This window comes from Oncorhynchus kisutch, linkage group LG20 (genome assembly GCF_002021735.2).
Source record: "Oncorhynchus kisutch isolate 150728-3 linkage group LG20, Okis_V2, whole genome shotgun sequence".
In the NCBI taxonomy this organism is placed as follows: Eukaryota; Metazoa; Chordata; class Actinopteri; order Salmoniformes; family Salmonidae; genus Oncorhynchus; species Oncorhynchus kisutch.
The window spans coordinates 32,881,766-32,942,445 of record NC_034193.2 but is presented as its reverse complement, the minus strand read 5'-3'; the positions used below and the strand labels follow the sequence as shown (position 1 = coordinate 32,942,445).

Genomic DNA, 60,680 nt, shown 5'->3' with positions numbered 1-60,680 from the left:
CTTATGAGATTCCCATCTTGTAGCCTGTACATTGAATATATTCACCAATCATGTACTCTTCCTTGGCAAATAAAGGTGTGGTTCTGGTATGACAGACACTTTCAGTCATATAAACGATGCGGTGTCTGCATGTATGTATTACAATTGTACACTTCAAAAGTGTTTACTGCTCCTGGGATATCAATGATTACACATTGTAACTATACAATAGACTAAACATGATTGATTTGTAATTCATATATACAGGAAAAAAACATATGCATATCTAACTCCATTAATCTGAGGACACAGGATAGTATTTCAACCAGTGGAGAATGTGAAACACTTTATTGAAAGAAGTGCATTTTATAATATTATACGAGTTCAATCTTGGGCGGGCAGGTGGGTAGAGCGTTGGACTAGTAACCAGAAGGTCGCAAGATCAAATCCCTGAGCCGAGAAGGTAAAAAATCTGCCCCTGAACAAGGCAGTTCCTAGGCCGTCATTCTTATCTGACATGCCTAGTTAAAGGGTAACTACACCCCAAAATCGATATGTCTTAATTAGTTTCCTGCTATATTGGCACAGATACATAGATGAGTCTTATCTTCTTATGGCTTCTTATCTTGTCCAGAGGTGCCCAGAGTAAAATGCCTGCTACTCAGTCCCAGAAGCTAAGATATGCATATATTAGTATATTTTGATAGAAAATCCTCTGAAGGTTCTAACACCGTTTGAATGATGTCTGCGAGTATAACAGAACACATATTGCAGGCAAAAACCTGAAAAAATCCAACCAGGAAGTGGGAAATCTGAGGTTTTTTAACTCATTCCCTATTGAAGACACAGGGATATTGGTCATGTTGCACTTCCTAGATGTCAACAGGCTTTAGAACCTTGTTTGATGCTTCTACTGTGAGGTGAGGGCGAATGAGAGGGGAATGAGTCAGAGGTCTGGCAGAATGCCTTGAGCTCGTTCACATGAGAGCGAGCTCTGTTCCATCGCAATTCTACAGACAAAGGAATTCTCCGGTTGGAGCATTATTGAAGATTTATTTTAACAACATCCTAAAGATTGATTCTATACATTGTTTGACATGTTTCTACAGACTGTAATGGAACTTTTTGACATTTCGTCTGCTCCTAATGAACACGCTTCGTGAGATTGGATTTGTTTACAAAACTTCAACTTGCATTTCTTTGGGGGGGCCGCACAGCCCTCTGTGCTCGCCAGAGGTAGCCTGACTGCCATTAGGTACCGAGATGAGATCCTCAGACCCCTTGTGAGACCATATGCTGGTGTGGTTGGCCCTGGGTTCCTCCTAATGCAAGACAATGCTAGACCTCATGTGGCTGGAGTGTGTCAGCAGTTCCTGCAAGAGGAAGGCATTGATCCTATGGACTGGCCCCGCGCATTCCCCAGACCTGAATCCAATTGAGCACATCTGGGACATCATGTCTCACTCAATCCACCACAGACTGTCCAGGAGTTGGCGGATGCTTTAGTCCAGGAGGAGATCCCTCAGGAGGACCATCCGCCATCTCATCAGGAGCATGCCCAGGCGTTGTAGAGGTCATGGTTTTCCACTTTAATTTTGAGTGTGATTCCAAATCCAGACCTCCATGGGTTGATACATTTGATTTCCATTGATCATTTTTGTGTGATTATGTTGTCAGCACATTCAACTGTGTAAAGAAAAATGTATTTAATAAGAACATTTCATTCATTCAGATCTAGGCTGTGTTATTTTAGTGTTCCTTTTTTTTGAGCAGTGTATATTAGAAAGATTGAAAATTTATAGGGTGAAGTTGGCAATGATTATGTAGAGATATTAGAAACAGTGAAGCATTTTTTTTAAAGGATTTATTTAAGAAAGGGGAGGTGGATGAGGGGTGTGTAAAGGAGATATTGGATGTGTGGATAGTGCAAAATTGATGTAGATGGATAAACAACTGTGTGATGGGGAGATAACAGTGAATGAAGTTAAAAGATGCGATTTAAGGGTTTACAATAAATTAGAGTCCTGGAGTAGATGGGATAATTGCAGAGTTTTATAAAATATATAAACGTTTTTAGCACCTATTTTATTGGAAGTTTCTCAATATATGGAGGATAATAATAATGTTTCAGAATCTATGGTGACAGGGCTGATAATGATTTTATATAAAAATAAGGGGAGCAAATTGAAACTGGAGAATTATAGGCCAATTAGTTTATTAAATTCAGATTATAAGGTTTTAACTAAGATACTGGCAAATAGAATGAAGCAAGTTTTAAATTATATTATAGCACCTACACAGAATTATAGTGTGCCTGGTAGAGATATTGCTGATCTAATTGTATTAATTGTATGTGATAAATAAAATAGTTAAGCATAGATTTAAATAAAGCTTTTGATAGGGTGGAACATGATTTTATGTTTAGGGTAATGGATAAATATGGTTTTGGTAATACAATAATAGGATGGATAAAATTATATAAGGCGGCAAAAAGTAGGGAAATGTGTAATGGGGTTTTTACATAGAGACAGTAGATCTAGCTGGTCTGTCATAATATAATAGAGACAGTAGATCTAGCTGGTCTGTCAAATATAATAGAGACAGTAGATCTAGCTGGTCTGTCATAATATAATAGAGACAGTAGATCTAGCTGGTCTGTCATAATATAATAGAGACAGTAGATCTAGCTGGTCTGTCATAATATAATAGAGACAGTAGATCTAGCTGGTCTGTCATTTATAATAGAGACAGTAGATCTAGCTGGTCTGTCATAATATAATAGAGACAGTAGATCTAGCTGGTCTGTCATAATATAATAGAGACAGTAGATCTAGCTGGTCTGTCATAATATAATAGAGACAGTAGATCTAGCTGGTCTGTCATAATATAATAGAGACAGTAGATCTAGCTGGTCTGTCATATATAATAGAGACAGTAGATCTAGCTGGTCTGTCATAATATAATAGAGACAGTAGATCTAGCTGGTCTGTCATAATATAATAGAGACAGTAGATCTAGCTGGTCTGTCATAATATAATAGAGACAGTAGATCTAGCTGGTCTGTCATAATATAATAGAGACAGTAGATCTAGCTGGTCTGTCATAATATAATAGAGACAGTAGATCTAGCTGGTCTGTCATAATATAATAGAGACAGTAGATCTAGCTGGTCTGTCATATTATAATAGAGACAGTAGATCTAGCTGGTCTGTCATAATATAATAGAGACAGTAGATCTAGCTGGTCTGTCATAATATAATAGAGACAGTAGATCTAGCTGGTCTGTCATAATATAATAGAGACAGTAGATCTAGCTGGTCTGTCATAATATAATAGAGACAGTAGATCTAGCTGGTCTGTCATATATAATAGAGACAGTAGATCTAGCTGGTCTGTCATATTATAATAGAGACAGTAGATCTAGCTGGTCTGTCATATTATAATAGAGACAGTAGATCTAGCTGGTCTGTCATAATATAATAGAGACAGTAGATCTAGCTGGTCTGTCATAATATAATAGAGACAGTAGATCTAGCTGGTCTGTCATAATATAATAGAGACAGTAGATCTAGCTGGTCTGTCATAATATATAGACAGTAGATCTAGCTGGTCTGTCATAATATAATAGAGACAGTAGATCTAGCTGGTCTGTCATAATATAATAGAGACAGTAGATCTAGCTGGTCTGTCATAATATAATAGAGACAGTAGATCTAGCTGGTCTGTCATAATATAATAGAGACAGTAGATCTAGCTGGTCTGTCATATATAATAGAGACAGTAGATCTAGCTGGTCTGTCATAATATAATAGAGACAGTAGATCTAGCTGGTCTGTCATATTATAATAGAGACAGTAGATCTAGCTGGTCTGTCAAATTATAATAGAGACAGTAGATCTAGCTGGTCTGTCATAATATAATAGAGACAGTAGATCTAGCTGGTCTGTCATATATATAATAGAGACAGTAGATCTAGCTGGTCTGTCAATTAATAGAGACAGTAGATCTAGCTGGTCTGTCAATTATAATAGAGACAGTAGATCTAGCTGGTCTGTCATAATATAATAGAGACAGTAGATCTAGCTGGTCTGTCATAATATAATAGAGACAGTAGATCTAGCTGGTCTGTCAAATATAATAGAGACAGTAGATCTAGCTGGTCTGTCATAATATAATAGAGACAGTAGATCTAGCTGGTCTGTCATAATATAATAGAGACAGTAGATCTAGCTGGTCTGTCATATAATTAGAGACAGTAGATCTAGCTGGTCTGTCATAATATAATAGAGACAGTAGATCTAGCTGGTCTGTCATAATATAATAGAGACAGTAGATCTAGCTGGTCTGTCATAATATAATAGAGACAGTAGATCTAGCTGGTCTGTCATAATATAATAGAGACAGTAGATCTAGCTGGTCTGTCATATATAATAGAGACAGTAGATCTAGCTGGTCTGTCATAATATAATAGAGACAGTAGATCTAGCTGGTCTGTCAAATTATAATAGAGACAGTAGATCTAGCTGGTCTGTCATAATATAATAGAGACAGTAGATCTAGCTGGTCTGTCATAATATAATAGAGACAGTAGATCTAGCTGGTCTGTCATAATATAATAGAGACAGTAGATCTAGCTGGTCTGTCATAATATAATAGAGACAGTAGATCTAGCTGGTCTGTCATAATATAATAGAGACAGTAGATCTAGCTGGTCTGTCATATTATAATAGAGACAGTAGATCTAGCTGGTCTGTCATAATATAATAGAGACAGTAGATCTAGCTGGTCTGTCATAATATAATAGAGACAGTAGATCTAGCTGGTCTGTCATAATAATAGAGACAGTAGATCTAGCTGGTCTGTCATATATATAATAGAGACAGTAGATCTAGCTGGTCTGTCATAATTATAATAGAGTAGATCTAGCTGGTCTGTCATAATATAATAGAGACAGTAGATCTAGCTGGTCTGTCATAATATAATAGAGACAGTAGATCTAGCTGGTCTGTCATATATAATAGAGACAGTAGATCTAGCTGGTCTGTCATAATTAATAGAGACAGTAGATCTAGCTGGTCTGTCATAATATAATAGAGACAGTAGATCTAGCTGGTCTGTCATAATATAATAGAGACAGTAGATCTAGCTGGTCTGTCATAATATAATAGAGACAGTAGATCTAGCTGGTCTGTCATAATATAATAGAGACAGTAGATCTAGCTGGTCTGTCATAATATAATAGAGACAGTAGATCTAGCTGGTCTGTCATAATATAATAGAGACAGTAGATCTAGCTGGTCTGTCAATTATAATAGAGACAGTAGATCTAGCTGGTCTGTCATAATATAATAGAGACAGTAGATCTAGCTGGTCTGTCATAATATAATAGAGACAGTAGATCTAGCTGGTCTGTCATAATATAATAGAGACAGTAGATCTAGCTGGTCTGTCATAATATAATAGAGACAGTAGATCTAGCTGGTCTGTCATATATAATAGAGACAGTAGATCTAGCTGGTCTGTCAAATTATAATAGAGACAGTAGATCTAGCTGGTCTGTCATAATATAATAGAGACAGTAGATCTAGCTGGTCTGTCATAATATAATAGAGACAGTAGATCTAGCTGGTCTGTCATATTAATAGAGACAGTAGATCTAGCTGGTCTGTCAAATATAATAGAGACAGTAGATCTAGCTGGTCTGTCATAATATAATAGAGACAGTAGATCTAGCTGGTCTGTCATAATATAATAGAGACAGTAGATCTAGCTGGTCTGTCATAATATAATAGAGACAGTAGATCTAGCTGGTCTGTCATAATATAATAGAGACAGTAGATCTAGCTGGTCTGTCATAATATAATAGAGACAGTAGATCTAGCTGGTCTGTCATAATATAATAGAGACAGTAGATCTAGCTGGTCTGTCATATTAATAGAGACAGTAGATCTAGCTGGTCTGTCAAATATAATAGAGACAGTAGATCTAGCTGGTCTGTCATAATATAATAGAGACAGTAGATCTAGCTGGTCTGTCATAATATAATAGAGACAGTAGATCTAGCTGGTCTGTCATAATATAATAGAGACAGTAGATCTAGCTGGTCTGTCACATTATAATAGAGACAGTAGATCTAGCTGGTCTGTCAAATTATAATAGAGACAGTAGATCTAGCTGGTCTGTCATAATATAATAGAGACAGTAGATCTAGCTGGTCTGTCATAATATAATAGAGACAGTAGATCTAGCTGGTCTGTCATAATATAATAGAGACAGTAGATCTAGCTGGTCTGTCATAATATAATAGAGACAGTATCTAGCTGGTGTCTCATATATATAATAGAGACAGTAGATCTAGCTGGTCTGTCATAATATAATAGAGACAGTAGATCTAGCTGGTCTGTCATATATATAATAGAGACAGTAGATCTAGCTGGTCTGTCATAATATAATAGAGACAGTAGATCTAGCTGGTCTGTAATTTATAATAGAGACAGTAGATCTAGCTGGTCTGTCATAATATAATAGAGACAGTAGATCTAGCTGGTCTGTCATAATATAATAGAGACAGTAGATCTAGCTGGTCTGTCAAATATAATAGAGACAGTAGATCTAGCTGGTCTGTCATAATATAATAGAGACAGTAGATCTAGCTGGTCTGTCATAATATAATAGAGACAGTAGATCTAGCTGGTCTGTCATAATATAATAGAGACAGTAGATCTAGCTGGTCTGTCAAATTATAATAGAGACAGTAGATCTAGCTGGTCTGTCATAATATAATAGAGACAGTAGATCTAGCTGGTCTGTCATAATATAATAGAGACAGTAGATCTAGCTGGTCTGTCATAATATAATAGAGACAGTAGATCTAGCTGGTCTGTCATAATATAATAGAGACAGTAGATCTAGCTGGTCTGTCATAATATAATAGAGACAGTAGATCTAGCTGGTCTGTCATAATATAATAGAGACAGTAGATCTAGCTGGTCTGTCATAATATAATAGAGACAGTAGATCTAGCTGGTCTGTCATAATATAATAGAGACAGTAGATCTAGCTGGTCTGTCATAATATAATAGAGACAGTAGATCTAGCTGGTCTGTCATAATATAATAGAGACAGTAGATCTAGCTGGTCTGTCATAATATAATAGAGACAGTAGATCTAGCTGGTCTGTCATAATATAATAGAGACAGTAGATCTAGCTGGTCTGTCATAATATAATAGAGACAGTAGATCTAGCTGGTCTGTCATAATATAATAGACAGTAGATCTAGCTGGTCTGTCATAATATAATAGAGACAGTAGATCTAGCTGGTCTGTCATAATATAATAGAGACAGTAGATCTAGCTGGTCTGTCATATTATAATAGAGACAGTAGATCTAGCTGGTCTGTCATAATATAATAGAGACAGTAGATCTAGCTGGTCTGTCAAATATAATAGAGACAGTAGATCTAGCTGGTCTGTCATAATATAATAGAGACAGTAGATCTAGCTGGTCTGTCATAATATAATAGAGACAGTAGATCTAGCTGGTCTGTCATAATATAATAGAGACAGTAGATCTAGCTGGTCTGTCATATTATAATAGAGACAGTAGATCTAGCTGGTCTGTCAAATTATAATAGAGACAGTAGATCTAGCTGGTCTGTCATAATATAATAGAGACAGTAGATCTAGCTGGTCTGTCATAATATAATAGAGACAGTAGATCTAGCTGGTCTGTCATAATATAATAGAGACAGTAGATCTAGCTGGTCTGTGTGTATATAATAATAGAGACAGTAGATCTAGCTGGTCTGTCATAATATAATAGAGACAGTAGATCTAGCTGGTCTGTCATAATATAATAGAGACAGTAGATCTAGCTGGTCTGTCATAATATAATAGAGACAGTAGATCTAGCTGGTCTGTCATAATATAATAGAGACAGTAGATCTAGCTGGTCTGTCATAATATAATAGAGACAGTAGATCTAGCTGGTCTGTCATATTATAATAGAGACAGTAGATCTAGCTGGTCTGTCAAATTATAATAGAGACAGTAGATCTAGCTGGTCTGTCATAATATAATAGAGACAGTAGATCTAGCTGGTCTGTCATAATATAATAGAGACAGTAGATCTAGCTGGTCTGTCATAATATAATAGAGACAGTAGATCTAGCTGGTCTGTCATAATATAATAGAGACAGTAGATCTAGCTGGTCTGTCATAATATAATAGAGACAGTAGATCTAGCTGGTCTGTCATAATATAATAGAGACAGTAGATCTAGCTGGTCTGTCATAATATAATAGAGACAGTAGATCTAGCTGGTCTGTCATAATATAATAGAGACAGTAGATCTAGCTGGTCTGTCATAATATAATAGAGACAGTAGATCTAGCTGGTCTGTCATAATATAATAGAGACAGTAGATCTAGCTGGTCTGTCATAATATAATAGAGACAGTAGATCTAGCTGGTCTGTCATAATATAATAGAGACAGTAGATCTAGCTGGTCTGTCATAATATAATAGAGACAGTAGATCTAGCTGGTCTGTCATAATATAATAGAGACAGTAGATCTAGCTGGTCTGTCATAATATAATAGAGACAGTAGATCTAGCTGGTCTGTCATAATATAATAGAGACAGTAGATCTAGCTGGTCTGTCATAATATAATAGAGACAGTAGATCTAGCTGGTCTGTCATATTATAATAGAGACAGTAGATCTAGCTGGTCTGTCATAATATAATAGAGACAGTAGATCTAGCTGGTCTGTCATAATATAATAGAGACAGTAGATCTAGCTGGTCTGTCATAATATAATAGAGACAGTAGATCTAGCTGGTCTGTCATAATATAATAGAGACAGTAGATCTAGCTGGTCTGTCATAATATAATAGAGACAGTAGATCTAGCTGGTCTGTCATATTATAATAGAGACAGTAGATCTAGCTGGTCTGTCATAATATAATAGAGACAGTAGATCTAGCTGGTCTGTCAATTATAATAGAGACAGTAGATCTAGCTGGTCTGTCATAATATAATAGAGACAGTAGATCTAGCTGGTCTGTCATAATATAATAGAGACAGTAGATCTAGCTGGTCTGTCATAATATAATAGAGACAGTAGATCTAGCTGGTCTGTCATAATAATAGAGACAGTAGATCTAGCTGGTCTGTCATAATATAATAGAGACAGTAGATCTAGCTGGTCTGTCATATATAATAGAGACAGTAGATCTAGCTGGTCTGTCATAATATAAAGAGACAGTAGATCTAGCTGGTCTGTCATAATATAATAGAGACAGTAGATCTAGCTGGTCTGTCATAATATAATAGAGACAGTAGATCTAGCTGGTCTGTCATATTATAATAGAGACAGTAGATCTAGCTGGTCTGTCATAATATAATAGAGACAGTAGATCTAGCTGGTCTGTCATAATATAATAGAGACAGTAGATCTAGCTGGTCTGTCATATATAATAGAGACAGTAGATCTAGCTGGTCTGTCATATTATAATAGAGACAGTAGATCTAGCTGGTCTGTCATAATATAATAGAGACAGTAGATCTAGCTGGTCTGTCATAATATAATAGAGACAGTAGATCTAGCTGGTCTGTCATAATATAATAGAGACAGTAGATCTAGCTGGTCTGTCATAATATAATAGAGACAGTAGATCTAGCTGGTCTGTCATATTATAATAGAGACAGTAGATCTAGCTGGTCTGTCATATTATAATAGAGACAGTAGATCTAGCTGGTCTGTCATAATATAATAGAGACAGTAGATCTAGCTGGTCTGTCATAATATAATAGAGACAGTAGATCTAGCTGGTCTGTCATAATATAATAGAGACAGTAGATCTAGCTGGTCTGTCATAATATAATAGAGACAGTAGATCTAGCTGGTCTGTCATAATAATAATAGACAGTAGATCTAGCTGGTCTGTCATAATATAATAGAGACAGTAGATCTAGCTGGTCTGTCATAATAATAGAGACAGTAGATCTAGCTGGTCTGTCATAATATAATAGAGACAGTAGATCTAGCTGGTCTGTCATAATATAATAGAGACAGTAGATCTAGCTGGTCTACATTATAATAGAGACAGTAGATCTAGCTGGTCTGTCATAATATAATAGAGACAGTAGATCTAGCTGGTCTGTCATAATATAATAGAGACAGTAGATCTAGCTGGTCTGTCATAATATAATAGAGACAGTAGATCTAGCTGGTCTGTCATAATATAATAGAGACAGTAGATCTAGCTGGTCTGTCATATATAATAGAGACAGTAGATCTAGCTGGTCTTCATATATATAGAGACAGTAGATCTAGCTGGTCTGTCATATATAATAGAGACAGTAGATCTAGCTGGTCTGTCAAATTATAATAGAGACAGTAGATCTAGCTGGTCTGTCATAATATAATAGAGACAGTAGATCTAGCTGGTCTGTCATAATATAATAGAGACAGTAGATCTAGCTGGTCTGTCATAATATAATAGAGACAGTAGATCTAGCTGGTCTGTCATAATATAATAGAGACAGTAGATCTAGCTGGTCTGTCATAATATAATAGAGACAGTAGATCTAGCTGGTCTGTCATATTATAATAGAGACAGTAGATCTAGCTGGTCTGTCATAATATAATAGAGACAGTAGATCTAGCTGGTCTGTCATAATATATAGAGACAGTAGATCTAGCTGGTCTGTCATAATATAATAGAGACAGTAGATCTAGCTGGTCTGTCATAATATAATAGAGACAGTAGATCTAGCTGGTCTGTCATATTATAATAGAGACAGTAGATCTAGCTGGTCTGTCATATTATAATAGAGACAGTAGATCTAGCTGGTCTGTCATAATATAATAGAGACAGTAGATCTAGCTGGTCTGTCATAATTATAATAGAGACAGTAGATCTAGCTGGTCTCATAATTAAATAGAGACAGTAGATCTAGCTGGTCTGTCATTATATAATAGAGACAGTAGATCTAGCTGGTCTGTCATAATAAAAGACAGTAGATCTAGCTGTCTGTCATAATATAATAGAGACAGTAGATCTAGCTGGTCTCATAATATAATAGAGACAGTAGATCTAGCTGGTCTGTCATAATATAATGAGACAGTAGATCTAGCTGGTCTCTAATATTATAATAGAGACAGTAGATCTAGCTGGTCTGTTATATTATAATAAGACAGTAGATCTACTGTCTCTATTATATTAGACAGACCAGCTAGATCTACTGTCTCTATTATAATTTGACAGACCAGCTAGATCTACTGTCTCTATTATAATTTGACAGACCAGCTAGATCTACTGTCTCTATTATATTATGACAGACCAGCTAGATCTACTGTCTCTATTATATTATGACAGACCAGCTAGATCTACTGTCTCTATTATAATATGACAGACCAGCTAGATCTACTGTCTCTATTATAATTTGACAGACCAGCTAGATCTACTGTCTCTATTATAATATGACAGACCAGCTAGATCTACTGTCTCTATTATATTATGACAGACCAGCTAGATCTACTGTCTCTATTATATTATGACAGACCAGCTAGATCTACTGTCTCTATTATATTATGACAGACCAGCTAGATCTACTGTCTCTATTATAATATGACAGACCAGCTAGATCTACTGTCTCTATTATATTATGACAGACCAGCTAGATCTACTGTCTCTATTATATTATGACAGACCAGCTAGATCTACTGTCTCTATTATATTATGACAGACCAGCTAGATCTACTGTCTCTATATATTATGACAGACCAGCTAGATCTACTGTCTCTATTATATTATGACAGACCAGCTAGATCTACTGTCTCTATTATATTTGACAGACCAGCTAGATCTACTGTCTCTATTATAATATGACAGACCAGCTAGATCTACTGTCTCTTATAATATGACAGACCAGCTAGATCTACTGTCTCTATTATATATTATGAGACCAGCTAGATCTACTGTCTCTATTATATTATGACAGACCAGCTAGATCTACTGTCTCTATTATATTATGACAGACCAGCTAGATCTACTGTCTCTATTATATTATGACAGACCAGCTAGATCTACTGTCTCTATTATATTTGACAGACCAGCTAGATCTACTGTCTCTATTATAATATGACAGACCAGCTAGATCTACTGTCTCTATTATATTATGACAGACCAGCTAGATCTACTGTCTCTATTATATTATGACAGACCAGCTAGATCTACTGTCTCTATTATATTATGACAGACCAGCTAGATCTACTGTCTCTATTATATTATGACAGACCAGCTAGATCTACTGTCTCTATTATATTATGACAGACCAGCTAGATCTACTGTCTCTATTATATTATGACAGACCAGCTAGATCTACTGTCTCTATTATATTATGACAGACCAGCTAGATCTACTGTCTCTATTATATATGACAGACCAGCTAGATCTACTGTCTCTATTATAATTTGACAGACCAGCTAGATCTACTGTCTCTATTATATATGACAGACCAGCTAGATCTACTGTCTCTATTATAATGACAGACCAGCTAGATCTACTGTCTCTATTATAATATGACAGACCAGCTAGATCTACTGTCTCTATTATATTATGACAGACCAGCTAGATCTACTGTCTCTATTATATTATGACAGACCAGCTAGATCTACTGTCTCTATTATATTATGACAGACCAGCTAGATCTACTGTCTCTATTATAATATGACAGACCAGCTAGATCTACTGTCTCTATTATATTATGACAGACCAGCTAGATCTACTGTCTCTATTATATATGACAGACCAGCTAGATCTACTGTCTCTATTATATTATGACAGACCAGCTAGATCTACTGTCTCTATTATATTATGACAGACCAGCTAGATCTACTGTCTCTATTATATTATGACAGACCAGCTAGATCTACTGTCTCTATTATATTATGACAGACCAGCTAGATCTACTGTCTCTTATATTATGACAGACCAGCTAGATCTACTGTCTCTATTATATTATGACAGACCAGCTAGATCTACTGTCTCTATTATATTATGACAGACCAGCTAGATCTACTGTCTCTATATATTATGACAGACCAGCTAGATCTACTGTCTCTATTATATATGACAGACCAGCTAGATCTACTGTCTCTATTATATTATGACAGACCAGCTAGATCTACTGTCTCTATTATAATATGACAGACCAGCTAGATCTACTGTCTCTATTATATATGACAGACCAGCTAGATCTACTGTCTCTATTATATTATGACAGACCAGCTAGATCTACTGTCTCTATTATAATATGACAGACCAGCTAGATCTACTGTCTCTATTTATATGACAGACCAGCTAGATCTACTGTCTCTATTATATTATGACAGACCAGCTAGATCTACTGTCTCTATTATATTATGACAGACCAGCTAGATCTACTGTCTCTATTATATTATGACAGACCAGCTAGATCTACTGTCTCTATTATATTTGACAGACCAGCTAGATCTACTGTCTCTATTATAATATGACAGACCAGCTAGATCTACTGTCTCTATTATATTATGACAGACCAGCTAGATCTACTGTCTCTATTATATTATGACAGACCAGCTAGATCTACTGTCTCTATTATATTATGACAGACCAGCTAGATCTACTGTCTCTATTATATTATGACAGACCAGCTAGATCTACTGTCTCTATTATATTATGACAGACCAGCTAGATCTACTGTCTCTATTATATTATGACAGACCAGCTAGATCTACTGTCTCTATTATATTATGACAGACCAGCTAGATCTACTGTCTCTATTATATTATGACAGACCAGCTAGATCTACTGTCTCTATTATATTATGACAGACCAGCTAGATCTACTGTCTCTATTATATTATGACAGACCAGCTAGATCTACTGTCTCTATTATATTTGACAGACCAGCTAGATCTACTGTCTCTATTATATTATGACAGACCAGCTAGATCTACTGTCTCTATTATATTATGACAGACCAGCTAGATCTACTGTCTCTATTATATTTGACAGACCAGCTAGATCTACTGTCTCTATTATATTATGACAGACCAGCTAGATCTACTGTCTCTATTATATTATGACAGACCAGCTAGATCTACTGTCTCTATTATATTATGACAGACCAGCTAGATCTACTGTCTCTATTATAATTATGACAGACCAGCTAGATCTACTGTCTCTATTATAATATGACAGACCAGCTAGATCTACTGTCTCTATATAATATTGACAGACCAGCTAGATCTACTGTCTCTATTATAATATGACAGACCAGCTAGATCTACTGTCTCTATTATATTATGACAGACCAGCTAGATCTACTGTCTCTATTATATTATGACAGACCAGCTAGATCTACTGTCTCTATTATATTATGACAGACCAGCTAGATCTACTGTCTCTATTATATTATGACAGACCAGCTAGATCTACTGTCTCTATTATATTATGACAGACCAGCTAGATCTACTGTCTCTATTATATTATGACAGACCAGCTAGATCTACTGTCTCTATTATAATTTGACAGACCAGCTAGATCTACTGTCTCTATTATAATATGACAGACCAGCTAGATCTACTGTCTCTATATATTATGACAGACCAGCTAGATCTACTGTCTCTATTATATTATGACAGACCAGCTAGATCTACTGTCTCTATTATATTATGACAGACCAGCTAGATCTACTGTCTCTATTATATTATGACAGACCAGCTAGATCTACTGTCTCTATTATATATGACAGACCAGCTAGATCTACTGTCTCTATTATAATATGACAGACCAGCTAGATCTACTGTCTCTATTATATTATGACAGACCAGCTAGATCTACTGTCTCTATTATATTATGACAGACCAGCTAGATCTACTGTCTCTATTATATTATGACAGACCAGCTAGATCTACTGTCTCTATTATATTATGACAGACCAGCTAGATCTACTGTCTCTATTATATTATGACAGACCAGCTAGATCTACTGTCTCTATTATATTATGACAGACCAGCTAGATCTACTGTCTCTATTATATTATGACAGACCAGCTAGATCTACTGTCTCTATTATATATGACAGACCAGCTAGATCTACTGTCTCTATTATATTATGACAGACCAGCTAGATCTACTGTCTCTATTATATTATGACAGACCAGCTAGATCTACTGTCTCTATTATATTATGACAGACCAGCTAGATCTACTGTCTCTATTATATTATGACAGACCAGCTAGATCTACTGTCTCTATTATATTATGACAGACCAGCTAGATCTACTGTCTCTATTATATTATGACAGACCAGCTAGATCTACTGTCTCTATTATATTATGACAGACCAGCTAGATCTACTGTCTCTATTATATTATGACAGACCAGCTAGATCTACTGTCTCTATTATATTTGACAGACCAGCTAGATCTACTGTCTCTATTATATTATGACAGACCAGCTAGATCTACTGTCTCTATTATATTATGACAGACCAGCTAGATCTACTGTCTCTATTATATTATGACAGACCAGCTAGATCTACTGTCTCTATTATAATTGACAGACCAGCTAGATCTACTGTCTCTATTATAATATGACAGACCAGCTAGATCTACTGTCTCTATTATATATGACAGACCAGCTAGATCTACTGTCTCTATTATATATGACAGACCAGCTAGATCTACTGTCTCTATTATATTATGACAGACCAGCTAGATCTACTGTCTCTATTATATTATGACAGACCAGCTAGATCTACTGTCTCTATTATATTATGACAGACCAGCTAGATCTACTGTCTCTATTATATTATGACAGACCAGCTAGATCTACTGTCTCTATTATATTATGACAGACCAGCTAGATCTACTGTCTCTATTATATTATGACAGACCAGCTAGATCTACTGTCTCTATTATATTTGACAGACCAGCTAGATCTACTGTCTCTATTTAATTTGACAGACCAGCTAGATCTACTGTCTCTATTATAATTGACAGACCAGCTAGATCTACTGTCTCTATTATATTATGACAGACCAGCTAGATCTACTGTCTCTATATTATTATGACAGACCAGCTAGATCTACTGTCTCTATTATATTATGACAGACCAGCTAGATCTACTGTCTCTATTATAATTTGACAGACCAGCTAGATCTACTGTCTCTATTATAATATGACAGACCAGCTAGATCTACTGTCTCTATTATATTATGACAGACCAGCTAGATCTACTGTCTCTATTATATATGACAGACCAGCTAGATCTACTGTCTCTATTATATTATGACAGACCAGCTAGATCTACTGTCTCTATTATATATGACAGACCAGCTAGATCTACTGTCTCTATTATATTATGACAGACCAGCTAGATCTACTGTCTCTATTATATTATGACAGACCAGCTAGATCTACTGTCTCTATTTAATTATGACAGACCAGCTAGATCTACTGTCTAATATTAATATGACAGACCAGCTAGATCTACTGTCTCTATTATATTATGACAGACCAGCTAGATCTACTGTCTCTATTATATTATGACAGACCAGCTAGATCTACTGTCTCTATTATAATATGACAGACCAGCTAGATCTACTGTCTCTATTATATTATGACAGACCAGCTAGATCTACTGTCTCTATTATAATATGACAGACCAGCTAGATCTACTGTCTCTATTATATTATGACAGACCAGCTAGATCTACTGTCTCTATTATATTATGACAGACCAGCTAGATCTACTGTCTCTATTATATTATGACAGACCAGCTAGATCTACTGTCTCTATTATATTTGACAGACCAGCTAGATCTACTGTCTCTATTATATTATGACAGACCAGCTAGATCTACTGTCTCTATTATAATATGACAGACCAGCTAGATCTACTGTCTCTATATATATGACAGACCAGCTAGATCTACTGTCTCTATTATATTATGACAGACCAGCTAGATCTACTGTCTCTATTATATTATGACAGACCAGCTAGATCTACTGTCTCTATTATATTATGACAGACCAGCTAGATCTACTGTCTCTATTATATTATGACAGACCAGCTAGATCTACTGTCTCTATTATATTATGACAGACCAGCTAGATCTACTGTCTCTATTATATTATGACAGACCAGCTAGATCTACTGTCTCTATTATATTATGACAGACCAGCTAGATCTACTGTCTCTATTATATTTGACAGACCAGCTAGATCTACTGTCTCTATTATAATATGACAGACCAGCTAGATCTACTGTCTCTATTATATTATGACAGACCAGCTAGATCTACTGTCTCTATTATATTATGACAGACCAGCTAGATCTACTGTCTCTATTATATTATGACAGACCAGCTAGATCTACTGTCTATTATAATATGACAGACCAGCTAGATCTACTGTCTATTATATTATGACAGACCAGCTAGATCTACTGTCTCTATTATATTATGACAGACCAGCTAGATCTACTGTCTCTATTATATATGACAGACCAGCTAGATCTACTGTCTCTATTATATTATGACAGACCAGCTAGATCTACTGTCTCTATTATATTATGACAGACCAGCTAGATCTACTGTCTCTATTATATTATGACAGACCAGCTAGATCTACTGTCTCTATTATATTATGACAGACCAGCTAGATCTACTGTCTCTATTATATTATGACAGACCAGCTAGATCTACTGTCTCTATTATATTATGACAGACCAGCTAGATCTACTGTCTCTATTATATTATGACAGACCAGCTAGATCTACTGTCTCTATTATATTATGACAGACCAGCTAGATCTACTGTCTCTATTATAATTTGACAGACCAGCTAGATCTACTGTCTCTTATTATTTGACAGACCAGCTAGATCTACTGTCTCTATTATATTATGACAGACCAGCTAGATCTACTGTCTCTATTATATTATGACAGACCAGCTAGATCTACTGTCTCTATTATATTATGACAGACCAGCTAGATCTACTGTCTCTATTATATTATGACAGACCAGCTAGATCTACTGTCTCTATTATATTATGACAGACCAGCTAGATCTACTGTCTCTATTATAATTATGACAGACCAGCTAGATCTACTGTCTATTATAATATGACAGACCAGCTAGATCTACTGTCTCTATTATATTATGACAGACCAGCTAGATCTACTGTCTCTATTATATTATGACAGACCAGCTAGATCTACTGTCTCTATTATATTTGACAGACCAGCTAGATCTACTGTCTCTATTATAATATGACAGACCAGCTAGATCTACTGTCTCTATTATAATATGACAGACCAGCTAGATCTACTGTCTCTATTATATTATGACAGACCAGCTAGATCTACTGTCTCTATTATATTATGACAGACCAGCTAGATCTACTGTCTCTATTATATTATGACAGACCAGCTAGATCTACTGTCTCTATTATATTATGACAGACCAGCTAGATCTACTGTCTCTATTATATTATGACAGACCAGCTAGATCTACTGTCTCTATTTATTATGACAGACCAGCTAGATCTACTGTCTCTATTATATTATGACAGACCAGCTAGATCTACTGTCTCTATTATATATGACAGACCAGCTAGATCTACTGTCTCTATTATATTGACAGACCAGCTAGATCTACTGTCTCTATTATATTATGACAGACCAGCTAGATCTACTGTCTCTATTATAATATGACAGACCAGCTAGATCTACTGTCTCTATTATAATATGACAGACCAGCTAGATCTACTGTCTCTATTATATGATGACAGACCAGCTAGATCTACTGTCTCTTATATTATGACAGACCAGCTAGATCTACTGTCTCTATATATTATGACAGACCAGCTAGATCTACTGTCTCTATTATATTTGACAGACCAGCTAGATCTACTGTCTCTATTATAATATGACAGACCAGCTAGATCTACTGTCTCTATTATATTATGACAGACCAGCTAGATCTACTGTCTCTATTATATTATGACAGACCAGCTAGATCTACTGTCTCTATTATATTATGACAGACCAGCTAGATCTACTGTCTCTATTATATTTATGACAGACCAGCTAGATCTACTGTCTCTATTTAATTATGACAGACCAGCTAGATCTACTGTCTCTATTATATTATGACAGACCAGCTAGATCTACTGTCTCTATTATATTATGACAGACCAGCTAGATCTACTGTCTCTATTATATTATGACAGACCAGCTAGATCTACTGTCTCTATATATATTATGACAGACCAGCTAGATCTACTGTCTCTATTATATTATGACAGACCAGCTAGATCTACTGTCTCTATTATATTATGACAGACCAGCTAGATCTACTGTCTCTTTATATTTGACAGACCAGCTAGATCTACTGTCTCTATTATATTATGACAGACCAGCTAGATCTACTGTCTCTATTATATTATGACAGACCATAGATCTACTGTCTCTATTATATTATGACAGACCAGCTAGATCTACTGTCTCTATTATAATTATGACAGACCAGCTAGATCTACTGTCTCTATTATATTATGACAGACCAGCTAGATCTACTGTCTCTATTAATTGTTAAATGACAGTTTCTTGTCATTGTTTACATGACAGTAGGTTGTCGTAAGACAAGGCTGCATGAAGTGTGAACTGGAGTTTTCTGGATCCATAAAACAATGTGATTTTGGAGCATGCGGGCATCGATCCCAATACCTCACGCATGCAAAGATTTGAGCTAATTCCCCTAGCCGTTGGAAATTCCGCAAGAAGCACCAAGAGGGTCCAGTCTGTCAGGCTTATGCTGTTGGTTGACTTGTTAGTTTACGCTCCAGCACTTGCAGAGGCTCGGTTGGCATCTCAACAATTGCGTCCAATATCTAGTGGCCGGTTAGCTCAGTTGGTTAGAGCGTGGTGCTAATAACGCCAAGGTCATGGGTTCGATCCCCATACTGGCTATGATGTACTTTTTGACTGTCAAAATTGTGAGTCACATGCATGTGAATTGTCAAGGTTGCCACAGAATTGAATTCAGTGAATTGCCGAAATAGCTCAGTTGGGAGAGCGTTAAACTGAAGATCTAAAGGTCCCTGGTTCGATCCTGGGTTTCGGCATTTGTATTTGTTCTTTCTTTCTGCTCTGGCTTCAAGGAAACTATCCACAGCTTTGTTTGTGGGCCTCAATGGTGTGTGCTACGCTGCTCCTCTGAAAGTAAGTAATGTCTTGCTTTTTCATCTGACATTTTGACATCAGTCTTACAGGAAAGTTGCTTGTCATTGTTACATGACAGTAGGTTGTCGTAGGACAAGGCTGCATGAAGTGTGAACTGGAGCTTTCTTGGATCCATAAAACAATGTGATTTTGGAGCATGCGGGCATCGATCCCACTACCTCACGAATGCAAAGTATTTGAGCTAATTCCCCAGCCGTTTGGAAATTCCACAAGAAGCAACCAAGAGGGTCCAGTCTTGTCAGGGTACGCTGTTGGTTGACTTGTTAGTTTACTCGCCAGCACTTGCAGAGGCTCGGTGAATCTCAACAATTGCGCCCAATTGACAGTTCACGGTTAGCTCAGTTGGTTAGAGCGTGTTGCTAATAACGCCATGGTCATGTGTTCGATCCCCGTACTGGCTATGATGTACTTTTTGACTGTCAAAATTGTGAGTCACATGCATGTGAATTGTCAAGGGTGCCACAGAATTTAACTTAGTTAATTGCCGGAATAGCTCAGTTGGGAGAGCGTTAGACTGAAGATCTAAAGGTCCCTGGTTCGATCCTGAGTTTCAGCATTTGTATTTGTTCTTTCTTTATGCTCTGGCTTCAAGGAAACTATCCACAGCTTTGTTTGTGGGCCTCAATGGCGTGTGCTACGCTGCTCCTCTGAAAGTAAGTAATGTCTTGCTTTTTCATCTGACATTTTGACATCAGTGTTACAGGAAAGTTGCTTGTCATTGTTACATGACAGTAGGTTGTCGTAAGACAAGGCTGCATGAAGTGTGAACTGGAGCTTTCTTGGATCCACAAAAAAATGTATTTTTGGGGAATGCGGGCATCGATCCCAATACCTATAGCATGCTAAGCAAACACAATACCAATTGATCAAATTCCCCAGCTGTTTGGAATTGCCACAAGGAGCAACTAAGAGTGTCCAGTCTTGTCAGTCTATGCTGTTGGTGGACTTGTTAGTTTGCGCTCCAGCACTTGCAGAGGCTCGGTGCATCTCAACAATTGTGCTCTGTAGCCAGCGGCTGGTTAGCTCAGTTGGTTAGAGTGTGTGATACGCTGCTCTCTGAAAGTAAGTAATGTCTTCTTTCTCATCTGACATTGTGACATCAGTATTACATGAGAGTTGCTTGTCATTGTTAAATGACAGTTTCTTGTCATTGTTTACATGACAGTAGGTTGTCGTAAGACAAGGCTGCATGAAGTGTGAACTGGAGTTTTCTTGGATCCATAAAACAATGTGATTTTGGAGCATGCGGGCATCGATCCCACTACCTCACGCATGCAAAGTATTTGAGCTAATTCCCCAGCCGTTTGGAAATTCCACAAGAAGCAACCAAGAGGGTCCAGTCTTGTCAGGCTATGCTGTTGGTTGACTTGTTAGTTTACGCTCCTACACTTGCAGAGGCTCGGTGCATCTCAACAATTGCGTCCAATAGCTAGTGGCCGGTTAGCTCAGTTGGTTAGAGCGTGGTGCTAATAACGCCAAGGTCATGGGTTCGATCCCCGTACTGCGCCAAATTGACATTTCACGGTTAGCTCATTTGGTTAGAGCGTGGTGCTAATAACGCCAAGGTCATGGGTTCGATCCCCGTACTGCCTATGATGTACTTTTTGACTGTCAAAATTGTGAGTCACATGCATGTGAATTTTCAAGGTTGCCACAGAATTAAATTCAGTGAATTGCCGAAATAGCTCAGTTGGGAGAGCGTTAAACTGAAGATCTAAAGGTCCCTGGTTCGATCCTGGGTTTCGGCATTTGTATTTGTTCTTTCTTTCTGCTCTGGCTTCAAGGAAACTATCCACAGCTTTGTTTGTGGGCCTCAATGGTGTGTGCTACGCTGCTCCTCTGAAAGTAAGTAATGTCTTGCTTTTTCATCTGACATTTTGACATCAGTCTTACAGGAAAGTTGCTTGTCATTGTTACATGACAGTAGGTTGTCGTAGGACAAGGCTGCATGAAGTGTGAACTGGAGCTTTCTTGGATCCATAAAACAATGTGATTTTGGAGCATGCGGGCATCGATCCCACTACCTCACGAATGCAAAGTATTTGAGCTAATTCCCCAGCCGTTTGGAAATTCCACAAGAAGCAACCAAGAGGGTCCAGTCTTGTCAGGGTATGCTGTTGGTTGACTTGTTAGTTTACTCGCCAGCACTTGCAGAGGCTCGGTGAATCTCAACAATTGCACCCAATTGACAGTTCACGTTAGCTCAGTTGGTTAGAGCGTGTTGCTAATAACGCCATGGTCATGTGTTCGATCCCCGTACTGGCTATGATGTACTTTTTGACTGTCAAAATTGTGAGCCACATGCATGTGAATTGTCAAGGGTGCCACAGAATTTAAATTAGTTAATTGCCGAAATAGCTCAGTTGGGAGAGCGTTAGACTGAAGATCTAAAGGTCCCTGGTTCGATCCTGGGTTTCAGCATTTGTATTTGTTCTTTCTTTATGCTCTGGCTTCAAGGAAACTATCCACAGCTTTGTTTGTGGGCCTCAATGGCGTGTGCTACGCTGCTCCTCTGAAAGTAAGTAATGTCTTGCTTTTTCATCTGACATTTTGACATCAGTGTTACAGGAAAGTTGCTTGTCATTGTTACATGACAGTAGGTTGTCGTAAGACAAGGCTGCATGAAGTGTGAACTGGAGCTTTCTTGGATCCACAAAAAAATGTATTTTTGGGGAATGCGGGCATCGATCCCAATACCTATAGCATGCTAAGCAAACACAATACCAATTGATCAAATTCCCCAGCTGTTTGGAATTGCCACAAGGAGCAACTAAGAGTGTCCAGTCTTGTCAGTCTATGCTGTTGGTGGACTTGTTAGTTTGCGCTCCAGCACTTGCAGAGGCTCGGTGCATCTCAACAATTGTGCTCTGTAGCAAGCGGCTGGTTAGCTCAGTTGGTTAGAGTGTGTGATACGCTGCTCTCTGAAAGTAAGTAATGTCTTCTTTCTCATCTGACATTGTGACATCAGTATTACATGAGAGTTGCTTGTCATTGTTAAATGACAGTTTCTTGTCATTGTTTACATGACAGTAGGTTGTCGTAAGACAAGGCTGCATGAAGTGTGAACTGGAGTTTTCTTGGATCCATAAAACAATGTGATTTTGGAGCATGCGGGCATCGATCCCACTACCTCACGCATGCAAAGTATTTGAGCTAATTCCCCAGCCGTTTGGAAATTCCGCAAGAAGCAACCAAGAGGGTCCAGTCTTGTCAGGCTATGCTGTTGGTTGACTTGTTAGTTTACGCTCCTACACTTGCAGAGGCTCGGTGCATCTCAACAATTGCGTCCAATAGCTAGTGGCCGGTTAGCTCAGTTGGTTAGAGCGTGGTGCTAATAATGCCAAGGTCATGGGTTCGATCCCCATACTGCGCCAAATTGACATTTCACGGTTAGCTCATTTGGTTAGAGCGTGGTGCTAATAACGCCAAGGTCATTGGTTCGATCCCTGTACTGCCTATGATGTACTTTTTGACTGTCAAAATTGTGAGTCACATGCATGTGAATTTTCAAGGTTGCCACAGAATTAAATTTAGTGAATTGCCGAAATAGCTCAGTTGGGAGAGCGTTAGACTGAAGATCTAAATGTCCCTGGTTCGATCCCGGGTTTCGGCATTTGTATTTGTTCTTTCTTTCTGCTCTGGCTTCAAGGAAACTATCCACAGCTTTGTTTGTGGGCCTCAATGGCGTGTGCTACGCTGCTCCTCTGAAAGTAAGTAATGTCTTGCTTTTTCATCTGACATTTTGACATCAGTGTTACAGGAAAGTTGCTTGTCATTGTTACATGACAGTAGGTTGTCGTAAGACAAGGCTGCATGAAGTGTGAACTGGAGCTTTCTTGGATCCACAAAAAAATGTGTTTTTGGGGAATGCGGGCATCCATCCCAATACCTATAGCATGCTAAGCAAACACAATACCAATTGATCAAATTCCCCAACTGTTTGGAATTGCCACAAGGAGCAACTAAGAGTGTCCAGTCTTGTCAGTCTATGCTGTTGGTGGACTTGTTAGTTTGCGCTCCAGCACTTGCAGAGGCTCGGTGCATCTCAACAATTGTGCTCTGTAGCCAGCAGCCAGTTAGCTCAGTTGGTTAGAGTGTGTGATACGCTGCTCTCTGAATGTAAGTAATGTCTTCTTTCTCATCTGACATTGTGACATCTGTATTACATGAGAGTTGCTTTTCATTGTTAAATGACAGTTTCTTGTCATTGTTTACATGACAGTAGGTTGTCGTAAGACAAGGCTGCATGAAGTGTGAACTGGAGTTTTCTTGGATCCATAAAACAATGTGATTTTGGAGCATGCGGGCATCGATCCCACTACCTCACGCATGCAAAGTATTTGAGCTAATTCCCCAGCCGTTTGGAAATTCCGCAAGAAGCAACCAAGAGGGTCCAGTCTTGTCAGGCTATGCTGTTGGTTGAGTTGTTAATTTACGCTCCAGCACTTGCAGAGGCTCGGTGCATCTCAACAATTGTGTCCAATATCTAGTGGCCGGTTAGCTCAGTTGGTTAGAGCGTGGTGCTAATAACGCCAAGGTCATGGGTTCGATCCCCGTACTGGCTATGATGTAGTTTTAAACTGTCAAAATTGTGAGTTACAAGCATGTGAATTGTCAAGGTTGCCACAGAATTGAAATAAGTGAATTGCCAAAATAGCTCAGTTGGGAGAGCGTTAGACTGAAGATCAAAAGGTCCCTGGTTCGATCCTGGTTTTCGGCATTTGTATTTGTTCTTTCTTTCTGCTCTGGCTTCAAGGAAACTATCCACAGCTTTGTTTGTGGGCCTCAATGGTGTGTGCTACGCTGCTCCTCTGAAAGTAAGTAATGTCTTGGTTTTTCATCTGACATTTTGACATCAGTGTTACAGGAAAGTTGCTTGTCATTGTTACATGACAGTAGGTTGTCGTAAGACAAGGCTGCATGAAGTGTGAACTGGAGCTTTCTTGGATCCACAAAAAATGTGATTTTGGAGCATGCGGGCATCGATCCCACTACCTCACGCATGCAAAGTATTTGAGCTAATTCCCCAGCCGTTTGGAAATTCCGCAAGAAGCAACCAAGAGGGTCCAGTCTTGTCAGGCTATGCTGTTGGTTGACTTGTTAGTTTACGCTCCTACACTTGCAGAGGCTCGGTGCATCTCAACAATTGCGTCCAATAGCTAGTGGCCGGTTAGCTCAGTTGGTTAGAGCGTGGTGCTAATAACGCCAAGGTCATTGGTTCGATCCCTGTACTGCCTATGATGTACTTTTTGACTGTCAAAATTGTGAGTCACATGCATGTGAATTTTCAAGGTTGCCACAGAATTAAATTTAGTGAATTGCCGAAATAGCTCAGTTGGGAGAGCGTTAGACTGAAGATCTAAATGTCCCTGGTTCGATCCCGGGTTTCGGCATTTGTATTTGTTCTTTCTTTCTGCTCTGGCTTCAAGGAAACTATCCACAGCTTTGTTTGTGGGCCTCAATGGCGTGTGCTACGCTGCTCCTCTGAAAGTAAGTAATGTCTTGCTTTTTCATCTGACATTTTGACATCAGTGTTACAGGAAAGTTGCTTGTCATTGTTACATGACAGTAGGTTGTCGTAAGACAAGGCTGCATGAAGTGTGAACTGGAGCTTTCTTGGATCCACAAAAAAATGTGTTTTTGGGGAATGCGGGCATCCATCCCAATACCTATAGCATGCTAAGCAAACACAATACCAATTGATCAAATTCCCCAACTGTTTGGAATTGCCACAAGGAGCAACTAAGAGTGTCCAGTCTTGTCAGTCTATGCTGTTGGTGGACTTGTTAGTTTGCGCTCCAGCACTTGCAGAGGCTCGGTGCATCTCAACAATTGTGCTCTGTAGCCAGCGGCCAGTTAGCTCAGTTGGTTAGAGTGTGTGATACGCTGCTCTCTGAATGTAAGTAATGTCTTCTTTCTCATCTGACATTGTGACATCTGTATTACATGAGAGTTGCTTTTCATTGTTAAATGACAGTTTCTTGTCATTGTTTACATGACAGTAGGTTGTCGTAAGACAAGGCTGCATGAAGTGTGAACTGGAGTTTTCTTGGATCCATAAAACAATGTGATTTTGGAGCATGCGGGCATCGATCCCACTACCTCACGCATGCAAAGTATTTGAGCTAATTCCCCAGCCGTTTGGAAATTCCGCAAGAAGCAACCAAGAGGGTCCAGTCTTGTCAGGCTATGCTGTTGGTTGAGTTGTTAATTTACGCTCCAGCACTTGCAGAGGCTCGGTGAATCTCAACAATTGCGCCCAATTGACAATTCACGGTTAGCTCAGTTGGTTAGAGCGTGGTGCTAATAACGCCAAGGTCATGGGTTCGATCCCCGTACTGGCTATGATGTACTTTTTGACTGTCAAAATTGTGAGTCACATGCATGTGAATTTTCAAGGTTGCCACAGAATTTAATTTAGTGAATTGCCGAAATAGCTCAGTTGGGAGAGCGTTAGACTGAAGATCTGAAGGTCCCTGGTTCAATCCGGTGTTTCGGCATTTGTATTTGTTCTTTCTTTATGCTCTGGCTTCAAGGAAACTATCCACAGCTTTGTTTGTGGGCCTCAATGGCGTGTGCTACGCTGCTCCTCTGAAAGTAAGTAATGTCTTGGTTTTTCATCTGACATTTTGACATCAGTGTTACAGGAAAGTTGCTTGTCATTGTTAAAATGACAGTAGGTTGTCGTAGGACAAGGCTGCATGAAGTGTGAACTGGAGCTTTCTTGGATCCACAAAAAAATGTGTTTTTGGGGAATGCGGGCATCCATCCCAATACCTATAGCATGCTAAGCAAACACAATACCAATTGATCAAATTCCCCAGCTGTTTGGAATTGCCACAAGGAGCAACTAAGAGTGTCCAGTCTTGTCAGTCTATGCTGTTGGTAGACTTGTTAGTTTGCGCTCCAGCACTTGCAGAGGCTCGGTGCATCTCAACAATTGTGCTCTGTAGCCAGCGGCCGGTTAGCTCAGTTGGTTAGAGTGTGTGATACGCTGCTCTCTGAAAGTAAGTAATGTCTTCTTTCTCATCTGACATTGTGACATCAGTATTACATGAGAGTTGCTTTTGATTGTTAAATGACAGTTTCTTGTCATTGTTTACATGACAGTAGGTTGTCGTAGGACAAGGCTGCATGAAGTGTGAACTGGAGCTTTCTTGGATCCATAAAACAATGTGATTTTGGAGCATGCGGGCATCGATCCCACTACCTCACGCATGCAAAGTATTTGAGCTAATTCCCCAGCCGTTTGGAAATTCTGCAAGAAGCAACCAAGAGGGTCCAGTCTTGTCAGGCTATGCTGTTGGTTGACTTGTTAGTTTACGCTCCTACACTTGCAGAGGCTCGGTGCATCTCAACAATTGCGTCCAATAGCTACTGGCCGGTTAGCTCAGTTGGTTAGAGTGTGGTGCTAATAACTCCAAGGTCATGGGTTCGATCCCCGTACTGGCTATGATGTACTTTTTGACTGTCAAAATTGTGAGTCACATGCATGTGAATTGTCAAGGGTGCCACAGAATTGAATTTAGTTAATTGCCGAAAAAGCTCAGTTGGGAGAGCGTTAGACTGAAGATCTAAAGGTCCCTGGTTCGATCCCGGGTTTCTGCATTTGTATTTGTTCTCTCTTTATGCTCTGGCTTCAAGGAAACTATCCACAGCTTTGTTTGTGGGCCTCAATGGCGTGTGCTACGCTGCTCCTCTGAAAGTATGTAATGTCTTGCTTTTTCATCTGACATTTTGACATCAGTGTTACAGGAAAGTTGCTTGTCATTGTTACATGACAGTAGGTTGTCGTAAGACAAGGCTGCATGAAGTGTGAACTGGAGCTTTCTTGGATCCACAAAAAAATGTGTTTTTGGGGGATGCGGGCATCCATCCCAATACCTATAGCATGCTAAGCAAACACAATACCAATTGATCAAATTCCCCAGCTGTTTGGAATTGCCACAAGGAGCAACTAAGAGTGTCCAGTCTTGTCAGTCTATGCTGTTGGTGGACTTGTTAGTTTGCGCTCCAGCACTTGCAGAGGCTCGGTGCATCTCAACAATTGTGCTCTGTAGCCAGCGGCCGGTTAGCTCAGTTGGTTAGAGTGTGTGATACGCTGCTCTCTGAAAGTAAGTAATGTCTTCTTTCTCATCTGACATTGTGACATCAGTATTACATGAGAGTTGCTTTTCATTGTTAAATGACCGTTTCTTGTCATTGTTACATGACAGTAGGTTGTCGTAAGACAAGGCTGCATGAAGTGTGAACTGGAGTTTTCTTGGATCCATAAAAAATGTGATTTTGGAGCATGCGGGCATCGATCCCACTACCTCACGCATGCAAAGTATTTGAGCTAATTCCCCAGCCGTTTGGAAATTCCGCAAGAAGCAACCAAGAGGGTCCAGTCTTGTCAGGCTATGCTGTTGGTTGACTTGTTAATTTACGCTCCAGCACTTGCAGAGGCTCGGTGCATCTCAACAATTGTGTCCAATATCTAGTGGCCGGTTAGCTCAGTTGGTTAGAGCGTGGTGCTAATAACGCCAAGGTCATGGGTTCGATCCTCGTACTGGCTATGATGTAGTTTTTGACTGTCAAAATTGTGAGTTACATGCATGTGAATTGTCAAGGTTGCCACAGAATTGAATTAAGTGAATTGCCAAAATAGATCAGTTGGGAGAGCGTTAGACTGAAGATCTAAAGGTCCCTGGTTCGATCCTGGTTTTTGGCATTTGTATTTGTTCTTTCTTTCTTCTCTGGCTTCAAGGAAACTATCCACAGCTTTGTTTGTTGGCCTCAATGGTGTGTGCTACGCTGCTCCTCTGAAAGTAAGTAATGTCTTGGTTTTTCATCTGACATTTTGACATCAGTGTTACAGGAAAGTTGCTTGTCATTGTTACATGACAGTAGGTTGTCGTAGGACAAGGCTGTATGAAGTGTGGACTGGAGCTTTCTTGGATCCACAAAAAAACGTGTTTTTGGGGAATGCGGGCATCCATCCCAATACCTATAGCATGCTAAGCAAACACAATACCAATTGATCAAATTCCCCAGCTGTTTGGAATTGCCACAAGGAGCAACTAAGACTGTTCAGTCTTGTCAGTCTATGCTGTTGGTGGACTTGTTAGTTTGCGCTCCAGCACTTGCAGAGGCTCGGTGCATCTCAACAATTGTGCTCTGTAGCCAGCGGCCGGTTAGCTCAGTTGGTTAGAGTGTGTGATACGCTGCTCTCTGAAAGTAAGTAATGTCTTCTTTCTCATCTGACATTGTGACATCAGTATTACATGAGAGTTGCTTTTCATTGTTAAATGACAGTTTCTTGTCATTGTTTACATGACAGTAGGTTGTCGTAGGACAAGGCTGCATGAAGTGTGAACTGGAGCTTTCTTGGATCCATAAAACAATGTGATTTTGGAGCATGCGGGCATCGATCCCACTACCTCACGAATGCAAAGTATTTGAGCTAATTCCCCAGCCGTTTGGAATTGCCACAAGAAGCAACCAAGAGGGTCCAGTCTTGTCAGGCTATGCTGTTGGTTGACTTGTTAGTTTACGCTCCAGCACTTGCAGAGGCTCGGTGCATCTCAACAATTGCATCCAATATCTAGTGGCCGGTTAGCTCAGTTGGTTAGAGCGTGGTGCTAATAATGCCAAGGTCATGGGTTCGATCCCCGTACTGGCTATTTTGTACTTTTTGACTGTCAAAATTGTGAGTCACATGCATGTGAATTGTCAAGGTTGCCACAGAATTGAATTTAGTGAATTGATGAAATAGCTCAGTTGGGAGAGCGTTAGACTGAAGATCTAAAGGTCCCTGGTTCGATCCTGGTTTTCGGCATTTGTATTTGTTCTTTCTTTCTGCTCTGGCTTCAAGGAAACTATCCACAGCTTTGTTTGTGGGCCTCAATGGTGTGTGCTACGCTGCTCCTCTGAAAGTAAGTAATGTCTTGCTTTTTCATCTGACATTTTGACATCAGTGTTACAGGAAAGTTGCTTGTCATTGTTACATGACAGTAGGTTGTCGTAGGACAAGGCTGCATGAAGTGTGAACTGGAGCTTTCTTGGATCCATAAAACAATGTGATTTTGGAGCATGCGGGCATCGATCCCACTACTTCACGAATGCAAAGTATTTGAGCTAATTCCCCAGCCGTTTGGAATTGCCACAAGAAGCAACCAAGAGGGTCCAGTCTTGTCAGGCTATGCTGTTGGTTGACTTGTTAGTTTACGCTCCAGCACTTGCAGAGGCTCGGTTCATCTCAACAATTGCATCCAATATCTAGTGGCCGGTTAGCTCAGTTGGTTAGAGCGTGGTGCTAATAATGCCAAGGTCATGGGTTCGATCCCCGTACTGGCTATTATGTACTTTTTGACTGGCAAAATTGTGAGTCACATGCATGTGAATTGTCAAGGTTGCCACAGAATTGAATTTAGTGAATTGATGAAATAGCTCAGTTGGGAGAGCGTTAGACTGAAGATTTAAAGGTCCCTGGTTTGATCCTGGTTTTCGGCATTTGTATTTGTTCTTTCTTTCTGCTCTGGCTTCAAGGAAACTATCCACAGCTTTGTTTGTGGGCCTCAATGGTGTGTGCTACGCTGCTCCTCTGAAAGTAAGTAATGTCTTTCTTTTTCATCTGACATTTTGACATCAGTGTTACAGGAAAGTTGCTTGTCATTGTTACATGACAGTAGGTTGTCGTAGGACAAGGCTGTATGAAGTGTGGACTGGAGCTTTCTTGGATCCACAAAAAAACGTGTTTTTGGGGAATGCGGGCATCCATCCCAATACCTATAGCATGCTAAGCAAACACAATACCAATTGATCAAATTCCCCAGCTGTTTGGAATTGCCACAAGGAGCAACTAAGACTGTTCAGTCTTGTCAGTCTATGCTGTTGGTGGACTTGTTAGTTTGCGCTCCAGCACTTGCAGAGGCTCGGTGCATCTCAACAATTGTGCTCTGTAGCCAGCGGCCGGTTAGCTCAGTTGGTTAGAGTGTGTGATACGCTGCTCTCTGAAAGTAAGTAATGTCTTCTTTCTCATCTGACATTGTGACATCAGTATTACATGAGAGTTGCTTTTCACTGTTAAATGACAGTTTCTTGTCATTGTTTACATGACAGTAGGTTGTCGTAGGACAAGGCTGCATGAAGTGTGAACTGGAGCTTTCTTGGATCCATAAAACAATGTGATTTTGGAGCATGCGGGCATCGATCCCACTACCTCACGAATGCAAAGTATTTGAGCTAATTCCCCAGCCGTTTGGAATTGCCACAAGAAGCAACCAAGAGGGTCCAGTCTTGTCAGGCTATGCTGTTGGTTGACTTGTTAGTTTACGCTCCAGCACTTGCAGAGGCTCGGTGCATCTCAACAATTGCATCCAATATCTAGTGGACGGTTAGCTCAGTTGGTTAGAGCGTGGTGCTAATAATGCCAAGGTCATGGGTTCGATCCCCGTACTGGCTATTATGTACTTTTTGACTGTCAAAATTGTGAGTCACATGCATGTGAATTGTCAAGGTTGCCACAGAATTGAATTTAGTGAATTGATGAAATAGCTCAGTTGGGAGAGCGTTAGACTGAAGATCTAAAGGTCCCTGGTTCGATCCTGGTTTTCGGCATTTGTATTTGTTCTTTCTTTCTGCTCTGGCTTCAAGGAAACTATCCACAGCTTTGTTTGTGGGCCTCAATGGTGTGTGCTACGCTGCTCCTCTGAAAGTAAGTAATGTCTTGCTTTTTCATCTGACATTTTGACATCAGTGTTACAGGAAAGTTGCTTGTCATTGTTACATGACAGTAGGTTGTCGTAGGACAAGGCTGCATGAAGTGTGAACTGGAGCTTTCTTGGATCCATAAAACAATGTGATTTTGGAGCATGCGGGCATCGATCCCACTACTTCACGAATGCAAAGTATTTGAGCTAATTCCCCAGCCGTTTGGAAATTCCACAAGAAGCAACCAAGAGGGTCCAGTCTTGTCAGGCTATGCTGTTGGTTAACTTGTTAGTTTACTCGCCAGCACTTGCAGAGGCTCGGTGAATCTCAACAATTGCGCCCAATTGACAGTTCACGGTTAGCTCAGTTGGTTAGAGCGTGGTGCTAATAAAGCCAAGGTCATGGGTTCGATCCCCGTACTGGCTATGATGTACTTTTTGACTGTCAAAATTGTGAGTCACATGCATGTGAATTGTCAAGGGTGCCACAGAATTTAATTTATTTAATTGCTGAAATAGCTCTGTTGGGAGAGCCTTAGCCTGAAGATCTAAAGGTCCCTGGTTCGATCCCGTGTTTCGGCATTTGTATTTGTTCTTTCTTTATGCTCTGGCTTCAAGGAAACTATCCCCAGCTTTGTTTGTGGGCATCAATGGCGTGTGCTACGCTGCTCCTCTGAAAGTAAGTAATGTCTTGCTTTTTCATCTGACATTTTGACATCAGTGTTACAGGAAAGTTGCTTGTCATTGTTACATGACAGTAGGTTGTCGTAAGACAAGGCTGCATGAAGTGTGAACTGGAGCTTTCTTGGATCCACAAAAAAATGTGTTTTTGGGGAATGTGGGCATCGATCCCAATACCTATAGCATGCTAAGCAAACACAATACCAATTGATCAAATTCCCCAGCTGTTTGGAATTGCCACAAGGAGCAACTAAGAGTGTCCAGTCTTGTCAGTCTATGCTGTTGGTGGACTTGTTAGTTTGCGCTCCAGCACTTGCAGAGGCTCGGTGCATCTCAACAATTGTTCTCTGTAGCCAGCGGCCGGTTAGCTCAGTTGGTTAGAGTGTGTGATACGCTGCTCTCTGAAAGTAAGTAATGTCTTCTTTCTCATCTGACATTGTGACATCAGAATTACATGAGAGTTGCTTTTCATTGTTAAATGACAGTTTCTTGTCATTGTTTACATGACAGTAGGTTGTCGTAAGACAAGGCTGCATGAAGTGTGAACTGGAGTTTTCTTGGATCCATAAAACAATGTGATTTTGGAGCATGCGGGCATCGATCCCACTACCTCACGCATGCAAAGTATTTGAGCTAATTCCCCAGCCGTTTGGAAATTCCGCAAGAAGCAACCAAGAGGGTCCAGTCTTGTCAGGCTATGCTGTTGGTTGACTTGTTAGTTTACGCTCTTACACTTGCAGAGGCTCGGTGCATCTCAACAATTGCATCCAATAGCTAGTGGCCGGTTAGCTCAGTTGGTTAGAGCGTGGTGCTAATAACGCCAAGGTCATGGGTTCGATCCCCGTACTGGCTATGATGTATTTTTTGACTGTCAAAATTGTGAGTCACATGCATGTGAATTTTCAAGGTTGCCACAGAATTGAATTTAGTGAATTGCCGAAATAGCTCAGTTGGGAGAGCGTTAGACTGAAGATCTAAAGGTCCCTGGTTCAATCCTGTGTTTCGGCATTTGTATTTGTTCTTTCTTTATGCTCTGGCTTCAAGGAAACTATCCACAGCTTTGTTTGTGGGCCTCAATGGCGTGTGCTACGCTGCTCCTCTGAAAGTATGTAATGTCTTGCTTTTTCATCTGACATTTTGACATCAGTGTTACAGGAAAGTTGCTTGTCATTGTTACATGACAGTAGGTTGTCGTAAGACAAGGCTGCATGAAGTGTGAACTGGAGCTTTCTTGGATCCACAAAAAAATGTGTTTTTGGGGGATGCGGGCATCCATCCCAATACCTATAGCATGCTAAGCAAACACAATACCAATTGATCAAATTCCCCAGCTGTTTGGAATTGCCACAAGGAGCAACTAAGAGTGTCCAGTCTTGTCAGTCTATGCTGTTGGTGGACTTGTTAGTTTGCGCTCCAGCACTTGCAGAGGCTCGGTGCATCTCAACAATTGTGCTCTGTAGCCAGCGGCCGGTTAGCTCAGTTGGTTAGAGTGTGTGATACGCTGCTCTCTGAAAGTAAGTAATGTCTTCTTTCTCATCTGACATTGTGACATCTGTATTACATGAGAGTTGCTTTTCATTGTTAAATGACCGTTTCTTGTCATTGTTACATGACAGTAGGTTGTCGTAAGACAAGGCTGCATGAAGTGTGAACTGGAGTTTTCTTGGATACATAAAACAATGTGATTTTGGAGCATGCGGGCATCGATCCCACTACCTCACGCATGCAAAGTATTTGAGCTAATTCCCCAGCCGTTTGGAAATTCCGCAAGAAGCAACCAAGAGGGTCCAGTCTTGTCAGGCTATGCTGTTGGTTGACTTGTTAATTTACGCTCCAGCACTTGCAGAGGCTCGGTGCATCTCAACAATTGTGTCCAATATCTAGTGGAAGGTTAGCTCAGTTGGTTAGAGCGTGGTGCTAATAACGCCAAGGTCATGGGTTCGATCCCCGTACTGGCTATGATGTAGTTTTTGACTGTCAAAATTGTGAGATACATGCATGTGAATTGTCAAGGTTGCCACAGAATTGAATTAAGTGAATTGCCAAAATAGATCAGTTGGGAGAGCGTTAGACTGAAGATCTAAAGGTCCCTGGTTCGATCCTGGTTTTCGGCATTTGTATTTGTTCTTTCTTTCTGCTCTGGCTTCAAGGAAACTATCCACAGCTTTGTTTGTGGGCCTCAATGTTGTGTGCTACGCTGCTCCTCTGAAAGTAAGTAATGTCTTGCTTTTTCATCTGACATTTTGACATCAGTGTTACAGGAAAGTTGCTTGTCATTGTTACATGACAGTAGGTTGTCGTAGGACAAGGCTGCATGAAGTGTGAACTGGAGCTTTCTTGGATCCATAAAACAATGTGATTTTGGAGCATGCGGGCATCGATCCCACTACCTCACGAATGCAAAGTATTTGAGCTAATTCCCCAGCCGTTTGGAAATTCCACAAGAAGCAACCAAGAGGGTCCAGTCTTGTCAGGCTATGCTGTTGGTTGACTTGTTAGTTTACTCGCCAGCACTTGCAGAGGCTCGGTGAATCTCAACAATTGCGCCCAATTGACAGTTCACGGTTAGCTCAGTTGGTTAGAGCGTGGTGCTAATAAAGCCAAGGTCATGGGTTCGATCCCCGTACTGGATTTGATGTACTTTTTGACTGTCAAAATTGTGAGTCACATGCATGTGAATTGTCAAGGGTGCCACAGAATTTAATTTAGTTAATTGCCGAAATAGCTCAGTTGGGAGAGCCTTAGCCTGAAGATCTAAAGGTCCCTGGTTCGATCCTGGGTTTCGGCATTTGTATTTGTTCTTTCTTTATGCTCTGGCTTCAAGGAAACTATCCACACAGCTTTGTTTGTGGGCCTCAATGGCGTGTGCTACGCTGCTCCTCTGAAAGTAAGTAATGTCTTGCTTTTTCATCTGACATTTTGACATCAGTGTTACAGGAAAGTTGCTTGTCATTGTTACATGACAGTAGGTTGTCGTAAGACAAGGCTGCATGAAGTGTGAACTGGAGCTTTCTTGGATCCACAAAAAAATGTGTTTTTGGGGAATGCGGGCATCGATCTCACTACCTCACAAATGCAAAATATTTGAGCTAATTCCCCAGCCGTTTGGAAATTCCACAAGAAGCAACCAAGAGGGTCCAGTCTTGTCAGTCTATGCTGTTGGTGGACTTGTTAGTTTGCGCTCCAGCACTTGCAGAGGCTCGGTGCATCTCAACAATTGTGCTCTGTAGCCAGCGGCCGGTTAGCTCAGTTGGTTAGAGTGTGTGATACGCTGCTCTCTGAAAGTAAGTAATGTCTTCTTTCTCATCTGACATTGTGACATCAGTATTACATGAGAGTTGCTTTTCATTGTTAAATGACCGTTTCTTGTCATTGTTACATGACAGTAGGTTGTCGTAAGACAAGGCTGCATGAAGTGTGAACTGGAGTTTTCTTGGATACATAAAACAATGTGATTTTGGAGCATGCGGGCATCGATCCCACTACCTCACGCATGCAAAGTATTTGAGCTAATTCCCCAGCTGTTTGGAAATTCCGCAAGAAGCAACCAAGAGGGTCCAGTCTTGTCAGGCTATGCTGTTGGTTGACTTGTTAGTTTACGCTCCAGCACTTGCAGAGGCTCGGTGCATCTCAACAATTGCATCCAATATCTAGTGGCCGGTTAGCTCAGTTGGTTAGAGCGTGGTGCTAATAATGCCAAGGTCATGTGTTTGATCCCCGTACTGGCTATTATGTACTTTTTGACTGTCAAAATTGTGAGTCACATGCATGTGTATTTTCAAGGTTGCCACAGAATTGAATTATTTAGTGAATTGCCGAAATAGCTCAGTTGGGAGAGCGTTAGACTGAAAATCTAAAGGTCCCTGGTTCGATCCCGTGTTTCGGCATTTGTATTTGTTCTTTCTTAATGCTCTGGCTTCAAGGAAACTATCCACAGCTTTGTTTGTGGGCCTCAATGGCGTGTGCTACGCTGCTCCTCTGAAAGTAAGTAATGTCTTGCTTTTTCATCTGACATTTTGACATCAGTGTTACAGGAAAGTTGCTTGTCATTGTTACATGACAGTAGGTTGTCGTAAGACAAGGCTGCATGAAGTGTGAACTGGAGCTTTCTTGGATCCACAAAAAAATGTGTTTTTGGGGAATGCGGGCATCCATCCCAATACCTATAGCATGCTAAGCAAACACAATACCAATTGATCAAATTCCCCAGCTGTTTGGAATTGCCACAAGGAGCAACTAAGAGTGTCCAGTCTTGTCAGTCTATGCTGTTGGTGGACTTGTTAGTTTGCGCTCCAGCACTTGCAGAGGCTAGGTGCATCTCAACAATTGTGCTCTCTAGCCAGCGGCCGGTTAGCTCAGTTGGTTAGAGTGTGTGATACGCTGTTCTCTGAAAGTAAGTAATGTCTTCTTTCTCATCTGACATTGTGACATCAGTATTACATGAGAGTTGCTTTTCATTGTTAAATGACAGTTTCTTGTCATTGTTTACATGACAGTAGGTTGTCGTAAGACAAGGCTGCATGAAGTGTGAACTGGAGTTTTCTTGGATCCATAAAACAATGTGATTTTGGAGCATGCGGGCATCGATCCCACTACCTCACGCATGCAAAGTATTTGAGCTAATTCCCCAGCCGTTTGGAAATTCCGCAAGAAGCAACCAAGAGGGTCCAGTCTTGTCAGGCTATGCTGTTGGTTGACTTGTTAGTTTGCGCTCCAGCACTTGCAGAGGCTCGGTGCATCTCAACAATTATGTCTAGTAGCAAGTGGCCTGTTAGCTCAGGTGGTTAGAGTGTGTTGCTAATAATGCCAAGGTCATGGGTTTGATCCCTGTACTGGCTATGATGTACTTTTTGACTGTCAAAATTGTGAGTCACATGCATGTGAATTTTCAAGGGTGCCAAATAATTACGTCTAGTAAATTGCCGAAATAGCTCAGTTGGGAGTGTGTCAGACAAAATGTCCCTGCTTCAATCCTGGGTTTCGGTATTTTGTATTTTTTGGCCAGTTGGCTCAGTTTGTTAGAGTGTGGTGCTAATAACTCCAAGGTCATGGGTTCGATCCCCGTACTAGCTATGAAGTACATATGAGTGCTATGAGTCTCAATGACAATGTGAGTTACATGCATGAGAATTGTCAAGGGTGACGACCATACCGGCCTGAGTATAAAGAAATAAGTACGAAATAACCTTGTCGCATGCGAAGGGAAAAGAAGGAGTAATAGACAGGCTAAAAATAAAGAGCTGTCAAGTCATGGCGAAAGAACTGGGGAACGATGAACTTGTGGTGTCCTTTTTGAACTTGCCGGCATATATTACGGATGATGAAATACAGTGCCTTGCGAAACTATTCGGCCCCCTTGAACTTTGCGACCTTTTGCCACATTTCAGGCTTCAAACATAAAGATATAAAACTGTATTTTTTTGTGAAGAATCAACAACAAGTGGGACACAATCATGAAGTGGAACGACATTTATTGGATATTTCAAACTTTTTTAACAAATCAAAAACGGAAAAATTGGGCGTGCAAAATTATTCAGCCCCCTTAAGTTAATACTTTGTAGCGCCACAATTTGCTGCGATTACAGCTGTAAGTCGCTTGGGGTATGTCTCTATCAGTTTTGCACATCGAGAGACTGAATTTTTTTCCCATTCCTCCTTGCAAAACAGCTCGAGCTCAGTGAGGTTGGATGGAGAGCATTTGTGAACAGCAGTTTTCAGTTCTTTCCACAGATTCTCGATTGGATTCAGGTCTGGACTTTGACTTGGCCATTCTAACACCTGGATATGTTTATTTTTGAACCATTCCATTGTAGATTTTGCTTTATGTTTTGGATCATTGTCTTGTTGGAAGACAAATCTCCGTCCCAGTCTCAGGTCTTTTGCAGACTCCATCAGGTTTTCTTCCAGAATGGTCCTGTATTTGGCTCCATCCATCTTCCCATCAATTTGAACCATCTTCCCTGTCCCTGCTGAAGAAAAGCAGGCCCAAACCATGATGCTGCCACCACCATGTTTGACAGTGGGGATGGTCGGTTCAGGGTGATGAGCTGTGTTGCTTTTACGCCAAACATAACGTTTTGCATTGTTGCCAAAAAGTTCAATTTTGGTTTCATCTGACCAGAGCACCTTCTTCCACATGTTTGGTGTGTCTCCCAGGTGGCTTGTGGCAATTTTTAAACAACACTTTTTATGGATATCTTTAAGAAATGGCTTTCTTCTTGCCACTCTTCCATAAAGGCCAGATTTGTGCAATATACAACTGATTGTTGTCCTATGGACAGAGTCTCCCACCTCAGCTGTAGATCTCTGCAGTTCATCCAGAGTGATCATGGGCCTCTTGTCTGCATCTCTGATCAGTCTTCTCCTTGTATGAGCTGAAAGTTTAGAGGGACGGCCAGGTCTTGGTAGATTTGCAGTGGTCTGATACTCCTTCCATTTCAATATTATCGCTTGCACAGTGCTCCTTGGGATGTTTAAAGCTTGGGAAATATTTTTGTATCCAAATCCGGCTTTAAACTTCTTCACAACAGTATCTCGGACCTGCCTGGTGTGTTCCTTGTTCTTCATGATGCTCTCTGCGCTTTTAACGGACCTCTGAGACTATCACAGTGCAGGTGCATTTATACGGAGACTTGATTACACACAGGTGGATTGTATTTATCATCATTAGTCATTTAGGTCAACATTGGATCATTCAGAGATCCTCATTGAACTTCTGGAGAGAGTTTGCTGCACTGAAAGTAAAGGGGCTGAATAATTTTGCACGCCCAATTTTTCAGTTTTTGATTTGTTAAAAAAGTTTGAAATATCCAATAAATGTCGTTCCACGTCATGATTGTGTCCCACTTGTTGATTCTTCACAAAAAAATACAGTTTTATATCTTTATGTTTGAAGCCTGAAATGTGGCAAAAGGTCGCAAAGTTCAGGGGGCCGAATACTTTCGCAAGGCACTGTATATGAGAAATTACAAGGATGGAAAGTGAACGCGACAACACCAATCAAGAGGAGGATGTGGCCAGGAACGGAGATTGTGGACGGGACGAGATTTTGTAAGGTGAAGTTTACGGACAGTGTGCAATCATTGCCTTACTCAACAAAGTTCAATACAGTCGAAGGATTTGAATATTTCCGAGTGATCCACGATAACCAAGTTAAGGTATGTAGACTATGTATTCAACCGGGACACATACTTAAAGAATGTCCAGAATTTATATGTCATAAATGTGGTGAACAAGGGCATTATGCCAGGGAATGTTCGAACATCGGTGATATGTGTAGAAGGTGTGACAGACCTAAGGACAGATGTAAATGTAAGAAGGGGAGTGATGTCTTATTTCTGCAAACAATGGACCTCATTATTGAAGAAGATGAGGGGAGTGTGGCTATGGAGAGAGAGGAAGAGAGTGATATGGAAAGTGTGTCGCAGGTGATTCCAGAGACAGCTATAGATGTGCTTGGAGAGTATGCAATTCCTTCTGGCAGTATTCGAGACGCAGTCTTGGTCTCTGCTGCTGACAAGGTGGAGCAGCAGCACAGGATTGGTGAATTAGACACACAGGTAGAGATGGTGCAAGGTCCTTCTCAGGTGTCTGAACCAGCTTTAAGCCTGTGTGAAAATGACACCAAGGAGAGGGCTGGGTCCACTGGAGTTGATGGCACGGTTAAAGCGCATTTTACAAAAGGCTTGAATGTTGCTCCCCTCATAAGTCCAAGTCATGAGTCGGACGAAGAAATAGAGAGTGAGGATTTTCAGCTGTTTGCTAGAAATAAGAGATCATTGACGAAAGCTTGGGAGGTGATGGGATCTGGTAAAAAGAAAAAGTCTATTTTGAAATGACATGTTTGTCTTTGACTATATTTCTGAACACATTAACAATGATTAAAGTTGCATCACTAAATGGGAACAGTCTGAGAAATATGAACAAATTGGAGCAGGTTTTGGTGTCTGTGAAAGCTGACATGTGGTGTTTTCAAGAGACTAATTGGACAGACTCCAAAATGTTGGAGATTAAGAGCAAATGGTCTGAGCTAATGTTTTGTAGTCACGGAAGTGAAAAAACATGTGGAGTAGCTATTTTGGTAAAAAATGATGTGGTTCAAAATGTCAAGCAGGTATATGCAGATAATCAGGGCAGACTTATTGTTATTGAGTTTGAAGTGCAAAATGTAATTTTTCGTCTAATTAATGTTTATGCTTCAAATATTGAATCGGAAAGGAGAGATATGTTTATTAACCTAAGATCACTGTGTTCAGAAAATTGTATACTGGTAGGAGATTTGAACGTGAAGTGTACTAGAATGGATGTCTCGAGATGTGATAGTTTCAGACATGATTCGTCTAGAAATGCCTTGTGGAATTTCAACTCTTTGTCCGTTTTTTCCCACAAGGCTGAAATATGTGCCCTCGCTTTGAAATAAGTAAGCAAGGTTAGTTTGTATTTCATCCAACAATCTGTGCTACAAATTATTGCTACAGTATATGCAATTTCTTCCACTTTTTCAGTGACACAAAGATGCTTATCTAAATGGTGAAAATGCAACAGCTGTTAATCAGACTCACTTTGACTTTATATAGTGCACCAAGTGATCATTTCTCGCTTACGACCACACCGGCCTGAGTACTCCTGATCTCGGAAGCTAAGCAGGGTCGGGCCTGGTTAGTATTTGGATGGGAGACCGCCTGGGAATACCAGGTCCTGTAAGCTTTTTGTCAACTCTTTGTCCGTTTTTTCCCACAAGGCTGAAATATGTGCCCTCGCTTTGAAATAAGTAAGCAAGGTTAGTTTGTATTTCATCCAACAATCTGTGCTACAAATTATGGCTACAGTATATGCAATTTCTTCCACTTTTTGAATGACACAAAGATGCTTTTCTAAATGGTGAAAATGCAACAGCTGTTAATCAGCCTCACTTTGACTTTATATAGTGCACCAATAGAGAGATTCTCGCTTACGACCACCCCGGCCTGAGTACGCATTTCCTGATTGGAGAAGTGACGACAGGTGCGAGTGTCTGAGCTGTGAGTGAGTGTTTGCTGGAGAGTGTTTGCTCGAGAGCTATTTTTGTTAAATTAATTGGTTTTTGCAGTATAATTTATTATTTTCTTTAGTTGAATAGTTTAAAGTTTGGTTAGTCTTCCCCCTTGCAGTTTTTCTGCTTGGGGGAGAGGTTTTTTATTTAATTAATTTTTTTCACTATGACGGACAACATGGAAAAGATAAACGGAATGGACAAAGACAACGAAAAGGCGCAACGGAAGAAAAATGAAGATAACGAAGGAATGAAATATGGAAAAGAATACACGGTGGCAATTAAGTTGGAAGGAGAAGACAAAGTGACGACAATGGAACTACTAAGAGCAATTAAGGAGGTGTGTGGAGAGGTGGTGGGATGCCGAATGAAAGGAGAAAAGAAGTATGAAATTACGATGAGAAATGAAAGAGGAAAAGAACGGTTAATGGATGGATTGCGAATAAAGGACACAAGGATTCTGGCGAGAGATATTAATGTGAAGGAATTGGTGGTGTCTTTTATGAATCTCCCAGTATACGTAGAAGATGGTGTGATACTGAGCAAGCTGAGTAGCTGGGGAGTGACGGCCGTCTCGGAGATAAGGAGGAGAGTTTGGCCAGGAACGGAGGTGGTTGACGGGACACGTTTCTGCAAGGTCAAGTTCACAGAAAAAGTGACATCATTACCTTATTCTACAAGAATTGAGATGTTGGAGGGAGCAGAATATTTCAGGGTCATTCATGACAAACAGGTCAGAGTGTGTCGTATGTGTATTCAACCCGGGCACATAGTTAAAGACTGCCCGGAATTTCAGTGTTTTAAGTGTGGCAATCAAGGACACTATGCGAGAGAATGTGATGGAGAGAAGGAAAGGAATTTTTGTGGTGGATGCAGAAAGAGATTGGCGGAGTGCAACTGTGGAGAGGTTGGGGCTGAAGAGGGGAGTCAAACAATATTCGAGGAAGCAGTGGTATTGTCGCAAGAAGGAGAAGAAGATGGAGGAGAGGACGTGGTGGAAGGTGGAGAGACGGAGGAAGGAAGAAGGAAGAAGGACCAGAAGATAAATGAAATTGGGAGCAGTATGGACTCAGAAATAAGAAGAGGGAGTTTTCAGGAGGAGGGGGGGAGTGGACTGGGGGGAAGCACGGGGGGCTCACAGGTTTTGGGGGAAAGCACAGCACTAACAAGTAGCTTGGGGGGTGAAGAAATGGAGGGGGTTATGGAGTTGATGACAATACCAGAGACGGTGATGAGCACGGGGAGCACAACGAATATACCAGAAGTGGAGACGAATACGGGGAGCACAACGGAGGTGGATGCCAAGAGTGGGAGTTGGCTGGATAGCATGGACTTGGAGGAGATATCGGACACGGATGATGGGCAAAAGATGGAAAGAACGAGGGAAGGATACAGGAAGAGGAAAGCGGTGGGAAGAGGGGGAGAGAAAGGGTGGAAGAAGAAAGAAACTGGATAACAGGTAGAGGATAATGAAATTATATTTAATTATTTTATTATTTATTAGAATGGTCAATATAATGTCAATAAATGCAAATGGTTTGAGAACAATGAGAAAATTTAATAGAATAGTCCAAATGAAGAATTCAGATATTTTATGTATTCAAGAAACACACTGGGATGATGTTTGTGTTTTAGAAGTAAAAAAAATATGGAGGGATTTTATTTATGTAAATAATGGCAGAGGGAATTCAAGTGGGGTTGCAATTTTATTAAGGAAGGATGTAGTAGAAAATGTGAAGAAGATATATAATGATAATAATGGGAGGATTTTAATTTTGGATTTTGAATATATGAATAGGGTTTTTAGGATTATAAATATTTATGCACCGAATAATGAGATAGAGCGAAGGAATTTATTTTTAGAATTAGGGAAATGGTGCAAGGGTAATTGTATTTTAGTTGGGGATTTTAATGTTAAAATGAATAGATTAGATATGTCAAGGGGAGCTATTTTTAGAAGTGACGTATCGAGGGGGGTTTTAAGGAAGATTATGTGTGAAAACAGTCTGATTGATATATGGAGAGACGAGAACCCGAATAAGAGAGGTTTTTCTAGAAGGCAGGTGGTTTTAGGGGAGTTGAAACAGACACGGATAGATCTGGTTTTAGTAAATGAAGGGTTAAGGAATTTTATGAAGGATATTAATTATATTTTTACAACTTTTAGTGATCATGCTGGGTTAACATTTTCGGTGGGGTTAGATAAGGAAGGGAAAGGGGGAGGAATATGGTGCATGAATGCAGGGTATCTAGGTGATGAAGAATATGGAATACAGTTTAAATCTTTGATAGAACATGAAATGAAGGATAAGCAAAAAGGGAATGATAAGTGCCAGTGGTGGGAAAATGTAAAGAAAAAAATGAAAGGTTTTAGTATTAGATATGCAAGGAAGAAGAGAAGTAGGATGACAAGAGAAGAACATTTTTTAAGAGAAAAATTGAATGAAGAAATGAGGAAATGTGATATTGATCCTATTTATAATATTGAAAGGTTTTTAGATTTAAAGGCACAATTGAGCAAATGTGAAATAGATAAGTGTAAGGGGGCATCTATTAGAAGTAGGGCAAAGTATGTGCTAGAAGGGGAGAAATGTACGTCTTTTTTTCTTGGTTTAGAGAAAACTAAACAGACGAAATCATATATTAGTGAGATAGAAAATGTAAAGGGTGAAGTGGTAAATGATTATGTTGAGATATTAGAAACCGTACAGAATTTTTATAAGGATTTATTTAAGAAAGGGGAGGTGGATGAGGGGTGTGTAAAGGAGATTTTAGGTAGTGTGGATGTGCAAATTGGTGTTGAGGATAAGCAAAGATGTGATAGGAAGATAACAGTGGATGAAGTGAAAGATGCAATTAAGGGTTTAAAAATAAATAAAAGTCCTGGAGTAGATGGACTAATTGCAGAGTTTTATAAAATGTATGAAAGTTTTTTAGCACCGATTTTAATGGAAGTGTATCAATATATGGAAGATAATAATACTGTTTCAGACTCCATGGTGACAGGGCTGATAACGATTTTATATAAAAATAAGGGGAGCAAATTAAAATTGGAGAATTATAGGCCAATTAGTTTATTAAACTCAGATTATAAGATTTTAGCTAAGATATTGGCAAATAGGATGAAGATGGTTTTAAATGATATTATAGCACCTACACAAAATTATAGTGTGCCTGGAAGAGACATAGCTGATACTATTATTACACTTAAAAATGTGATAAATAAAATGAATAGCGATAAGAGAGGGGGAATTGTTTTAAGTATAGATTTTAATAAAGCTTTTGACAGGGTGGAACATGATTTTATGTTTAGGGTACTGGAAAAATATGGGTTTGGAAACAGAATAATAGGATGGATAAAATTATTATATAGAAAGGCAAAAAGTAGAGTAAAATGTAATGGGGTTTTAACAGATTATTTTATTCTTGAGAGATCGGTGAGACAGGGGTGCCCTTTATCAGCTTTATTGTATGTTTTATCGGTAGAACCCTTAGCGGCATACCTTAAAAAAGATAATTTTATAAATTGTGTAGAGACTCCGCAAGGAGGTTTTAGTTTAATTCATCAATATGCAGACGATACCACAATAACAGTTAGAGATGAGGGAAGTGTTAAAAGGGTGATGGAGTGTTTTAAAGTATATGAGCAAGCCTCAGGAGCAAAAGTGAATATGGAGAAGTCAGTAATAATGTATGTTGGGAAGATTAATGAGGGGATTTTTCCTTTTAAAAGGGTAAATGATTATTTTAAGGTGTTAGGTGTGTTTCTAGGGGTGAAGGAACAGGAAGCTAGGGATCTGACATGGAGTGGTGTAATAAATAAAGTTAGAAAGGTGGTAAATATGTGGAGGGGAAGGTCTTTGAAATTAAAAGGGAAAGTAATTGTTGTAAATTCCTTGCTGATGTCAATTTTTATTCATGTCATGAATGTTTTAGACGTACCAGAATGGGTTTTATCGGAAATAAATACGATTTTAGTAGATTTTTTATGGGATGGGAAAGGTGCGAAAATTTCTTTTAAAACTTTGATTGCAGGTTATGAGGAGGGGGGTTTGAAGTTGGTGGATTTAAATGTGAGGAAAAAAGCAATTAGAGTCAAAATGGTACGTAAATATTTATATGGTGAATTAGATTATGGATGGAAAAGATTTTTTAAGGAGTATTTGCAGGAGGCTGGGAGGATGGAGGACAATGGTTTATTGATGTGTATGAAAAAGGAAATGTTGGGTAATATACCTTTGTTTTATAGAGAAGTGTTTGAGGCTTGGGGGGAGTTTTTACCAAATATTTATTATGAGTGTACCATTTTAGACAATATTTTAAATCAGCCAATTTTTTTAAATCCCAAGATACAGTATAATAATAAGATGTTGTTTTGTAAATATTTTATGAGGGCTGGGATGAGACAGATTGGGGACATTTTATATGAGGTCATTCCGGGGTTCCTTCCATGTGAGGCAATATTTGATAATGTGGATGAAGAAAATGATGAAATAAGTAGAACTACTGTGGAGAACATGTATAAGAGAATATTAGGATGTCTTCCTGGGGAGTGGGGTGTGTTAATAAATAAAGAGGTGGCTACAAGAGCTAAGGGTTTACCGGTTTTATATTATGAAAGTAATGGGAAGAAGTATGATTTGTCAGGTTTGAAAGTTAAAAAGGTTTATGAAAAATGTATTTTAAGAGAGATAAAAACTCCTGCTTCGGAAAAAGTGTGGTCTAGGGTGTTTGCAAATATAGATGTGAAATCAATATGGAAGAATGTAAATGTAAAATATAATTCTATAGAATGTGAAGACAATGATTTTAAATTGAAACATAATAGGATATTTACGAACGTGGTTTTACATCAAATAAATAGAGATGTTAAAAGAGAATGTGATATTTGTGGTACGGGGGTGGAAAATTTTATGCACTTTTTTGTTGAATGTAGTAGATTAGAAGAGTTTTATAAGTTTTTAAAGGGGATTTTAGTACAACATTGGGGAGAAGAGATTGTTGCTGGGGTTGAGTGGAAGAGGTTGTTTCTTTTTGGTTTAACTGGGAAAAGCAAAGTTTTAAATTTTAATTTGATGAATTTTGTTCTTAGCCATGCCAGATACGCTGTAAGACTAAGAAGGAATTTGGGACATTATGAAGGAAAAATTGTGAGTGTGGAGGTTTTATTTAGAAGTATTTTAGAGAAAGATATAGAAGTAATATATAAATATGGTGGATGTAATTTTGAAAAATTGTTTGTGTGGGGGAGCACTTTTATTGAAATTGAGTCCAATGGAAAACTTCGTTTTAATTATTAATTGGTTTTGGTGGATGATTGGGGTTTTAATAGGTTTTCTTTTCTTTTCTTTTTTGATTTTGTAAAAGGGTGAATTGTTCATCCTTAATTATTATTGACTGAATGTTGTAAATATTATGTGTTTTTTCATAATAAAATAAAAAAATAAAAAGTACTCCTGATCTCGGAAGCTAAGCAGGGTCGGGCCTGGTTAGTATTTGGATGGGAGACCGCCTGGGAATACCAGGTCCTGTAAGCTTTTTGTCAACTCTTTGTCCGTTTTTTCCCACAAGGCTGAAATATGTGCCCTCGCTTTGAAATAAGTAAGCAAGGTTAGTTTGTATTTCATCCAACAATCTGTGCTACAAATTATGGCTACAGTATATGCAATTTCTTCCACTTTTTGAATGACACAAAGATGCTTTTCTAAATGGTGAAAATGCAACAGCTGTTAATCAGCCTCACTTTGACTTTATATAGTGCACCAATAGAGAGATTCTCGCTTACGACCACCCCGGCCTGAGTACGCATTTCCTGATTGGAGAAGTGACGACAGGTGCGAGTGTCTGAGCTGTGAGTGAGTGTTTGCTGGAGAGTGTTTGCTCGAGAGCTATTTTTGTTAAATTAATTGGTTTTTGCAGTATAATTTATTATTTTCTTTAGTTGAATAGTTTAAAGTTTGGTTAGTCTTCCCCCTTGCAGTTTTTCTGCTTGGGGGAGAGGTTTTTTATTTATTTATTTTTTTTCACTATGACGGACAACATGGAAAAGATAAACGGAATGGACAAAGACAACGAAAAGGCGCAACGGAAGAAAAATGAAGATAACGAAGGAATGAAATATGGAAAAGAATACACGGTGGCAATTAAGTTGGAAGGAGAAGACAAAGTGACGACAATGGAACTACTAAGAGCAATTAAGGAGGTGTGTGGAGAGGTGGTGGGATGCCGAATGAAAGGAGAAAAGAAGTATGAAATTACGATGAGAAATGAAAGAGGAAAAGAACGGTTAATGGATGGATTGCGAATAAAGGACACAAGGATTCTGGCGAGAGATATTAATGTGAAGGAATTGGTGGTGTCTTTTATGAATCTCCCAGTATACGTAGAAGATGGTGTGATACTGAGCAAGCTGAGTAGCTGGGGAGTGACGGCCGTCTCGGAGATAAGGAGGAGAGTTTGGCCAGGAACGGAGGTGGTTGACGGGACACGTTTCTGCAAGGTCAAGTTCACAGAAAAAGTGACATCATTACCTTATTCTACAAGAATTGAGATGTTGGAGGGAGCAGAATATTTCAGGGTCATTCATGACAAACAGGTCAGAGTGTGTCGTATGTGTATTCAACCCGGGCACATAGTTAAAGACTGCCCGGAATTTCAGTGTTTTAAGTGTGGCAATCAAGGACACTATGCGAGAGAATGTGATGGAGAGAAGGAAAGGAATTTTTGTGGTGGATGCAGAAAGAGATTGGCGGAGTGCAACTGTGGAGAGGTTGGGGCTGAAGAGGGGAGTCAAACAATATTCGAGGAAGCAGTGGTATTGTCGCAAGAAGGAGAAGAAGATGGAGGAGAGGACGTGGTGGAAGGTGGAGAGACGGAGGAAGGAAGAAGGAAGAAGGACCAGAAGATAAATGAAATTGGGAGCAGTATGGACTCAGAAATAAGAAGAGGGAGTTTTCAGGAGGAGGGGGGGAGTGGACTGGGGGGAAGCACGGGGGGCTCACAGGTTTTGGGGGAAAGCACAGCACTAACAAGTAGCTTGGGGGGTGAAGAAATGGAGGGGGTTATGGAGTTGATGACAATACCAGAGACGGCGATGAGCACGGGGAGCACAACGACTATACCAGAAGTGGAGATGAATACGGGGAGCACAACGGAGGTGGATGCCAAGAGTGGGAGTTGGCTGGATAACATGGACTTGGAGGAGATATCGGACACGGATGATGGGCAAAAGATGGAAAGAACGAGGGAAGGATACAGGAAGAGGAAAGCGGTGGGAAGAGGGGGAGAGAAAGGGTGGAAGAAGAAAGAAACTGGATAACAGGTAGAGGATAATGAAATTATATTTTATTATTTTATTATTTATTAGAATGGTCAATATAATGTCAATAAATGCAAATGGTTTGAGAACAATGGGAAAATTTAATAGCATAGTCCAAATGAAGAATTCAGATATTTTATGTATTCAAGAAACACACTGGGATAATGTTTGTGTTTTAGAAGTAAAAAAAATATGGAGGGATTTTTTTTATGTAAACAATGGCAGAGGGAATTCAAGTGGGGTTGCAATTTTATTAAGGAAGGATGTAGTAGAAAATGTGAAGAAGATATATAATGATAATATTATTTTGGATTTTGAATATATGAATAGGGTTTTTAGGATTATAAATATTTATGCGCCGAATAATGAGATAGAGCGAAGGAATTTATTTTTAGAATTAGGGAAATGGTGCAAGGGTAATTGTATTTTAGTTGGGGATTTTAATGTTAAAATGAATAGATTAGATATGTCAAGGGGAGCTATTTTTAGAAGTGACGTATCGAGGGGGGTTTTAAGGAAGATTATGTGTGAAAACAGTCTGATTGATATATGGAGAGATGAGAACCCGAATAAGAGAGGTTTTTCTAGAAGGCAGGTGGTTTTAGGGGAGTTGAAACAGACACGGATAGATCTGGTTTTAGTAAATGAAGGGTTAAGGAATTTTATGAAGGATATTAATTATATTTTTACAACTTTTAGTGATCATGCTGGGTTAACATTTTCGGTGGGGTTAGATAAGGAAAGGAAAGGGGGAGGAATATGGTGCATGAATGCAGGGTATCTAGGTGATGAAGAATATGGAATACAGCTTAAATCTTTGATAGAACATGAAATGGAGGATAAGCAAAAAGGGAATGATAAGTGCCAGTGGTGGGAAAATGTAAAGAAAAAAATGAAAGGTTTTAGTATTAGATATGCAAGGAAGAAGAGGAGTAGGATGACAAGAGAAGAACATTTTTTAAGAGAAAAATTGAATGAAGAAATGAGGAAATGTGATATTGATCCTATTTATAATATTGAAAGGTTTTTAGATTTAAAGGCACAATTGAGCAAATGTGAAATAGATAAGTGTAAGGGGGCATCTATTAGAAGTAGGGCAAAGTATGTGTTAGAAGGGGAGAAATGTACGTCTTTTTTTCTTGGTTTAGAGAAAACTAAACAGACGAAATCATATATTAGTGAGATAGAAAATGTAAAGGGTGAAGTGGTAAATGATTATGTTGAGATATTAGAAACCGTACAGAATTTTTATAAGGATTTATTTAAGAAAGGGGAGGTGGATGAGGGGTGTGTAAAGGAGATTTTAGGTAGTGTGGATGTGCAAATTGGTGTTGAGGATAAGCAAAGATGTGATAGGAAGATAACAGTGGATGAAGTGACAGATGCCATTTAAGGGTTTAAAAATAAATAAAAGTCCTGGAGTAGATGGACTAATTGCAGAGTTTTATAAAATGTATGAAAGTTTTTTAGCACCGATTTTAATGGAAGTGTATCAATATATGGATGATAATAATACTGTTTCAGACTCCATGGTGACAGGGCTGATAACGATTTTATATAAAAATAAGGGGAGCAAATTAAAATTGGAGAATTATAGGCCAATTAGTTTATTAAACTCAGATTATAAGATTTTAGCTAAGATATTGGGAAATAGGATGAAGATGGTTTTAAATGATATTATAGCACCTACACAAAATTATAGTGTGCCTGGAAGAGACATAGCTGATACTATTATTACACTTAGAGATGTGATAAATAAAATGAATAGCGATAAGAGAGGGGGAATTGTTTTAAGTATAGATTTTAATAAAGCTTTTGACAGAGTGGAACATGATTTTATGTTTAGGGTACTGGAAAAATATGGGTTTGGAAACAGAATAATAGGATGGATAAAATTATTATATAGAAAGGCAAAAAGTAGAGTAAAATGTAATGGGGTTTTAACAGATTATTTTATTCTTGAGAGATCGGTGAGACAGGGGTGCCCTTTATCAGCATTATTGTATGTTTTATCGGTAGAACCCTTAGCGGCATACCTTAAAAAAGATAATTTTATAAATTGTGTAGAGACTCCGCAAGGAGGTTTTAGTTTAATTCATCAATATGCAGACGATACCACAATAACAGTTAGAGATGAGGGAAGTGTTAAAAGGGTGATGGAGTGTTTTAAAGTATATGAGCAAGCCTCAGGAGCAAAAGTGAATATGGAGAAGTCAGTAATAATGTATGTTGGGAAGATTAATGAGGGGATTTTTCCTTTTAAAACGGTAAATGATTATTTTAAGGTGTTAGGTGTGTTTTTAGGGGTGAAGGAACAGGAAGCTAGGGATCTGACATGGAGTGGTGTAATAAATAAAGTTAGAAAGGAGGTAAATATGTGGAGGGGAAGGTCTTTGAAATTAAAAGGGAAAGTAATTGTTGTAAATTCCTTGCTGATGTCAATTTTTATTCATGTCATGAATGTTTTAGACGTACCAGAATGGGTTTTATCGGAAATAAATAAGATTTTAGTTGATTTTTTATGGGATGGGAAAGGTGCGAAAATTTCTTTTAAAACTTTGATTGCAGGTTATGAGGAGGGGGGTTTGAAGTTGGTGGATTTAAATGTGAGGAAAAAAGCAATTAGAGTCAAAATGGTAAGTAAATATTTATATGGTGAATTAGATTATGGATGGAAACGATTTTTTAAGGAGTATTTGCAGGAGGCTGGGAGGATGGGGGACAATGGTTTATTGATGTGTATAAAAAAGGAAATGTTGGGTAATATACCTTTGTTTTATAGAGAAGTGTTTTTGGTTTGGGGGGAGTTTTTACCAAATATTTATTATGAGTGTACCAATTTAGACAATATTTTAAATCAGCCAATTTTTTTAAATCCCAAGATACAGTATAATAATAAGATGTTGTTTTGTAAATATTTTATGAGGGCTGGGATGAGACAGATTGGGCATTTTATATGAGGTCATTCCGGGGTTCCTTCCATGTAAGGCAATATTTGATAATGTGGATGAAGAAAATGATGAAATAAGTAGAACTACTGTGGAGAACATGTATAAGAGAATATTAGGATGTCTTCCTGGGGAGTGGGGTGTGTTAATAAATAAAGAGGTGGCTACAAGAGCTAAGGGTTTACCGGTTTTATATTATGAAAGTAATGGGAAGAAGTATGATTTGTCAGGTTTGAAAGTTAAAAAGGTTTATGAAAAATGTATTTTAAGAGAGATAAAAACTCCTGCTTCGGAAAAAGTGTGGTCTAGGGTGTTTGCAAATATAGATGTGCAATCAATATGGTAGAATGTAAATGTAAAATATAATTCTATAGAATGTGAAGACAATGATTTTAAATTGAAACATAATAGGATATTTACGAACGTGGTTTTACATCAAATAAATAGAGATGTTAAAAGAGAATGTGATATTTGTGGTATGGGGGCGGGAAAATTTTAAGCACTTTTTTGTTGAATGTAGTAGATTAGAAGAGTTTCATAAGTTTTTAAAGGGGATTTTAGTACAACATTGGGGAGAAGAGATTGTTGCTGGGGTTGAGTGGAAGAGGTTGTTTCTGTTTGGTTTAACTGGGAAAAGCAAAGTTTTTAATTTTAATTTGATGAATTTTGTTCTTAGCCATGCCAGATACGCTGTAAGACTAAGAAGGAATTTGGGACATTATGAAGGAAAAATTGTGAGTGTGGAGGTTTTATTTAGAAGTATTTTAGAGAAAGATATAGAAGTAATATATAAATATGGTGGATGTAATTTAGAAAAATTGTTTGTGTGGGGGAGCACTTTTATTGAAATTGAGTCGAATGGAAAACTTGGTTTTAATTATTAATTGGTTTTGGTGGATGATTGGGGTTTTAATAGGTTTTCTTTTCTTTTTTGATTTTGTAAAAGGAGGAATTGTTCATCCTATTTTATAATAAAACATTTTTTTTTTAAAGTACACCTGATCTCGTCTGATCTCAGAAGCTAAGCAGGGTCGGGCCTGGTTAGTACTTGGATGGGAGACCGCCTGGGAATACCAGGTGCTGTAAGCTTTTTGTCAACTCTTTGTCCGTTTTTTCCCACAAGGCTGAAATATGTGCCCTCGCTTTGAAATAAGTAATCAAGGTTAGTTTGTATTTCATCCAACAATCTGTGCTACAAATTATGGCAACAGTATATGCAATTTCTTCCACTTTTTGAGTGACACAAAGATGCTTATCTAAATGGTGAAAATGCAACAGCTGTTAATCAGACTCACTTTGACTTTATATAGTGCACCAAGGGATATTTTCTCGCTTACGACCACACCGGCCTGAGCACGCCCCTTTTTGGGATTGAGGAAGTGTTTGGAGGAAGTTGGTTGTTGAGTTGGAGAAATACATTGTTTGCTGTTTTGAAGTTCAAAAAAAAATTGTTTGGTGATTTTTGTTAAACAATTCTTATTGGAATAATTAGTGGAGAATTTTCCCCTAGCAGCTTGCGCTGTTAGGGGAAAGGTCTTTTCATTTCCTTAAGGGAAGTTTGAAAGACCAAACAGACTTGTAAAGAAGCATGAATGTGAGTAGGAGATTGGTTTCTGATTTGGACCGAAGAGTGGGCGATATTGCTTTGAATACTGGGAAGAATTCGAAAGGGGACATGAAGACTGACAGAGGTGCTGCAGGAGAAAAGATGGCTGGGGAGCGGGCTGTTCCCCGGGTGTTTGAAAGAAGTTTAACAGTGGCGGTGGAGATCATTGGGGAGGACAAGATAACGATGATGGAGCTTCTACGGGGGATCAAGGAGGTATGCGGTTTGGTGGTGGGGTGTCGTTTTAAAACAAAGAATAAATATGAGATAACAATGAGTCATGCAAAAGGGAAGGAGAGACTTATGGATGGATTTAAAATGAAAGACTCGTGTAATGGCGAAGGATTTGTCACATGATGAACTGGTGGTGTCCTCTCTGAATTTACCGACATATATCACGGATGAGGATATAATAAATAAATTGACTGGATGGGGAGTCACAGCAGTGTCTACAATCAAGAGGAGAATGTGGCCTGGAACGGAATTTGCAGACGGTATGCGTTTCTGTAAGGTACGATTTACAAACAATGTCCAATCGTTGCCATATTCGACGAAGTTTGAGACTCTGGAGGGGGCTGAATATTTCAGGGTTATACATGACAGGCAGGTGAAAGTGTGCAGGCTTTGTATTCAGCCTGGTCATGTAGTACGTGATTACCCTGAATTTAGGTGTTACAAATGTATGGAGCAGGGGCATTATGCATGGGAGTGTCCTGAGAGAAGAAGGAGATGTGAGGAATGTGCATCATTTAACTGTATATGTGGTGAAAGGGTGGGTGAAGAGCTTGAGCTTGAGCGGCTCAGTAGATGAGGAAGAGTGTGTGGAGGAAAGTTAGCTGGGAGAGGAGAATGATATGGAGGGGATCAGTGGGATGCATGAAGGGGTGAGAAATCGTAGCAAGTCTGCAGAGATGGGGGTGACGGAGCTGGGATCCAGTATGGACAGTGCGGTAGACTGGTTAAATTCATCAGAGGGTGTGGAGGGAGAAGATGCGAGATGTGGAAGAGCTCAGATGGATTTACAGAAAGCTGAGTGTGGCAAGGACCCATGCAAAGAGCCTATAATGGAGGATGTACAACCTGACGGGACTATTCAGAATGTCAAGCCTATTGTGGGGGCAGAGAATGCTCCAACTTCTCCTAACAGTCTGATGGGATCAGGGGATGAGATAGATTTGGGAGTGCTTAAGGCTTTAGTAAGTCAAAAGAGAATATCGACAAAGTATAAGAAGTGCAATAAGAAGCTCAAATATCTGAACAAGGAATGAGATGTAATCTATGGCAAATGTTTGTGTTACTAATGTCGGGTATAAAGATATTTTCTTTAAATGCACGTGGGTTGAGTGGGGCTGACAAGCTGAATATGTTATTGGCATTGACGGATGCAGATATTATATGTGCACAGGAGACAAAATGGTCTCCTGTATCTATGGGTTTTGTGAGTAGAGTATGGACAGATCTATGTTTTGTTAGTCATGGGGTAGTAGGTGCATGTGGGGTGGTGATACTGGTTAAAAGGGGGGTAGTGGAAAATGTACAGAGAGTGCGAACGCCTTATGAAGGTCGACTTCTTGCTGTAGATTTTTCAGTGGGTTCTGTTGACTATCGTATAATTAATGTGTATGCCCCAAATGTAGAAAAGGAGAGGGAGGTTTTTTTCAGGGCATTTAGGTCTCTGTGTAATGACAATACAATTTTGGTTGGGGATTTTAATGTGTGGTTAAGTCTGTTAGATGCGACGAGCATCTCACGAAAGGAACTGTTGTCAGTTATGGGAGATTATGATTTACATGATGTATGGAGAGAACGTTACCCTGGGAGGAGGGATTTTTCTAGAAGGCAAATAGTTTTAAATAAGGTGAAACAAAGCAGGATTGATTACCTTTTAACGGGAAAGAATGTACAGCATCTAATACATGATCCTGAATATGTTTTTAATGCTTTAAGTGATCATGCTGCGTTGGTATTTTCTTGTGGAGTAAAGACACCTACTAAATGTGGTGGGCTGTGGTGTTTAAATAACAGCTTGCTAGAGGAGGAAAACTATATTAATATGATATCAGAATGTATTGGGCGGGCCAAAAGACAGCGGTTAATGGAGGAGAACATGGGGTTGTGGTGGGAGGAGCTGAAAATCAAATGGAAGGAATTGACTATAAAATATGCTGTTAAGAGGAATTATGTTTTGAAAAAGAAGGAGAGGGAACTACGTCAGAAGGTTCAATATGAACTTGAGTGTATAGCAAATGATAAAGATCATGGGGTGGAGGATTATTTACTGGCTAAGGATGCACTTGATGAGTATGAGAAGAAGAAATGTTATGCGGCGATTGTAAGGAGTAGAGTGCAATATGCGATAGAGGGGGAAAGATGTACTTCGTTTTTCTTGAATTTAGAAAAAAGAAGGCAAGAGAAGACTTATATTACGGAGTTAATTAATGATAAGGGGGATAAGGTTAATGATTTGGTGGGGATTCTGGATACGGTAGAGAGATATTATGAATGCTTATTTAAAAAAGAAGAGGTTAATGTTTCCTGTATGGATAAGGTGCTTGATCATGTGGATACTAAGTTAACAGAAGGGGAAAAAAACATGTGCGATGAAGATATGAGTCTAACTGACATTAAGGAGGCCATATTTGCTGCTAATTGCAATAGGAGCCCGGGGTCTGATGGCCTAACGGCAGAGTTTTATAAGTCTTTTGCATATTTGTTGGCACCAATTTTAAGAAAACTGTATGAATATATTGAAAAGACTCAAGTTGTGCCAGATTCGCTGGCCACAGGAGTTTTAACCATATTGTATAAAAATAAAGGGAGTCGTGTAATTTTGGATAATTATCGACCGTTAACACTTTTAAATTGCGATTATAAGATTTTAGCCAAGGTCTTAGCTAATAGAGTTAAAAACGTTATGGGTGGGGTAATATCAGAGACACAGGTATGTAGTGTACCAGGGAGGGATATTTCTGACACAGTGGGAACCATAAGGGATGTGATAAAGCATATGGGGGAGGAAGGGGGGTTTGTGCTGAGTCTGGATCTAAATAAGGCTTTTGATAGAGTTGATCATTCCTTTTTATTGCGTACACTTGGAAAATGTGGTTTTGGTGAAAGAATGATGGGTTGGATTAGATTACTGTATGGATCTGCAAGGAGCAGAGTAAAATGTAACGGGCTATTAACAGATGCTTTTCCTCTGGAGAGATCTGTTAAGCAGGGCTGTCCTTTATCAGCTGCTCTTTATAGTTTATCGGTGGAGCCGCTTGCAGCAATGATTAAAGCAAATAAATTCATTAGAGGTATACGGATACCGGATGGGGGGGGGGGAGTGTTATACAGCAATATGCGGATGATACTACATGTACTGTGATAGATGTTGAAAGTGTGAAGAACGTAATGGAGTGCTTTGAGGTATATGGCAAGGCATCAGGTGCAAAACTTAATGTTGAAAAATCTGAAATAATGTATGTGGGGATAGATGCAAAGGTGGACTGTGGATTCCCTTTCAAAAAGGCTGAAGGTAATATAAAGACTTTAGGAGTGTGTTTGGGGGTGGATGAAGAAGGGACGAGAGATGTGACTTGGACTGGGGTTTTGAATCAAATAAAAGATACTCTGTCCTATTGGAAGGCAAGAAAACTGTTTTTAAGGGGGAAGGTGGTGGTGATTAATTCATTGTTGGCATCCAAATGTATCTATGTTTTAAGTTCATTGGATATGCCACAATGGGTGTTAAAAGAATTCAATGGTTTGGTTGCAGATTTCCTATGGGATGGGAAGGGGACTAGGATTGCAAGGGCAACACTTATCTCGGATTTAAAGGATGGGGGGTTGAAATTGGTGGATTTGGATGTGAAGAGAAAAGCAATGAGAATAAAAACGGTGCAAAAGTACTTATATGGGGAGGTAGAGGGGGTTGTGAAGAAAGTGGATTATTGATGGCATGGAAGAAAGATATGGTGGAGGAGTTGCCTGAGTTCTATAAGGAGGTGTTCTTGGCATGGGGGGAATTTCTTCCTCAGATTGAGTACACATGTACCAATAAGGACAACATATTTAATCAGCCTTAAATCCGAAAATAGAGAGTGGTGGGAAGGTGCTGTACAACAAATTGTTTATGAAGGCTGGGTTATTATTGGTAAAAGATTTTATTTACGAGGTTATACCTGGTTTTGTGAGGCCTGCGGCTGAGAGGATGTGGAGAAAAATGTTTTTTGATTTGGATGTTTCTTTGTTGTGGGAGAATTTGGTTTTGTTTGGGAATAAACGAAATTGTGAGAACATGGATTTTATGTTACGGCATAATCGTATATACACAAATATTGTTTTACATCAGATAAACCATGATGTCCGGCGTGAATGTGATGTGTGTATGATGAAGTCTTTGTTACATTTATTTGTCGAATGTCCATGTCTGACAGATTTTTTCAATGAAATAAAACTTTTGTTGTGGAGGCACTGGAGAAGAGAGTTTATAGAAAGTTTTGCATGGGACAGGTTAATATTGTTTGGAGTGGTGGGGAAATGTTCAGGTGTGAATGTGTACCTGTTGAATATTGTATTGAGTTTTGTGAGGTATGCAATTTACTGTAGAAGGAATATGGAACATTTTGAAGGAAAAAAGTGGAATGTCTGGGTAATCTTTAAAGTAAGTTTAAGTAAGCATGTGGAATTAATGTATAATGCAAAACTAGAGAAATTTGAAAGTATGTTTGTCACTGGGAGTACTTTAGTGTCTATGGAGGAGGGAGGAGGGGGATTTAGGGTTCATTTCTGAAATTGTGTGTCTAATGTCTATATTAGATTATGTATTTTTTTGATTAGTGAATATGATGGTGTAATTATGCTTTATTTTTATTTTGGGGGGTTTTGTTTTGGAAAAAAAAATCTGATGTTGATGGAATGAAATGAATAGAAGGATTGTTAGTAAAAAAAAAAATATTATAATAATTTTACATAAAAAATAAAAATAAAAAGTACACCTGATCTCGTCTGATCTCGGAAGCTAAGCAGGGTCGGGGCTGGTTAGTACTTGGATGGGAGACCGCCTGGGAATACCAGGTGCTGTAAGCTTTTTGTCACTGCCTTGTGGAATTTCAACTCTTTGTTCCTTCTTTCCCACAAGGCTGAAATATGTGCCCTCGCTTTGAAATAAGTAAGCACGGTTAGTTTGTATTTCATCCACGGATCTGTGCTACAAATTATGGCTACAGTATATGCAATTTCTTCCACTTTTTGAGTGACACAAAGATGCTTATCTAAATGGTGAACAAGCTCACTAACTTGTAGTATGTCTCTAACTCTCATTCTCTTACCAGCCGAGCGAGGTCGTTTCCTTCCTCCGGGGTTTCCTTCCACACCCTTCAAATAAAACACAGAGCAATTCACCTTTCCTGGCTTCTGATTCTTCTGTTGTTTATTTTACCCACACCTCCTGGAGTGCTGCTGGCAGGGAATGGCAGTGAAGGTGAGTGCTGATGTGGTACTCACCTCTCCCTAAGGGATGTTTTGCCCTGAGACACCAGCCAGCTGCTCATGTGCTCCGTGGTGACATGGGGCGGGACCTGGCCTTGACTCAGCAGCAGATAGTGGACCATGAGCTTCTTCTGCAAGATGAGGTAAGGTATGAGACCGTGCCACGAAATACCATATCGTGTGCTTTCAGAAGGGCCTTTCGCAACATTTCACAACTGCTCATGCCTCACAATTTGCAAGTGATATGAAGAACTCTTATGACCACCTTCTCTAAACTGTCTTGAAATACAACTATTTCTGTTGTTTATGTTTTTGTGGGCTGAATCTTACCTGTTTATTGTAATAAACAAACAATAAAGTTTTATCCTGTTATTGATAAGTGACACCATTATCGGTATCAAAAGGGGGAGACAAAAGCATATATCACTTGTTTATTTTTTTCTTCTATTTTTGTTGGTGATTTTTCTTTTCTGTTTTACTGTAATACATTTTTTTTTAAATAATGTTTTATTAATAATACACTTTTTATTATTTTCATGAAATGCTATTAACATATTACTATGTTGGGACCGCTGATATAAAGGATAATGAGTGACACCCTTGTGGGTGTCAAAAGGGGGAATCAAAAACTCCAGTTTATATATATGTTAATCAACAAAGGGACATCCATCACTTCATATATTCACATAATAAAGGTTTAAAGTTCCTGGGTTCATCAGCAACCTAGTATATCGGATGGTGTGGTTACATTATGGATAATTATGGATTATGAGGATTCTGTGTTATGCACTATAGCCCGTTACCATATACAGTGCCTTGCGAAAGTATTCGGCCCCCTTGAACTTTGCGACCTTTTGCCACATTTCAGGCTTCAAACATAAAGATATAAAACTGTATTTTTTTGTGAAGAATCAACAACAAGTGGGACACAATCATGAAGTGAAACGGCATTTATTGGATATTTCAAAAAATTTTAACAAATCAAAAACTGAAAAATTGGGCGTGCAAAATTATTCAGCCCCTTTACTTTCAGTGCAGCAAACTCTCTCCAGAAGTTCAGTGAGGATCTCTGAATGATCCAATGTTGACCTAAATGACTAATGATGATAAATACAATCCACCTGTGTGTAATCAAGTCTCCGTATAAATGCACCTGCACTGTGATAGTCTCAGAGGTCCGTTAAAAGCGCAGAGAGCATCATGAAGAACAAGGAACACACCAGGCAGGTCCGAGATACTGTTGTGAAGAAGTTTAAAGCCGGATTTGGATACAAAAAGATTTCCCAAGCTTTAAACATCCCAAGGAGCACTGTGCAAGCGATAATATTGAAATGGAAGGAGTATCAGACCACTGCAAATCTACCAAGACCTGGCCGTCCCTCTAAACTTTCAGCTCATACAAGGAGAAGACTGATCAGAGATGCAGACAAGAGGCCCATGATCTCTCTGGATGAACTGCAGAGATCTACAGCTGAGGTGGGAGACTCTGTCCATAGGACAACAATCAGTCGTATATTGCACAAATCTGGCCTTTATGGAAGAGTGGCAAGAAGAAAGCCATTTCTTAAAGATATCCATAAAAAGTGTCATTTAAAGTTTGCCACAAGCCACCTGGGAGACACACCAAACCACCTGGGAGACACACCAAA

The 60,680-nt window shown here is 39.1% G+C and overlaps 15 non-coding genes and 2 pseudogenes across 15 annotated transcripts; all 17 read left to right on the top strand.

Annotated features, from left to right (window-relative positions):
• The first annotated feature begins 19,929 nt into the window (after window positions 1-19,929).
• On the top strand, window positions 19,930-20,003 carry trnai-aau (transfer RNA isoleucine (anticodon AAU)). The gene has a single exon. It is a non-coding gene; the product is annotated as a tRNA-Ile (tRNA).
• Window positions 20,004-21,710: 1,707 nt separating this feature from the next.
• Window positions 21,711-21,785, top strand: trnai-aau (transfer RNA isoleucine (anticodon AAU)). The gene has a single exon. It is a non-coding gene; the product is annotated as a tRNA-Ile (tRNA).
• A 1,790-nt stretch (window positions 21,786-23,575) lies between these two features.
• On the top strand, window positions 23,576-23,650 carry trnai-aau (transfer RNA isoleucine (anticodon AAU)). Its single transcript has one exon. It is a non-coding gene; the product is annotated as a tRNA-Ile (tRNA).
• A 166-nt stretch (window positions 23,651-23,816) lies between these two features.
• On the top strand, window positions 23,817-23,889 carry trnaf-gaa (transfer RNA phenylalanine (anticodon GAA)). Its single transcript has one exon. It is a non-coding gene; the product is annotated as a tRNA-Phe (tRNA).
• Window positions 23,890-24,767: 878 nt separating this feature from the next.
• Window positions 24,768-24,841, top strand: trnai-aau (transfer RNA isoleucine (anticodon AAU)). Its single transcript has one exon. It is a non-coding gene; the product is annotated as a tRNA-Ile (tRNA).
• Window positions 24,842-25,440: 599 nt separating this feature from the next.
• trnai-aau (transfer RNA isoleucine (anticodon AAU)) lies at window positions 25,441-25,514 on the top strand. Its single transcript has one exon. It is a non-coding gene; the product is annotated as a tRNA-Ile (tRNA).
• An 82-nt stretch (window positions 25,515-25,596) lies between these two features.
• Window positions 25,597-25,669, top strand: trnaf-gaa (transfer RNA phenylalanine (anticodon GAA)). Its single transcript has one exon. It is a non-coding gene; the product is annotated as a tRNA-Phe (tRNA).
• Window positions 25,670-27,655: 1,986 nt separating this feature from the next.
• On the top strand, window positions 27,656-27,729 carry trnai-aau (transfer RNA isoleucine (anticodon AAU)). The gene has a single exon. It is a non-coding gene; the product is annotated as a tRNA-Ile (tRNA).
• Window positions 27,730-28,760: 1,031 nt separating this feature from the next.
• Window positions 28,761-28,834, top strand: trnai-aau (transfer RNA isoleucine (anticodon AAU)). The gene has a single exon. It is a non-coding gene; the product is annotated as a tRNA-Ile (tRNA).
• A 1,033-nt stretch (window positions 28,835-29,867) lies between these two features.
• On the top strand, window positions 29,868-29,941 carry trnai-aau (transfer RNA isoleucine (anticodon AAU)). Its single transcript has one exon. It is a non-coding gene; the product is annotated as a tRNA-Ile (tRNA).
• Window positions 29,942-30,541: 600 nt separating this feature from the next.
• On the top strand, window positions 30,542-30,615 carry trnai-aau (transfer RNA isoleucine (anticodon AAU)). Its single transcript has one exon. It is a non-coding gene; the product is annotated as a tRNA-Ile (tRNA).
• Window positions 30,616-31,648: 1,033 nt separating this feature from the next.
• Window positions 31,649-31,722, top strand: trnai-aau (transfer RNA isoleucine (anticodon AAU)). The gene has a single exon. It is a non-coding gene; the product is annotated as a tRNA-Ile (tRNA).
• A 1,707-nt stretch (window positions 31,723-33,429) lies between these two features.
• Window positions 33,430-33,503, top strand: trnai-aau (transfer RNA isoleucine (anticodon AAU)). Its single transcript has one exon. It is a non-coding gene; the product is annotated as a tRNA-Ile (tRNA).
• Window positions 33,504-34,535: 1,032 nt separating this feature from the next.
• trnai-aau (transfer RNA isoleucine (anticodon AAU)) lies at window positions 34,536-34,609 on the top strand. The gene has a single exon. It is a non-coding gene; the product is annotated as a tRNA-Ile (tRNA).
• A 1,855-nt stretch (window positions 34,610-36,464) lies between these two features.
• On the top strand, window positions 36,465-36,537 carry trnaf-gaa (transfer RNA phenylalanine (anticodon GAA)). The gene has a single exon. It is a non-coding gene; the product is annotated as a tRNA-Phe (tRNA).
• Window positions 36,538-41,247: 4,710 nt separating this feature from the next.
• Window positions 41,248-41,356, top strand: LOC116355564 (uncharacterized; annotated as a pseudogene).
• Window positions 41,357-52,911: 11,555 nt separating this feature from the next.
• LOC116355592 (uncharacterized) lies at window positions 52,912-53,036 on the top strand (annotated as a pseudogene).
• Window positions 53,037-60,680: the final 7,644 nt, after the last annotated feature.